The sequence below is a fragment of the Myotis lucifugus genome, unplaced genomic scaffold (genome assembly GCF_000147115.1).
Source record: "Myotis lucifugus unplaced genomic scaffold, Myoluc2.0 scaffold_112, whole genome shotgun sequence".
Lineage (NCBI taxonomy): Eukaryota > Metazoa > Chordata > Mammalia > Chiroptera > Vespertilionidae > Myotis > Myotis lucifugus.
The window spans coordinates 1565272-1637360 of record NW_005871160.1 but is presented as its reverse complement, the minus strand read 5'-3'; the positions used below and the strand labels follow the sequence as shown (position 1 = coordinate 1637360).

The window sequence follows — 72089 nt, the reverse complement described above, 5'->3', positions numbered from 1 at the left end:
AAGATGCAAATTGGGAAACAGGAAAGGTCCCACTATGTTGAGTGACACATGAGCGTGTACATAGAGAACAGTGTGGAAAGCGTCATCGTCCAATGTCAGCCTGTGCAAGGAGTTGTTTCTGGTTGGTGGCCGGTTGTACATTCTTCTTTCTACCTTTGTGTCTGTACATTTTCTACTAGAGCATGTGTACAAAACGCAAATATCTTTACACACAGAAAAGAAGGGATAAATGAAGGAATAAAGGAATGAGGAAAAAGCACAAAGGCATCAAAGTTCAACCAAGGAACTAACTACTAACAGCCTTCACAGCAGACCTGGTACTCCCTCACACTCTGCCCTGGGAGGATTTGAGCTCCTGGGGGGCAGGGACAGGGGCTGGCACATGGTGGCACCCAATGACAGCTTATGCATCTGTGTGGCCACTGTCCTCTTGCCACACCCACCTCAGAAAGCCTCCTGGTCTCCTCTAATCCAACAACTGCTGGACTCCATAACCTTCTTGCACCTCTTCCAGCTCTGAGATCCTAGGAGGCTGAGGCTGCCATCAGACAAGTGAACCCATCCAGCCCATGATGGGCTGGGAGTGGGCCAGCAGGCCTTGACCCTGGCCTGTTGTTTCTTATCGGCTGAGGCTCCTCCGTTGACCTGGCTGATGGACGAGGCACAGCTGAGGCAGTTAAATCTTCCCCAGCAACTGCATGTGCCATCAGGATTATTCATAGTAGCATGAGTCCCCTGCCCAAGACCCCTTTTCCCCAAAGATACCCCGCCAAGCCCGACTCACAGCTGATAAACCCGTACCCGGACTGATCTCACAGCTGCTCTTCGAATGTGGTGCCAGACCCCTCGTCTGAGCCAAGATGTTTGGACTTGCAATAAATCGGGGTGATTTTTCATCTGGGGTTTGTCGTTGGTTTCTGAAACTGTTCTCATTCAGCAAAAGCTTTTTTAAAAAGATTTTATTTTGTTTAGAGTAGTTTTAGGTTTATAATAAAATTGAGAAGGAGGCACAGAGATTTTCCATATACCCTCTGTCCCCACACATGCATAGCCTCCCCCCATTACCAGCATCACTCACTAGATTGGTACATTTTTCATCAAGGATAAACCTACATTGACACATAATCACCCAAAGTCCACCACTTATCCAAAGTTCATCATTCTTGGTGTTGTACACGCAATGGCTTTGGACAAATGTATAATGACGTATAGCCATCATTATAGTATCATATACCAGTAGCTATCTTTACTGCCATAAAAATCCTGTGCTCTATCTATTCATCTCCCCCATAACACCCCCGGTACCTACAGATCTCTTCATTGTCTCCATCATTTCAGCAAAGGCTTTTCAATAGAGACAGTAACACATCTTGGCAACAACTTGAGTTTGGCATGCTAATAGGCTTTCTCCTACCACCAGACATTCTGGCAAAAAGGCCCCCTTTATCTGCTGACATAGTTTGGTTCTTCATGACTACGCAATTTGCTCATGAGAGAGAAAAGTGAACACCCTCCCCCCCCCCCCGCCCCCGGCCTTGTGCACCCCTACTGCTCCACCATGCCTTCCTTCCATCAAATTGAGCCACAACTTCAAACAAAGTGGCCCAGATGTGAGGAGACAGGAAACTAAACACCAGTTGATCCACTCAGTCCTAGGCAGTTGGGGAAAGAGGAGAAGGGTAGTTATTTGGAACAAGGTCCAGGAGGACAAGACCTGTAGACCACTCCAAGGCCAGAACTGGCACAAGTCCTGGAACCAGAAGCCACCGCGGTGGTGATTAAGTGGTGGAGGAAGTAGCAACTACAATGACAAATGTCCATGGGGAGGTTGGCCCTTTACCAAGTGTGTTTCCACATATAACCCCATTAGCTGCAGTTGCAGTTGAAAGGATTTTTCCTTAGATGCATAGCACCTAAGGGCCATCAGGATCCATCCATCCATTCATTCATTTATCTATTCACATAGTCACAAACACAGAGCTCTTGCTTTTTTTCCAGGTACTCTGCTAGGTAATTGTAGTAGCCAGGGTTCTCTAAAGAAACAGAACTGAGAGGATGTGTGTATATAAAGGGAGATTTATTGTAAAGAATTCACTCATATGATGATGGAAGTCGGCAAATCTAAAATCTGCAGGGTAGGCCAGCAGGCTGGAAACCCAGGAAGAATAAAGTTGCAGTTCAAGTCTGAAAGCTGTCTGCTAGCAGAATTCCCTCTTGCTCAGGGGAGGTGAGTTTTTTGTTCTCTTCAGGCCTTCAACTGATTGGATAAGGCCCGCCTACACTGTGGAGGGCAATCTGCTTTACTCAATATCAGCTCATTTAAATGTTAATCTCATCCAAAAACACCTCAGAGAAACATCCAGAATAATATTTTACCAAATAGCTGGGTACCATGTCCTGCCAGATTGACAAAGAAAATTAACTATGATAATAATGAAGGGACTGAGGTGAATAAACCCAGCCCTCAAGAAAATCACAGACTAGTAGAAGCAATAGTGTGTATAAGAATAGTAATACAACATAGCAAGTGGTGTGTACTATAAAAGAGACACAAATAACAGTGCTAGAAATCTAAATGCACTTCTTTTGACCATAGGGAGGAAGTGAAGGAGCAGGGGTCTCATGGAAGGCTTTTTGGAGGAGGAGAATTTGAAGGGGGGTCTTGAAGGATCAATATAATTTGGATGGGTTCCGATAAAGACGTGAAACCAGGTAGATGGAAGCGCATGAGCAAAGAAAGAGATTAGAATCTGGTCAGGGAGCAGCCAGGAATTTATTGCAGTTGTATAAAGAATTAGCAAGCGATATGGCAACCAGCAGATTAAACAAAGGGCATTGCTCCCTGTTCCTGCTTGTCCTAGTCCACCTTTCTGTTTGCTATAATTTGACCTATTTCTTTACACAGTTATAGTTCATTATGAGTAAGGCAGATTGTGGGAGGCAGGCATCTTCTGCGTTTGCCCCAGCACCTACCCATGGTTCCTCTTGGGGAAACCACATTCTCCCCAACTCCAGCTCATAGTCTTCGATTTGCTCTCCCCCACTGACTCTGAGGTAGATGATGTGACCCATTCCTGAGCCAATCAGAGCCTCACACTCTCACTGGTAGAGTGATAGGCCAAGGATGGACATGTGACACCACTGGGGCCAAGTATACCCTGAACTCTTTTCCTCTTGCCATGAACATGAGAGAGGATAGAAGAGCTGAGACTGAGACTGAGGCCCACAGATCGGTGGGCAGAACAGAGAAGGGAGAAAGGATGGGTCCTGGTATCTTCAAACACAACCCACAGAACACGGAGGAGTCTACACTGAGACAGAATGTGAGCCCAGTATCCACAAGCATTTGGTGGTAATTGAATCCCTGATGATAACATCAACCAAACCATTTATTGACCACTTGCTGCTGTGAGTGAAGCACTAACATATTTTGTCTTGTTTAGCCCTCTCCACCTCAAAGGGTAGCTTCTATTATTCTCCATTTTATAGCTGAGAAACAACCTCAAAGCCTTTAAGAAACTTCCTCAAGGACCCCCCTCAAAAGGCAGCAGTATAATCAAGTTTTGAACCCATATCTCCCTGATGTTGAACCCCAAGCTCTTGCCACCCCAGTGGCTCAGAAACACCTGGGAAGATGTTAAGACACTACAGAAATCTAGAGAGTTGGGTCACTTGGTCTGGAGTTGGACCCAGCATTGATAATTTTTTAAAGCTCCCTTGGCCCTCCTGATGGGCAGCCTGAGGTCATGTAGAAAACAGTTCTTATTTCTCTCAGGTAGCTTCAGCCATTTGCACAAAACTATATGACTCCATACTCCCAGCAGTTCAGGGTAACCCTAAGTTTGACTAAACACCGCCACTTGGACTACACGGGTTCATCCCTCCCTGACAGATAGAACTGCCATCTGATCCCCAGGGTACAAGAGAGGGGTGGGGATGGGCTAGGCGAAGAGGAGAACACTCCTCCTCTTTTCTATTTGACCTGTCATTTTTAGAAAACAAGCTTTATAGTACTAGGAAGTAGCAAAATGCAGCTGCAGTGGGAGACTCCAGGGCACGGTGGCTCCCGGCTGGTCACCGCAGTGATTCATGTTCTGTTCCACTCCATGTGCAAGCACACAGGGACCGGGTATACCAGCTGGGTATACCAGCTGGCCCTGCAGGGACACACACACACACACACACACACACACACACACACACACACAGCAGCAGCAGCAGCAGCGAGAGCAGGAGAAGGACTGGCCAGAGCGCCTCGTCTGGTTTTTTGTTTTTTAGTTGTTGGAGCAATGGGGGCGGGGGCTGGGATCCATTGCTTGTTTTCTGAGCTTGGCCACACATAATCATTCAGAAGTTCCCTTCTGAACATTCTTCCTGGTTTTAAAGTAAAATGCCTGGACTGTAATTTTGGTTTTATGGCCTCTCCCTTGAGATCAGCTTTTATTTCAAAAATAAAAGCCCAACACAAAGGGTAGGGAAACTCGCAAACCTTTTGAGGATGGCTGGGTAGGAAGGCTCTCATTAAAGTGCTTCCCCAGCTCCGATCAGGAAAATGCCTCCTGCACTTGTTCTGAAAAACCTCCAGTTTCCTCCTGAACCTGTGACTTGCTCGTGTCTAGCACAGCGCCTGGCACACAGTTGGTAATAAGCAAAAAAAAAATTTTGAAAGAACAACAGCAAGAAAGAATGCCTATTGACCAAGTGGCTTCCTTCTTCATCGGCCAGATTCTGCAGGGACTTTAGTATTAATGAACCGTGAAATGAGCATCAAGCTGTTTGAATTTTGATGAAACATTTCACCATTGAGAGAAAGTTTAAAGAAAAATGCAAATAAAAAACTGTCCTATGTTTGTTGTTAGTTTTAAGGTGCTTCTACAAACAAACAAAAACCTTTAACACTATATTTGGGGGTGGGGGTGGGGGAGCAGACTAATAGGTCCTGTGCTGGGGAGGACACTGTCTATTTCTAAAAGATAACAGAGAGATGTTTGGGCCCAGGACTCAGCTCTTAAAACCTTCCTCTCAAACATTCTATAGCTACAACCAAAGATGAATCGACTTCCCTGTATGGTACAGCCAGACTATACTAGTTTTCCTTCTTGTCCAAAAGGCTATTGTGAGTGTCTCTGATAAATATCTCACAAGGCCAAGGTCCACCAGGTCTTTAGCACTTTCCAAATTTATAGTAAGCCATCCCCACAAGAGAGAATGTGGGGTTGGCGTGACTTGTTCGTAGTGAACCCGTGGTGGTTCTGGGTGATCATTCCTTGCTTCTACATGTATGCCCAGACTGTCTAATAATTCTATAAGGGATGATCGTCACACCAGTCTGGAGTTTCTACAAGTCCCCCTTTTCTCCTTACAAAAGAACTCGAAAGCTCTTCATCTCTGGCTCTCTCCAACTACGTCCCTATCTCTTGATTCCTTATGGGACACCAACATCAGTCCTGTGGCCACATCAACAAGCTTTTCAGTGTCCCCGGGTGCAATTTAGCTGAGGCTTAGAAATGGCATTCATCTAGAATAGCTTGATATACTTTCATGATTCTTCTGGTCTTAAGATTCAGTGCACGGGTACCCTGTACTGCTGATTAAAGGCAGGTCTCTCTGAAGAAGCTACAGGCAAAGTAAATGCAGTCAGGTGTGTTCTGGGCCTCCTGTTCACCTGCTCACATTCTGTCTCATAACAGCTACGTTTACTGAAGAACATACAGTATGCTGGGTCTTGTTCTGAGGGCTTTACTTCTTCGCTCACAAGTGATTCTTGCAACAGCTCAGTAAAGTAAGTATATCTAGCTATTCACCCCCTCATGCCGATGAAGAAACTGAAGCACAGAGAGTGTGAGTAATTTATCCGAGGCCGCACAGCTAACACGTAGCAGAGCTGGCATTCAATCCCATGTCCCGAACCACCACACTGCACTGATCTGTCCACATTTTGTCACTTTTCTGAACTTAGATTTAAAAAGCCCTTTCTGGTGTGATGGAATTATGGGAGATGATTTGAGGGGGGGGGCGGCGGGGGATGGTTAAGATTTTTTGCATCAGATGCATAGTTGTTTTTAAAGCCTCTTCAGGTGGCTCTAGCATCACTAATGGGCCCTGCATTTCTGGAGGCCTGGCCTCCTTCCCACCAAGCCCTGGTTTCCGACCTCCTGAGTTTCTGGTGTAGAGCCCCTTCCCTGCCTTGCCCATCTTAGCGCATCATAGGCACGTTGCTCCCCTTCTCGTTCTTTACCCGGAAAGCTCAGCAGGCTCCTTGCCTGCCTCATTTCTCATTCACCATCAGTCCTTTCCGGAGCCGCAGGTCGATGGGAGTGACAGCAGTCTCTTCCCTGGAAGCAGCCTCCACAAGGAAAGGCTTGGTGTCACAGGTTGGATTGCATCCCCCAAATTCATATGTTGAAGCCCTCACCCCACCATCTCAGAATGTGACCTTATTTGGAAACAGGGTCGATGCAGATGTAGTCAGGTAAGATGAGGTCATCCTGGAGTAGGGTGGGCCCTCATCCAACAGGACTGGTGTCCTTATGAAAAGAGGAATTTAGACATGGGCACACCCGGGGAGAGGGCCATGAGGAGACGTGAAGATGAAGGCAGAGATCAGGGTGATGCAGCAGAAGCTGGGAGAGAGGCCTGAAGCGTCTCTCAGGCAGCTCTCACACGGAACCAACCAGCTGATACCTGGATCTCAGACCTCCAGCCTCCAGAACTGGGATTCAGTCCATTTCTGTTGTGTAAGCAGAATTTAAGGACTTGATTACCGCAGCCCTAGCAGACGAATACACTGGATACTAAATAACGGAGGAAAGAAGGAGATGCCGGCTAATGAAGTCCTCCCACTCCGCACTTAGATGCCCCTCTCAGGAAGCCTCTCCGAGCCCTATAGGGGTCTACAGAGGAGGGGCTGAGGTGGCTCGCAGGTGAATTGAAGTCAGGGGACGGTGCCGCAAAGGTAACGTGCTAGTATGTTTACTGTGGTGCCTTCAGGTGGGCGGATTGTGAAACTGGGAGGAAGTCAAGCCACTCAAAGGCTCCCACCTGGGCTCCGTCCTGCCCCACCACCACCGAGTCTGGGAGAGGTACTCTTCCCACAGTCAGTGTGCATGGATGGGCTTCCTCCATTGCTAGTGCGAGTGGGGTTCTTTGGGTGCTGCTGGAATAAGCATTTCCAGAGGCCCCATGGGAGGATGAGATGTGGTAGAAAGCTTTCATCGTGTGGAATTACATCCCTGGGATTTCAAAGTCCCGTTTCCCTGAAACCAGTCCTGGAAGAGGTGCAGCTGCGGGTTCAGTAGAGCTAGCAGCAAAGCCAGTGTCCGGAGTTTCCGTTCCATGGTGGAGCTGGGCGTGGTGTACCATCAGGCTACCTGCAGTCCATTAGTCCATGTGTGTGGGGGGGGTCCACATATCTGTGTGCCACGTGGGCGGATGCAGGAGTGTGGGAGTCCCGCAGGTCAGGAGTCAAGTGCCACAAGAGAGCCAGGAGAGGGAACACCTTCCCATGCTTGCAGTGGCTGGAGTAGATGTGAACCTGTTCCCAGGTGTGACTGACAGAGTACCTTCCTAATGTCACCCAGACTTTATTGGGCATGTGTCTATCTCTCCCCGCCCCCCTGTCCTGTCCAGTCCCTCTGCTTCTTTCCAGTTATTCATAATTGGGTTCATTACAATGGTATCAATAGCACCTGACGCTTCTATGGTCACTCCATTTGACAGCTTGATGATGGTCTCTTTGCTTGTCAGCTTCCCCACTGGTCTCAACTCTCAGGACTGAATTGAGGTCAGGACCACACTCACCTGGTCACCACTGTTCCTGCATGACTAGCTGTGTGCCTGGACCACTGTACATCTCACCAGGTGGATGTGTGCATGGCGGGGAAAGAGCCAAAAAACTAAGATGGGAAAGAAGAAACAGGATATGTTTAGAAACGGGGTTTTATTTTTAATGGGGAGGTCAAAGCGGGGAGAAAAAGGAAGAAAGACAAAGAAAGAATGAGAGAAGAGTGAGAAGAATGATGCTCAGCCATGTTTCTGGAATGGATTTACAGTTCCTTATCTGATATCTCAGGAACAGATAGTTCCACACTGGGAATGTCAGGGATTTTAAGAAGGCTACTATGGGGTATAGTCCATATGGGGCAGACTCCTGGACACAAACATTGATATTCCTGCAGCAAAACATGGAGGAATATTTATACAAAGTAGGATCAATGAAGCCAAGAATCAAGTCAGATTTTTTTAAACTTGAGGTTTTCAGAGGGTTGGGTCTTGTTAACAAGGATACTGTTAACAAAGCCCGGCTCCAAAATGGCACAAAGCCAGGCTGAGACGGAATCTTGCTCACACCTCCCATTTCTAAGCAGGGAAATGCTCGGGCACAGAGCCCTCCCCTGCCACTGTGTTCTAAGGCCACAGCCAGGGGGGAGCTTGGGGAGGGGGTTCCCAAGAAACTGTTGGTGATAAAGCATGTGTTCAATGTATAAAAAGTGATTTGTTCTCAGTCAAAGCAAGTTGAAGAATGAGAGGCCAGAGGGAAGACTTCTTACTGAAAACCGAATCCTTCCTTTAGTTCCAGATCCCTCCCCACCTTCCCCCCTAATACCACATTTTCCATTGTTCTTTTCTGGGAAATTGTTCTCCAATCATCTTCCCAGCTGCCCGGAGCCCAGCTGTCCCCTGTGGCAGATGGTCTGGGCAGTGTCTGGGTGGAACACCCATGGGGCCCCAGGCATCTCCTGAGACCTGCTGAGCATTGAGAATGCTCCCCTCCTAGAGAATTTGTCCTTGAACCTGGCTGAGCTTATTCTCAAATGACTCCAGCCAGCTGCTGACATATATTTGCTGTCACTCAAGGATCCCAAAACTTGTGTAAGCCTAGGTTTCTCCATCCCACCAAGGGGTGAGGATTGGAATAGGGCAGAGGAAGGAAAACAGCAGCTCTGGCCTTCCATCATGTCCTTAACACTTGCCTGTGACCTTAGGCATGTTATTAACATCATATATATATATATATATATATATATATATATATATATATAACATCATATATATATATTAACATCATATTTATATATATTAACATCATATATATATATAGTTTTTTGATTTTAGAGAGGAAGGGAGAAGGAGAGAGAGATAGAAATACCAATGATGAGAGAGAATCATTGATCAGCTGCCTCCTGCATGCCCCACACTGGGGATCGAGCCCGCAACGCAGGCTTGTGCCCTGACGTGGGATTGAACTATGACTTCCTGGTTCATAGGTCAATGCTCAACCACTGAGCCACACCTACTGGGCTGATTTACATCGTTCTCAATTTCAGTACCCCCCTATGTAGAAGAATGATTTCTTTTGCAGGATTGTTGTGATGACTAAGCCAGATAACATATGACAATGTATGAAAAGCCTAGGCCCTTAATAAGAACCTTTGCTATGTTTACTGATCCATGAACCATCCCTTGATACTTCCTAGAGCCAGCGGCCCACTGTTTCCTACGTAGGGGGTGGTGGAATGGAGAACTTGGAAGACTTTTGGAGCAAAGTCCCAAGTTTCTCTTGCACTGGTCCATACCTCCAAACCTTGGGCAATTCCACAGCTTTTAGGACCCTCCACAGAGTCCCCTTAGAAGGTTGTCCTGGATTTGGGATGCCTGTTTTCCCCATCCTGACAATGGGAATAAGAACAACCCTTTTGGCACAGAATTGACATGAAAACTCTATGGGTTAAAACATGTGACAGCTTAGAACAGGGGTGGGCAAACTTTTTGACTCGAGGGCCACAATGGGTTCTTAAACTGGACCGGAGGGCCGGAACAAAAGCATGGATGGAGTGTTTGTGTGAACTAATATAAATTCAAAGTAAACATCATTACATAAAAGGGTACGGTCTTTTTTTTTTTTTAGTTTTATTCATTTCAAACGGGCTGGATCCGGCCCGCGGGCCGTAGTTTGCCCACGGCTGGCTTAGAATCATGTCTCATTCAATATTATCTTGTCTTCTTCACTTCACGGCACCAATTATTTCCGGGAAGGATTGTTTCCTCTGTAGTTCTCTCTCCACGGGACCGTGCGTGTACAGGGCAGGCACTGTGTGCGCCACCCTCACTGCTGTCACCACCAGAAGAACGTCTGGCACACAGTGGGGACTTGTATCAGTTTAGATTGCGTTTGGCTGTATGTGACACATGAACTCATGACAACAGTTTAAAAAATAGCAGTGTATCTGCCTCTCGTGAAAAATGCTTGGAGGTGTGCAGACCGGGGAAAGTTTTATGGAGCTGCCGTCATCAGAGGCCCAAACTATTTCTACCAGCCCCTCCACCACGCTTGGCATGCCCTCCTCATGGTCTAACATAGGTGCCTGAGCTCCAGCCATCATATCTGAATCCTGTGTTAGGACCAAGGGAGCACAACCATACGTATTACTTCTCTTTTTAGGAAACTTTCCAGCAATCCCACACAATAACTCAGCTTCCATCTCACTGACCTGACCTTACTAGGTGGCTATACCTAACTCCAAGGCAAGCTGGGAAATTTAATCCTTCCAATGGATTATTCCCAGTGAAAGCTGGGAAGAAACTAGCAGACTCTGGCCAGTGCTCAGTAAATCTCGGTCAGACAGGTAAATGGTCCAGCGGCTTCCGTCCTTTTCAGCTGTGCCCTGGGGAGTCCCACGAAGGCCAGTTGACCTGTAACTTGTGCCGTCCCTGCCTATACTGGCCTGTGACTACTGCTTGCATGAGTTGGAGTTGGAAGGTAGGAGGCTGCCTCAGGAGAGAGGGATGAGGCAGAAGCAGCCACACCTCCGTCCCTGGGTTCCATACAGAAGGCCCCACATCACTGCCAGAGCTGACCCTGAACCCGAAGGGCCGACTGGCCCCAGTGAGGCTGTCCAACAAAATGGGGACCGCTAAGGACCTTCCTCATTGGCATTCGCCCAGTTCACCTGCTTCACCAGTGGCGGTGCTCACCACCCACGACCTCAGGATGCAGTGTCACCTTGCGGTGTGGTCAGAGGGAGTGTCAGCAGTCCTCCGGGCAGGTGCACATTCCCGCTGACGATGGGGAACTTCAGGCCAGAGAGGCAGACACCCCAAACAGCCTCTTGGGACCCACGCTCCCTGCTCTCTCCTCTCCACCACATCCTCCCCTTCCCCCCCTGGCTCAAGGGTATAGAATCGTCCAAGAAGATTGGTCTATAGAGGGTTCCAGAAACAGGTGCCAAGTCACAAGCTTCTGCTTCTGAAAGGGGAGAGCAGGGAGCCAGGTTTTGGCAGATCTAGGCCAGGTTCACACATGCTGAGCGGACAGACTCGGACTTTTTCCTGGACTCAGCTCCTCAGCAGCCTTCTGTGCTCACAGGCATCTCCCGCCTGCCACCATCCCAGCCTCCTCTGTGATGCCAGAGCCCACGGATGGTGACCCCAGGCCTGGGCTGAACCCTCTGGATACCAGGAGCGTAGAGTTTCCAAAGTCCACGGTCTCTTTGTTCTCAGGTATAAAAAGTACATATTTGGCTAACAGACTACCCTCTGCCCCCCGCTCCCACTCCAGCTATCACCATTAACACCAACACTGACTGGGCTCTTCAGAACCTGAGCTGGGAGGGAGGTGTGATGAGGTGCAGACAGGGAGTCCTTTATGTGCTCTGAATTGTGCTCCTAATCTGCTAAGCACTCAACAGCCATTATCTTATTCATCTTCTCCTCAGTCCTAGGAAGTAGAGACTATGATTATTATCCCCATTTTCCAGATGAGGAAACTAAGGCCAGAAAGCAGAAACTGCTTACCCTGAGATCCTGGCAGCAGGCCAAACATGCAGCCTATTTTCATTTTGTTTGAGCCTTTCTGTCCCTGACAAGTTATTATTTTTTAAAGACTTATCTTTGGCTAAAAAAAAAAAAAAGTATTTCTGTCCCGTAGGCAGGTCTAGATTTCCCTTCAACACACAATTTTTCATTAGCACCAGGTGCAGGAAAAGGCTGAGGTTGTTTTAAAGAGATCAGAGCCGAAACCGGTTTGGCTCAGTGGATAGAGCGTCGGCCTGCGGACTGAAGGGTCCCGGGTTCGATTCCGGTCAAGGGCATGTACCTGGGTTGCGGGCACGTCCCCAGTTGGGGTGTGCAGGAGGCAGCTGGTTGATGTTTCTCTCTCATCGATGTTTCTAGCTCTCTATCTCTCTCCCTTCCTCTCTGTTAAAAAATCAATAAAATATATTAAAAATAAATAAATAAATAAATAAAGAGATCAGAGTCCCCTTTCCATGGATTTGAGAAGACACTATTCCCCCAACTTAGCATCATCGAATCACGGCACCTCCCATGTCCTGAGGGCCGACTGTATAACAGACATTACACCAGACACTGTGCAGTCCTAGCATTTCCTCCTCAGTCCCTGAAGGGACAAATCAGCATGGCTCTCCCATCTGGTAGACGCTGAGGCTTAGCTAGGTAACCAGCCCCAAGTTACACACTTGATAACGCGACCAGCTCTCAAAGAAGCCCAGCACTAATGGCCTCTGAGCAAGTTCCAGCCAGCCTCATGTTTTTGTATTGATACTGTTGTAATTAACCTAGTTATAAGGAACAGGAAAGGAGCAAAGAAAAGGCCAAATATCATAGGCATATCATTTGGGCAGCGTCACCAGGAAGCTACAACTTTACACTCCCCAGGGGTCCAGCACCGGGAGGAGAGATGCATGCCCAGTAAAGTTGGGGGGACTAGCAAAGGTGCTTACTGTCAGTCACACTTGGGAACGGGTCAATTTAATCCCCTGAACAAAGACGTTCACTCTCTTGGCTTCTCCTGGTGCTCTTGGCTGTCTTGGGATTCTTGTTGTAGGGGGTGCACTCTTTGGCTCCCCTACATTCGCCCACATGGCCGTGGACCACACATAATGGACTAGTGGACTGTCACTAGCCTGATGCTGATCTGGACCCGGCTCCAACCTGGAACAGAGACTCTGGACTCTGGCCTTGCTTTTAGCTCTACTGAAGCCCCAACTACACTTCTTCCAGGACTGGATTAAGGGAAATGGGACTTTGGAAACCCGTGTGTAATTCCACACAAATAGAAATCACTCATTCTCCTATGCACATCTCAGAAAATTCTTTTTCTTGATATCATAAGGACTCCACCCCCAGGACTCAGTGGGGAAAGGGATACCTCAACTCCCCTGATAACAGTATGACCTATGAGCTAAGAATAAGTTTTACACTTTTAAATGATCGGGAACAAAATCGTATGGAAATGAATAGTTCACAACTCATAAAAATTATATGAAATTCAAATGTCAGTGTCCATAAATAACGTGTTATTGGAACACAGCCATGCCCATTCATCCACGCTACTGTCTGTGGCTGCTTTTAAGTAGTTGTAACAGAGTCTGCATGGCCTGCAAAGCCTAAAATATTTACTACCTGGCCCTTTATTTAAAAACAGCTTCCCTATCCCACCCCAACGAAGCTCCACGGCCGGCATCAGAGCCCTGAGCACCACGATTCCTGATCCTTCCCCTGGAATGAGGCCAGATAAGCCATCTAAGCCACCCAACTTCTCAGGGGCTTAACTGCAAAACACCAATCATCATCTCGCCCTGCCTGGCTCCAAGGACTGTCAGAAGATGAAAACAAGATAATGTATGTGAAAGCATTTTGTAATCCGGAAAGCACTCTATAGAAACGGGAAGGATACCGCATGATTTGCTTCGGAGAAAGGAGGATGGGATAAGGGAAATAAGCCAATTGGGGGGGAGGGGGGGGGGTTCTGCCCAGCTTTTGCATAATTCATTAATTAAACAGACCAAACCTGCTAGACATGGTCTTGGCCACTCATGTCAGTTTCTTTGGCCCTGAAGACAGAAATCACCCCTAACGTATTCAAATTCCGGGTCAGTGCCACCGCCCCAGAGAAATGGCTCATAGCCTTCCCAGGCTTGGCCTTCTTCCCAAGGAGTAGTCTCCATGCCCCATCCCTGCCCCGCCCCTGCTCCAGGGGAATCTTCAGGAGCCAGGAGGACTTCCCTTCCCTAAACATGCCCAGATTCATTTCTCTTTATTCTGAACTTAAAACAAATATGTCTGTAATAGGCTAACGTGAAACCCTATTGGTTATTTCTCTAGTGTGAACAAGTTAGTTGTTCATTTTTTCAACAAATATTTACTAAGGTCCCCCAAAGTGCTGAGGAAATGTACATAGATTAATGATCCCCAGGAGGGAGGCCATCCTAGGGACAGGCAGGGGAGGCCAGGAGGGTGCCATTGAATCTGGGGCCATCACCACTGTGCTGAACCACCCGCATTTTTCAAGGTGTCTAGAAAAGTGGAAGGTGCAGAGCAAGGCGCAGGGAGTTCCAGGAGGAATGGTTGGGTTCAGAATGGTTTTGTAATAGAGAAGGTCAAGAGTATGAGGTACATCTTGAGTGTGAAGAGGTATTTGGAGCTGCTGCCTGGTAACTCTGGGGTGGGGTTACACTAAACCCCCTCCTACTCCCCCCGGAAGCCGGCTGCCCTGGGGGCTCTCCACACAAAAGCCAATCTGGAATCTGACAGTAGTCCTGCTCTCCTGTGCCCCAGCCCCGCCTGAGTCCCCCTGCTGGAACCGTGTAGGCCTGACACTCAGTCCATCTTTCAACAGTGAGAAACAAACAAAACTGTGTGCAGAATTGGATGTTTATTTCCACCATCTGCGTGGCGATACAAGTTCAAGTTATAATGGCATCCGCTCTCCATCAGTATTAGGGAACCATTTAAACATCCACAGCCATTTACTGATTATGAACACACACTGAAAAAAAGGCGGCAAGTGGCATGTGGCCCCGCACCTGGTGCCTTTGTGTGCGTCAGTCAATTTCATGCCTAGGAAGCGCTGGGCTCCGTGGGGATGGCTATATAAGCAGCTTGGTTCATTGTGGGTTTTTATTTATTTTTTCCTGGGAAAGTGCATAAACCAAGTTGGCTCAAAAATACACTTATTGCAAATAGATGGGAATAAATGGAAAACAGACAATGATCATAAATGCAAACAAAAAAATGCTGACTTTCCTAATGTTAACAGGTCCATTTACTTCTAATTAGCAGATTAAAACTGAAGAGTATTTTTATCAGCCTTCAAGAAAAGTTATGAGGGGTTGCTGTGCAAAAGGCTCCTATCTCCCATGCCCAGCCCCTCACCACACCACACCACCCACTCTCTCCCTGGATGGTCTGAGTCACTGGCAATGACAAATAGGGGATAAATTGGACATGGTGACAGCAGGCAGGGGAAACTGAAGGAACAAAGAGAAATTGATGCTTTTTTTTAAAGGTTGATTTTTTTGAAAAATTATTTGAGAGACAGGAAGGGAGAAAAAAAAAACCCATGTGAGAGAAAACAGTTGCCTCCTGGATATGTCCTGATTAGGGATCGAACCCACAACCTGGGTATGTGCCCTGACCAGGAATCAAGCGCTCCAAACAACTGAGCCACACCAGCCAGGGTGAAGTAGATGCATTTTACAGGGCAACAAAGAAAGTTTACCTAAAAGGTGTGACATGTTTTCTGGATCAACTTTTTATCTTGCCTGCTTCCGACCAGCCCCTGCCTTGTCATTGGCCCACTTATGACTCTGTACTGAGTCTGACTTGAGCAGCATTCTCAGAGCCTGTTTTCTTACTGGGACAGCTTCAAAGGGGGCGTTTCATTAGCCCACCGGATTCCAGGAGCTCTGGGTGGCACATTTCCGGTTCACTTCTCCACGGAGAGGTTTGTTTTTGCTCTGTTTTGGAGGTTTTTCTGACAGCTTTCTAACTATAAGTACGTTCTGCCTCTATGACCAAATGTTTTGGAGGGAGGAGTGTAGAATAACACTCAGCTTTTTAGTAAGTCATGGGATGTCAAGTACAGCACAGCAAATACAGTCAATAACATCACAGTAACTCTGTATGGTGACAGATAGATCCTAGATTTCTCGTGATCACCTCTTAAATGCCTAATCACTGTGTTATACACCTGAAACTGATATAATATTGTATGTTGACTATAATTTAAAAATAAGTATTTTTAAAAGCTAAAAAAAATATCGAGTACAAAAGGTTTATGGGGAAGTAAGGCCCTATAACAGAAAAGGGGGACAGGCTGGGCAGGGGAGCCATCAGCCTGTGATGCAGACCCACAGAGTTCAGTCAGTGCCCAGGGGGCTGGAAGCAGAGCCTGCCTGCTGGAGGAGTCGCATCGGGTGGAAAAAGCCAGGGCCCTCTACCACCACCCTGCTCCGGAATTGACCAAGAGCTTGACTTTGGCTCAAACACCGAGTTTTGACCAACCCTGAAGGAGCCAAGAGCAGGGAGGCTGTCAGCCAAGCACACCCCTGCAGCGGTGGCAGGCCTTTTCTTGAAGGGAGAGCAGAGCAGTTCCTTTTGTGTCGGCCACACAGGATAGAATTCTTAGGGCCCTGTTCTAAAAGCAGTGGAAAACCACTGAACAGTTTCAATCAGACAAGATGGGGTTTCATAGTTGCATGAATATGTAATGCCTACTGAACCATTCACACCCGAGTTGGGTGTCGGTCATGTGCCAGGTGTCTAGGTGCTGGGGACAGGAGTGGACAGAACTAAGGTCCTGCTCTGGTGAAGCTTCTGTTCTTCAGAGAGGAGGGAGACAAACAGTAGGACCTAAGAAATATTCGCATTACATAGTATGCTGGATTTCTGCTCCTCAGTGTGGTCCATGGGCCAACAGTATCACACAGGGGTTTGCTGGAAAGGCCTCACCCCAGACCTACTGAATTCAAATCTGCATTTTACCAAGAAGCCACGTGACTCTTATGCACAGTAATATTGAGGCTCCACTCTTAATCTTTTTTTAAAAAAATATTTTTATTGATTTTAGAGAAACAAGAAGGGAGAGGGTGAGAGAGATAGAAACATCAACGATGAGAGATAATCATTGAACGGCTGCCTCCTGCACATCCCACACTGGGGATCGAGCCTGCAACCTGGGCATGTGCCCTGACCCAGAATCAAACTGGCAACCTCTTAGTTCCTGGGTCAACGCTCAACCACTGAGCCACACCAGCCTGGCTCCACTCTCAATCCTAAGACAACTTTTAGACAATGTTAAAGTGGGGGCGATAACTACAGTATTAAAAAGTGTAGTTTAGGTAGACCTCATTGAAGAGGGAAACTGATTAAAAACATAAAGGAGAGGCAGGAGTTGGCCAAGCATCTGGGTTGAGATATTTGCAGGCAGAGGGAGTAGCTGGAACCAAGGCTCTGAGGCAGAAAGTGCCTGTAGCCTTTGAAAGCAAGATGGGGAGGGAGCTACTGCAGTAACCCAGACAAGAAACACTGGCAGTTCAGACCTGCTTGGTAGCACAGAGGAGTGGAGAACTGGTTTGATTCTGGGTACGTTTCTAAGGTATATCCAACATGATTTCTTGGTGGATTAGATGTAGAATGTGAGAGAGAAGTTGAGGATAAGTCCACGGTTTTTGGCCTAAGCAGTTGGAAGAAGTGTGATCAATTCAAGTGTGGAAGGCTGTGGGTACAACAGGTTTGGGGGGTAAGATCAAGGAATTATGTAGAAGTTGAGATGTCCGTTAGACATCCACGAAATGATCAGTTTCACAGAAGTGTGGAGTTCAGGAAGGAGGTCTGCTAAAGATGTAAATTTGGGAGCCATGATCAATCATTCCACTAAGGTCTTCTGAGAATAGGGCTAAATATAATGAACTACTGCCATGCTTGCAGATCTGCTGATTATACCAAAAACTTTGGTCAGACAATACAACCGATGTGGAAGTCACTGTAACACTAACTTTTTCTATAATCCCTCCTGGGTCGTAATCTGACATTTCAGGTGCATAGTTAGTGCAGTTTAAATATTGTTTTCTTTAGAATATTCTCAAGTATAAATGCACAACAAAAGGTAACTCACTCATAAAAACCAAAACTGAAAATAAAAAGAGATGGCCATCTAAAACCAACTATATACTTTTTAATTTCCACTGGAGAGTGGACAAAACTCATTGATGACTCCCTCTCAAAAAATGTTCTACTAAAATAAAAGTTCTACTAAACTAGACAATGAATATATTTTAATTAAAATCTAGCAGCACTTGGTGTAGTATAGCTGTGTGCAGAGCATTATAGCAGTTATTAATGGAAGTGCTGTTTCAGGCACTCATAGTTAACCATTTACATATACTATCATCTCATTTAGTCCTCAATCCTATAAGGTTGTACCCATTTCACTTATGAGACCAAGATTCAGAGAAGTTAAATATGTGAGCTCACATGGTTAATATGTACCAGTGCAGAAATCTAACTCCAAATGAAATGAGAACTTCCTATAAAATTCAAACAGCACAATTTAGAAATGAAATCTGCTGAGGAAGTGATACTAATCTATTTTATTTTCAAATAAAGATAAAGTGCTTCTTCTAGGAAAGACTATCTTCTAAGCACCCAACTGTCTACAGTCAATATATCCTTTACAAAAAGGTTGCTGGAATATCATTTCCTTCCTCTTTAAAAAAAAAAAATCTAACCACTCCCACCCCCTATGACTCATGATTTTCATTGTAAATATGACTTTTCTTGCAGATATCTAGGCAAGGTGATATTGACTAAAAAAGTGGCAAGTAGTTTTGTGTTACTTATCTGTACTTACAGATTTTATCTGTAGCAATGATTAGGTGAAATGATACAATGTACTGTTAATGATTTTTAACATTTTATTTCATGTAATAAATTATAGAATTCATTTTTATCTTTAAACAGTCTACAGCAAAAAATATTTTTGAAAACATCTTTCTCCTTTAGTAAAACAAATAGGTTAGCAGGCTGATGTCAGCTTCAATTCTAATGGCTAAAACCCCCCACAATTACACAGTTAAACATAGTGTTTCTTTACATTTCTCTAAAAGTTCAAGTTGATACCACTTGATAAAAAGAATAGATTTCCATTCTGCATAAGGCCTTAGATTGAACTGTAGAATATTAGGTAGGAAATTATAAAGATATATTTGTTAGCCTTGAACTCATCATCTTACATGTGTATATACTATAATGGCCAAAAGGAGCATGACGGTGAAAAAAGAAAGGCACTAAAAGATGCAGTGGGTAAGTCTTAGTCCTGTATATTATGAGCGGCCGGCCATAAAAGGCATATAATCCACATAATGTGACAGATAAGGACGAAAACAGTTCACAGGAGGTCTTGGGTTTTTTTACTGTTACCAGCAAATTTGATTGTTCTTATCAAACTATTCAGAGGCTATCAAACTTCTGTGAACATCAAGCATGTCAAACCCACGGTCCGCGAGCCGCATGCCTCGTTTATTTGGCCTGTGTTAGCCTTTGAGTTTGACATGCTTGTTGTACATAAACTGGATTACTTTTTAGTTACAAAGTAAGGTTGGCCTCATGAAGTGCACAGGATAACAAAACCATTTAAAGGCTTGGCAGGAATCAGTACATCTTAGAAAGTGGGAAAAGAAAACCCAACTTTTAAATGCACCAAAGGGTATGTATGCAAAACAATTCCTCTGAATGTATATAAAATGAGACTGATCAGCAGTGGTGTCAATTGTTGGCTATTTTCCTCCATGAAAGAACACAAGAATTTAACTCTCGCAGTGAGCTACTTATTCAATATTAAAGTAACATCACTGGTTAAAAAAAATTACCTTTGTTTAATGTAAATTTTACTAAAACCTATCCTAGGCATATCGTCTAAAAATAAAAGCACATCCTATAGCTTAGGCCTCATTAAAGTTCTCATTACGGGGTGGTTAAAGAAACAGAGCCGGACACCAGTTAACCTAAGGCCTACCATGATGCTGGGTTAAAAGGGGGAGACTTAGCTAGAACCACGATGCTGGGTTATATAGGCTCACAAACATTTGTTAAGATAAACCAAGAAGCAATTACGGGCCTATCAGAGGGAAAGCTAGGCAAGATGGCTGAAGACCTCACAGCCGCATGTGACTGGTTTAAGCTCCTCAGATCTGTTGGCCCAAACTTGAAGCAATTATTATCTTGCCTGCTTGAGGACAAGGGTGTGATTCTACCTGATGTTCCTAGTGTTGGGTGGAATGCTGACAACTGGCTGCCAACAGCTTCGGATGACCGATCTGGACTCACTGGGTCCTTAAACATTGTATCAACGCATGTCATGTTCACTACTGACTACGTGGCAGACTTTGCCAAATTGCAACGTGACCATGTGCTACATTTTCAAGCAGCATTCATACATGGTTTCAACCTCCTTGCCTCAATACTGCACTGTCATGAGCTCCAGAAGAAGCGTTCTACCCAACACTGTCATGCAACTCCTATACCCGTGAGATCTTAGAGAAGGGGTGTAGCTTAAGCTGGAGACTATTTATCCAGGGATTCCTTTCTCAAAACTGCCAACTGAGACTACTACTCATATGCCGTCACGGGAAGGCGATCCAGCAATTGCAGTGTCCTATAGACTGGCAGAAGAAATCTTCTTATCATTTGCTCAAGAAGTTAAAGAATTGGGTACTCTTCTTGACTCGGGTCAATCGCCTAAACACTTGGAGAAGTTGTCCCTAAGCCATATTGCCTCTCTCCCTGGACTGTTTATATTTGTGCCATTTTGGTACATGGGGCAAAAATATAGAGGCAAAGTCTTGTCTGTAGCCAGGTATATCAGAGTTGCCTCTTACATACCAACTCTTCTCCAACCCTCAGGTGGGTCACTAAGGCCGTTTATAATCTGCTTGATGTCAATGAGACCTTCCATCTAGCATTTAAGCTCAAGTTGACTCCTGTTATAGCTTAGCCAGACATATCACTCAGGGAGGTGCTCATTTGTAAGTTACTTTTTGTAAGATTGCGACGATAAGTCCTGATGCCACCCAGCTAATGAGGAGGCTAAACATTACCAGGGTTGATAGTCAAGAGGTGCAAGCACCTGACGTGGACTCCTTACTAAGAATGCTGAAGCCTCTAGGCACAATCAGGACAACAATCACTGAGGTAAAGAAAACCACAGAATTTTGCCAAACCTCTCCTTGTCAAGCTCATCATAACGTGAGGTCTTTGCTCACAAGCCCCAACTGGCACTTGTCTGTACTCCTGAAGGCATATATAGCAGTGTTTGTATCCAAAGTACTTGTTCTCTCTCAGGACACTCCCTCTGAGGTCGTTCTAGACCTCTGCCATGTTTGTAGATAATTATTCACACAAACGGTGATGCTAGGTATTCAGAGAGAGTTATTGAAGATCTGTGTGGCGCTACCCAAGAGAATTTGTTGTCTGATTTTTCACTCGCCACTATTACTAGTGCTCAGCACTGCTATGATCATGCTAATTCTAGGATTCAAGGAGCTATCACCTACTGTACCTTCGAAAAGCCTGCATTGGTAGGACCTTGCCAGACTTATCTTGTAACAGGTTACTCAGGGATAACAGCTTATTGGTCTGTCAGAAGCTTCTTCTTTGCATCTTGAGCCTGGTGATTTGTGCTCCTCAGTATGTCCAAAAACTGACGGTATTTTCTGTGCCATTGTTGATGCTACACTGTCAGTACTCAATGCTGTAGTCTTACCCAACTGTTGCCAAGCATGTTCAGTTTGGAAGATCTGATTTCTCCCAGCAAGTTCTTGTTGCTCCAAGGCTAACTCCACTGATCCAGCAACTGCACTGCTATCTGGAGATGCTCCGCAGTGCAATGAAGATGAGGCGAAGGAATCCTCAGACTGATGTTTGCTTGCCCATGGCTTCTGGGGGTGTTCAGGTTTCATTATTTGGGGAAGGATTTCGCATACAAGTTCAATCTGATGTTCCTGACATGGGTTGGGTTGTCCCGCCTTCCAGTTGGGCTCTGGATAGGATGTCACCACTGTTGTAATCTAGTAACCATTGGGACCATTTAAGAAAACAAAAAAGAAAAAGAAAAAGGAAGAAAAAAAAACAGAGCCACAGCAGCGTTATATGCTGGGGCAAAACACTGAAAAAACTTAATTTATATTTAAATTTACCATTCTGTATATCAAATGCCTATTGGTTGAACAAAACTGTATTCAATAATTCACATTCTATAGCTTCATTCATCTAATACACAAAGCTAACTAGAAAGATTTATAGCTGAACACTGAGTTCCTAAGGCTGGTATCACATGTCATTCCCTGACAAAGTGAGAATTCATCAGCTGAGAACATAAGAGCCAAATTGAGAGTTGGATTTAAAATACCTTTCCCTTCTGTGTGTATAAGGAACACATTGCGTAGTGACCTAAAGAATATTTTGTGTTATTCAATTTTCTTTTCTGGGCAGACTACCACAGCACAGTGACTTTAAAAACCCAACTCCAAAACTCTACCTGACAGCCTGAGGAAGAGCAGTTGGGTCACAAAACCAGAGAGGACACCTTAGTCAATGACAGAAAGGCACCATCCTTGGCCCCTGCCAGTTTCAGGACAACTAAGGCCAATGAGGAGGGTTACCAATCAGTACTAGCAATTTAAAATAAACAACTGTTTGTACATACTTTTTCATACTTACATGTAGAAATGGGAGAGAGCAAGGAAAACAACATTGGGGTAAGGTAAAGGAAAGCCTGTATATACAGAACCTACAACTCTTCAAAAACTCTTAGGAATTGTATGATCTCAAGGTCAAATTTAAACCAGCAGGAATAGAACTGGAATTCCAAAGCCTCTGAAAAGAAAGTGCTAATAATAAACACTGCATTTTATGCACAGCTGATTTTATGCACCAGGAATGAAATGTTATAACACATCTATCATTCACATGTGGGCTCATGTAATTTATCTTCAATTAGGGTGATTATCTATTCAGCAGCTGAAGCCTAAGAGCTGCCGATACACTGCAGAAGAAACAACATTTGCTAGTCTCTCTGCTCTGGCCTTTCTTAGATGACAATACCGATCACTTGCCTGTAAAGCAGTTCTGGCTTACACACAGACAAGTTCACTGTCAGCATTTACACCGGCAGCATCACCTCGTTCCCTCTCACAGACTCCAGAGGTTCTGTGCAGACACTTCAGCTTATGGTTCTACAATTCAGTCCCAAATTCACATAGAAAACATGATGCAACTTTTAATCCAGGATTTACTCCTTTAAAATAAGTTGTTAAAGCTCTTTTTTAAAACAGATCTTTACAATATTTGAACTCTAAAGATATATGACATTTATAATTAAGTACTTTATCTCAACAGTCTTGACTCCTAAGGTTGTCAAGCCAGTGTCTAAAGCAGCCGTGGGCAAACTACGGCCCGCGGGCCGGATCCGGCCCGTTTGAAATGAATAAAACTAAAAAAAAAAAAGACCGTACCCTTTTATGTAATGATGTTTACTTTGAATTTATATTAGTTCACACAAACACTCCATCCATGCTTTTGTTCCGGCCCTCCGGTCCAGTTTAAGAACCCATTGTGGCCCTCGAGTCAAAAAGTTTGCCCACCCCTGGTCTAAAGTGTTCTAACTTATACTTTAGTGAGAGTGTATCTGTCTAAGCTCATGTTTAATAACACACATTGCCAATCAAGAAAGAAAAACACAACCCAGAAATCAAGGCAGATTCTCTAGTGCAGTGTTTACAAAAGTATGTTCAATGGATGTCAATAAGTCTTCAGATAAGGATATGTTCAAAGTGGTTTCAAAGGAATTCTTAGAACCTTTACTACGCCAATAAGCAGGTCTGCAAAGTCCCCAAATTATTTGTCCACAAGATCTTTTATCCCCATGAGCACCTCTTAGGAACAACACATCACAGAGCAGGACTTTAGAAACACAGTTTCACCATTTGGTGTATTCAGAAGCTTCACTAATTCCTCAGACTAGGAGACATCAGTCCATTTCTTCAATGACACAAATAATTGTTACAGTCTGGAATTTCAGACTCAGAAAGTGAACATGTGGGCAGGGTCGGGGGTGGGGGGGGGGGTAAACCTGTTTATCACACTACATCATTTTCACTTCCCTAGCAATATATGTTCAGAAATACCCATGGTTAACCACTCTTTCTAATGGCTGTGCACAACACCTGGGCACACTAACCAATATTCAAAGGCTGCTTAAAGCAAAAACAGTGAAATAAAGTTTTCATTTACTCAAATGGAAAGATGCACAAGTGCCATATAAAACAATTTATAATTACATATTTAGAACTGGTAATGCTGGTTACTACCCAGAAGTCTATACCATATAGACAGATAACACTTTAGAGCTATCTTCTTTGAAGCACTATGGAAAATTCTTCCCTTAAGGAGTTAGTTTACTTTAGAGCAGTGTTTCTCAACCTCAGCACTACTGAGATTAGGAGTTGGATAATTCTTTGTTTTGGAAAGTTGTCTTGTCCACTATAGGATGTTAGATGTCAATAGCATCCCACCAGTCGTAACAACCAAAAATATCCCAGATATAAGCAAAAATGTCCCAGATATTTGCTTGGATATAAGCAACTCATCCCCAGTTGAGAACCAATGCTGTTGAGAGAAAATTAAAGCTTACCCCTTGCCTACGCGTCTCTGGGAAGTGTCCATTTTACAGGCACACTGTGACTTGCATACATCCACAAACATCTAGAAATTAGTAGCATTAGAGACCTTTCTAAATTCTGTGTGATCAGAAACAAAAGTAATTTGTGAATGGTAGAGAATAGTTAGGAAGAAACAGTCTACACATTTCAAAAAGTATTGTGGTAATTTTACTGCTCTTATATTAGTAAAAATTATCTGAATCATAATGCTTAACTGACAAATATTTTCACAATTAGAAAAATGCTAATTGTGTATTATAATCCATTAAGGATCATAATGCTTGAGGCTATCTAAGAATAAAAAATATAACAATCATCAATGGCTAAATCAGGCCATATTCTATTCCTTGACCAAACATTCTCCATGACATTCTCAATTCAAAAATTTCAAGACTTGTCTTTAAACTGCGTGCTTATACTGTCACCTCATCATTTCTTTCAAATTATCAAAAAGAAACCCTTCACATGTCATGAAGAAGAATTCTCAAACTTGTCAAGAGATACATTCTCTAGTTTTAAACCCATTTCTTCAATAACCACATCTTCAGTTTTGTCATTGTCAACTCCAGATCCATCACTCTCTCTATTTTGTTCTTTTCTTACAATCTTGAAACACTTGTCCAGTCTCTTTATGAACAAGTCCACATCCTGTGTCTTCATTCCGATGGCTGACGCAGCATTGAGGTAGGCACAAGGGTAATCATTTGTATGTGACATGAAGCCTCGGAAAGTGTAGCCACTCACAGTTTGCACAGCCCCGAGAGGCACAACTCTAAAATGAAAAAAATTTACCAATTTGATATGTCTGGTGGTATTAGAGTATCACCCACAAACAAAAGATAGCTATGTTACTAAGCCTTACATCTACTTCTTAAGAAGTTTATAAACAGCCATAAATCATGGTCTATGAAAAAAAGACTGTCAGCCTTAAACTAAACAGTATACAACACACTCAATTTTACATGGAAAAGTGATTAATATTTACTTATCTCCTATTAAAGAGGTACAAACTCTAGGGACTGCAGACACCTATACATATTCTTCAAAGAGTTAAAAGAAAATTGTTTTGTAGCAAATATGGAATCTGACTTCACATATATATAAACTTTAATGGAATGGTGGAACTAGTACATCAAAATCACTTTGATTAACTGCCATGTATCACCTCAAATAATCAGAAACTAAAATTACACCTATCTGATCAGTGCTATGCAATAAGAGTTTTAAAGCAAGGATCCAAAAGAAATTATGTAACTGCTTACGGTGGGGCAGTGGTCAGCAATCAGTAATGGCACACGCATTTTTTTTAAGCTTGATTTCATTGGCACACTTGACATAAGCAGATTTCTAAGAGTCCTTTTTTATTTCTCAAAGAAGTCAATTAAGACAAACTTAAACATAAAGACAAATAGTGGCAACACTAAAAACAAAGCTAAGAAAACCATTTTAGAAGTATCAAACTATGCTGTGTTATATCAAGGTAAAAGCTGAATTCTCCTAAGATTTTTTTTATTTTAAAAAGTTGTCCTTTGATGTGAAATCTCTAACCTCTGGTAGTCAGAGGAAAGTAATAGAAGAATGTAAATAGGAATACTTAGAACAAGGTATTTCTTTTCAAGTCATTCTTCTTTGACATCATCAAATTAAAAATGAAATTAATTTTTAAACCAGGTACATAAAGGAGCAAAATGTACATTTTTCAAAGACAGTACTTAGACAAGAATTGCATAACATTTTTAGTTTAGGACATGGGCTTTTCCTTAAAAACACTTTCACTTAAATTTAGTAATGAAAATGACATTTCTAACACCGTTAAGTGACATCACTGAAGATTATCTAACAAAAAAAATAAAGACAAACATAGAGAGGTAATGAACTTTTGTTTCTGTATGTCTATTAAAATAAACAAGATTCATATCTTTCTGTGTCTATTTGAAGTGTAGGCAGTCCACAGGTGGGCATATAATAGACTTATAGATTCTCGACCTCAATATTTATTCCACGATGAATTCTCAGGGGTAGTTCAGCATATACTTAGGGGACTATTGTTAAAGAAAGGTACTTTATTAGCCAAATAATTTAAAAAGCCAAATCAATCCAAGCTTTTGAGCATAATTACCTGGCTCCAGAAACCTGTCTGGTAAAAAGCATTGAGCCAAGCTGAGTGACAGCTTTGTCACGGTGCTCATCTAGTGTCTTAAGTGTCATAGCTGAAAAAGAAAAAAGCAGGACAGTGAGCCTTGGTTCACCAGCAAAAAATCACTCAAAAAACAACACTTAATAATGAAGACATTACTTTTGTGTGTGTTAAAATACACATAACATGAAATTACCATGTTAGCCATTTTTAGGGTATGTTCAGTATTGTTAAATACATTCACATTGTGCAACCACCATCCATCCATCCATCCCTATAATTCTTATAATTTTGTAAAACTGAAACTGTATACCTATTATAAAATAACTCCCAATTCTCTCTTCCCTGAGCCGCTGCAACCACCATTATACTTCCTGTCTCTATGATTTTAACTGCTCTAAGTACCTCATATAAATGAAATCACTCAGTATTTGTCTCTTTGTAACTAGTTTATTTCACAGAGACATTACTTTGTATTCATTGTCAAGTGGCATGATTGGTATGCACTTAATAAATTATAGTAAGGATTTGCTTGCATATCAGACAAAAATACATTAATATAAATTAACATACTCAGAATTTCCGTATCACTTCTCTAAAGAGTGAATTTTCCAATTAAACAGATGAAACTATGACATGATCAATATGGCAGTTTAGTCAAATTCAACCATGTTTTAAGAACTTGTAAAATGAGAAAGTGGGATATATTTCAGCACATATAAAATATTAAATAAGATCAACTTCTGCAAATGAAAATGAAAATTATCTTTATGAGATTATGTGAGTAAACTGCACTCTGTTCATACCACCAATCACTGATACTAGGTAACATTTCCTAAGGATGGACTTACCATACTAGGTAGTTTACAAATATAATCTCAACCATTCTTTAATAATTTTGCACGTGAGGATTATTATCTCTATTTTATAGATGGGGAAAGGAAGTTAGGAGCTAGTACATGGCAGAATTGGGATTCAAATTATACCACATCACCTTCTATAGCATCTACATAAATTATAAACCAACAAAGGACTGGCTGGGCCAAATAGTTCTTCATGGAAGCCATTCCTGAAAAAGGTTTAAGTGACAAATGACTATTTACTAACTTTCCTCAGATATACCTGAAATATGAAGCATATTACACTGCACATATTCACAAAGTAAAAGGAATATAATGAAGCTTACAAGTTACTTAATTGCATAAAAGTCAACATTCATATTATGCTATTCAGCAGTTCTTGTCTACATGACAAAAATCATAGCCCCTACACAAAGAAAATTATCATAAATGTAGAATTCGCTAACACAGAGATGCTCAAGAAAACAAACAATAATAGCATTAAAAACAACATAAGAATAGCTTTAACTTCTAATATTATGGTGTTTGTTAACTGACAGAAATTTTTAATATTTATATCGAGTTCTTACTAGCAACCAAATGATTTTCATTAGAAGCAGGAATTAAAGTATTATTTTCTGTCTATTTGCTATAATACTTAATGTTGATTTGAATTCTTTCAGAATATAGTTTTTTTTAATCTTAGAAATACATTAAAGCATTTCCAAAGGCTAACTAAACCTTTTCAATTTACAAATTAATACTGTAATAAATTTAGAAATATCACTGTAACCAGAAGGAATTCATACTCATCTAGAAATACCAGCTTCCTGCTGGGGATGGTTCAGAAGTGCTGATTTTCCTTTTATTTTATTTTTTATTTTTATTTTTTTTAATTTTCCTTTTAAAGGAAAAAAATTACCTAAAGATATGGGGTTGTGAGGTGTATGCAGCAGTCTTTCATCGTAGGCTTCGGCCAGCTTCTTCAGTTGGATAGACAAATATGAAAACATTTCCTGCAATAAGAAAATGTTACACTTGAAAATCAAATAAGTATGTATTGAAACCTGCCAAATTTAATAAGACAAAATCTGACTGGTGTAAAGTCTGTGACATAAATTAAATTAAACTCATCCATGTGCCCCAGGAGCAATTCTTTACTTTGCTGCACTATAGTGAGATTCAAAGCTGCCACAATTATCAGAAACCACAGGATTTAGGTAAAGAAGGCGATGAACCAGCACATTTCCTGCTTTGGGGCTATCATGTATCCGTCACAAATTCATCCTCTTTTCAGAACCTCCAGGGCTCCTGCTCTAGTCCAAGTAGCTGTCGATCTCTGCCCTGGACCACAACAATACATTCTAAATGATTTCCCTGCCGCCCTTCCAGCCCCTCGACAATCTGTTCTACACACGGAATGGTCTTTTAAAAGCATAAATCAGGCCATGTCCCTCCCAATGACTACCTCCTATAAGGATAAAAATACAAACTCTTCACCCATAAGGCCCTGAACGATCTGGCTCAGCCAACAAGCACAACTCAGCAACTTACTACAGTGCCAGCCACATCGGCCTCCTTTCCAACAGCTGAACATGCCAAGCTCATTCTAGTGTCAGAACCTTCATGCCTGCTTCCCCTGGACTCAGAAGCTCTTCTCCAGTCATTCCGTGAGTGGTCCCTTTTGACACAGACTAAGAAGACCTTCCTTTATTACTTCCCCATTAAAGTTGCTTGAAGACTGTCCATTCTCAACTCTCAATCTCATTCCAACATCATTACTTATTTTGGTGTATTATACTTACCACAACCTGAAATTATCTCATTTATTTGCTTAAATGAATACTGCTTATGACAATTTACTAGAATGGAAAAACTCCCTGAAAGGAAGGACTCTGACTTCTTCACCACTGTTTCCTCAACACCAAGAAAAATGTGCCAAGCTTTTAGAATGAAAGTAACTTAGGAAGAGGTAGTTTAAAATGCATTTCTTTTAAATCATATAAACTTAATATTAACAATTCTCTAAACTCAATTTAAAAAGAGCAACTAAAAACTAAATATTGTATTCATGATCCTACTCTAGAGAACAATGCACAGCTAATAGTAGAAAATAAGGGAAAAATTTTTTTATAAGTACAAAATTTCATGTGCACATGTAAGAAGTGGGAGTTCAACCAAGTTACATATAAATATTAAATTGGCAACTGTGTGACCTAAAATTATACCTTTTTCTCCTAGTAAGCCCTTTCCAAAGTTTTGAAATGAAAATCTGTCCGCAAAAGTCTGCCCCTGAACAACCCATTTGCACTGACCTCCTCCAGCCAAAGTCAAAACCTATAAAGTCTATACACCTAAGAGCCCAGGGCCAACAGAGTACCCTGATGTGGAGACGGCAGGAAATGATGCTTCTCTAATTTCCAAGGTCACAAAAGCTGCTTCCGTTTTCTGTAAGGTAAGGGTTGCAGAGTCTGATCCCACACTGGGACTCAGAATAGCTTTTTCATGTCTAAAGCACATAGACGACTAACTCCAACCGTTGTTAGGTAAAGATTAAGAGAAGAGAAAAATTTCTACCAAGTTTATAAATTATTAATGAACCTACTGAAGACCACAAAACAATGTTGACACAATATATTTTATATGCTGACCTGAAATTTTTTTTAGCTAATTGTTGTTCTTGAATTTTTAGGGTATAATATCAATCTCGGCATGACAGAAATACGAAATCTTAGATCACTAAAAGAAGTTGATATTTTTATATTTAAAAAGTTAACATCCACATTTGTCCTATCTATTGAGCATGTAGAGAAATATTTAAGGAGACAAATGTTATCACCAGAAACAGAAAAAAAAAAGTTGTAGTAGGTATCTTTTTTTTTAACTTACTTTTTATTGTTGACACTATTACAGATGTTTTCATTCCCTTCCCCCCTTTACCACTTCCACCCAGCCCTCGCCAGACCCCTTCCCTCTGGCCATCACCACACTCGCGGTAGGCATCTTTTCTTAGACATATAAAAATTTCTGATCCCTCCTTCTTAAACTAGTTTCAATATTCACTTCAGAAGATGAAACAACAAAATAGAATAAAGAAGTTAAGAGTTTTCCAGCAACTGAAACAATTCATAATCTTTCAGCACACCAGTATTAAAAAGTCATGTTTTAATTTAGATATTGATTTTTTCATCTCTATTACAAGCCAAAGTCTTAATCTGCACCTGTCTCTCTTATTCTTATAAATCAACCTCTGAGCAGAAATAAATCTGATAGTCCAGAAATACCTTTCACAGACTCCTACGTTCCCCCCCTCCAATAGAAACAAGAAAACAACAACACATTTTAGAATTGAAGACCAATTTGAAATATTATTCTACCTAGTATGGCTGCCACAGTAATCACCAATGTGGTCACACTTATAGACACAACTGAACCTGAACAACACAGATTTGAACTGTACAAAGCCATATACATGCAAATTGTTTTCAATAAATACAGTCGGCCCTCTGTATCGCAAGTTCACATCCACAATTAAACCAACCACAAGTAGAAAAAAGTATTTCGATCCATGGTTTGGAATCTGTGGATAGGGAAGGCCTACTGTATACATTGCTCTACGCCCTTTTTATAGGAGGGACGAGGGCATCTGCAGATTTCGATATGAGGGGAGGGTCCTAGAACCAATCCCCCACAGATACCAACAGCCACTGTAGTTAAGTTTTAGAGGAATCAAAAGTTATACGTGGGTTTTGAACTGCACAGGGTGTTGGCACCCCTAACCCCCATATTGTTCAAGAGTCAACTGTACTTAATTTGTACTTAGCTACTTCTAAAAAGAGAAATGTTTCCTTAGTAACACCCCTAGTGGTGCTTTTAAACTTATTACTGCATACATGTCAATTAAAAAACTGAGATTTTTCCCAATGTTCAATTGGGAAAATACTTTAACAAATACTTTAACATATCAGTTTTAACTAAATTAGTTCTATCAATCACTTGCTAATACCACTAGAATTCAGTTTTAACTGCAGCTAACATTAGGATAAAAATCTTTAAACAGTAAGCATAATACTAAGGTAACTAAATCTCATATCACTACTATGGGAGTAATCAGAAAAAAAAGAAAATATTTATGAATCAAGTTCACATCCATCTGCAAGTATTTATAGTATCTCTACTCTGTGTAAAGGGTTATGAGAGGTAATCCAATAAGCAAAGAGGCTTAAATTATCTGAAAGCACGATATACTGAATCCTACAATATTCCACATATTAAGGTCCTAAATGTTCTCCCATTAATATCACTACCTTTAAAATAGATCGTTTAGGAGACTGTACCATTATTTCCTACACTAATACTTAGCTAAGCAGTTTTTTACCTGATATATTAAAGGCACTACAGAACCTGCTTGGCTTTTTTTTGCTACAGTTAAATCTATAGCTGACATTTATTATAAAATACTTCTGTAAAGGGAGAAATTTATTAGCACCCCAAGCAAATATATATAGAGAGATTGTACTTAAAAGAAATGAAATATTATTGATTTTCTATGTCATTTTTGCTGTATTTAACTTAATTTTAAAAGACTCTTCACTACAGATAAACTGAGCTGTATACCTGAATGCTAATGTCAGCTATATTTTCAGAATAAAAATACAAAACTTTACACCATAGTTCAAGATGTTAATGGAGGAGAAGTTGAATTATATTAAGCATTACCTTTCCTATGGCCTTTTGTAAATTGATTTGCAGTCATGAAGCCCAACATTCAGCCTACCCCTCCCCATAACCCAAAGTTGTGCATAATTCACTGTTTTAATGAAAAAGGTCTTATGTAATCATGTTTTTTAAAACATACTGTTTCATGTTCAGCTTAAGATATAAATAGAACTTTGAATATTACTACAGTATGCCTCACAAGGTGGGTAATACATCAAAAGGAAAACATAACAAATAGTCTAATCTTTCATTGGTAACATGAAAGGATGGATGGACAACCGGCTGCAAAGATGTCCATATTTGAAGATAACAGTACAAATGCAATGTGCTGCTCTCTATGATTGTGGCCAAATTAAAGGATCCAGACACACTCGGCAGTCTTTGCATCCTAGGCTAAAGTACAGCTTTCAAACTCTTCTGTTGTGGTCCCACATACAGGCCTGAAATCTCATGCTTTTGTTGAGATTCAACCACTCCACGTTTAGGGCTGCAGGTCTTCTAATGTTTCCAAACCCAGCTTTGCTATAGAATATTGTTTGGCCTAGATGTCTGATGTTCTTTTATAATGTAGTTTGTCCTCCAAGTGTCAACTACAAATTCCAGCCCCTGGAGCAGCCATTTGCTGCCATCCTCTTTCTGCACTTGTCCAATTCAGCAGATATTTGCAACCATGATTACCTGCCTGACCTGTCAACAAAGCACTCTTCTAAAAGGAAAGCTAAGCAGAATCATGGTCTTCTCCAGCAAAACAGAGGAGGATAAACTTCTAAGACTGATCTTTCTGTTTGCTTAGAGAAACTCAAAGAAACAGTCTCTTAAATTTAACCTCTTTCCTTAAAGGCTGTTTCAGTTAAATTCCTGGTCATTTCTCCCGTCAATGAAGCAGTGTGTTGAACCAGAAGGGGCTGAGGGCAAAGAGGCTCAATTCACACACATAGTTCCACTTCCTCTGATCCTTTCACCCTTCAAAAGAGACAGCTTGAGAAGGAATGGCTTCAAGCTGAGTTCTTGTCTGCCTCTACTGTGAGAAAGATAAAGCCTTATCTGAAAAGATACACTAGATGAAATAACCTCTAAAAATATCATTCTGGTGAATAAGGGCACAGAATAAAAAAATTCCAAGTTCTCTTTTAACACTCCTTTTTTTAGTACGCAATAACACCAATAATATAAAAAGGAGCTCTCAGTGATGGTATATAAATAGCTCTGGCTGGAACAAAATAGCTTTGCCTCAGCTTCTCCAGAGCTGAACCAATAAACTATCACGATTAAATTTTCACAGTTCAAAAGCAAGTCCATTTAAACAACAGAGGCTCTTACTTCTGCAACAAATCCAATAAAAAAACAATATTTATGCTACATATATGCAATTATGGTTTATGGAGGACATCGACATTTTTCAATGAAAAGACTTGCCTGTTGAATGAAGTTGTAAAAGAACAATTTTATTTACTTACAGTGACAGAGTTCTCAAATGAGCATTCTAATGTTTGAAGTCTACTACTGCAGATAAACTGTATTCTAAGTCTCTATTAAAAATTTTTAAATAAAACCAATTAACACAGAACAGAGCCTTTGGAGTTTTACATACCTCCACTAGATAAGAATGGGGCAGTCACAAGATCATCATTTTTATGGCTCAAGTGCCTAATACAGAGCAGGCAAACACTCCCCTGATACTGGAAGCAGTGAGAGCAGAGTGGTCAGACAGAAAGTAGAGACGGTAGCACCACACTAACCTGAGTTTCAATGGCAGTTCTGGCACTTACATGTGGTCCCTGAGCAAGTATTTAACTTTTCTGAGCCTCAATTTCATTTGTAAAATGGGAATAATGCCTACCTCAGAAACTTAGTCTGAGTAATATGAAATCATGAATATAATAAACCTAGCAGAGTTCCTGGAATACAGCATACATTCATAAAAATGTTTTCCCCATCCACCTACTTTTCCCTTAGCCTAAAAGAGGTTTCACGTTAAAATAACGAACATTACCTAGCAGGACTCCTATAGACTCATACTAATACCCGGTAGCTACAATCCTATCCTTATTCTGTCCCTGTTTATTCCACTCTACTCTATCTAGTTAAAAAGAAAAGAACAGCCCTAACTGGTTTGGCTCAGTGGATAGAGTGTCAGCCTGTGGACTGAAGGGTCCCAGGTTCGATTCCGGTCAAGGGCATATACCAGTACCTTGGTTGCAGGCACATCCCCAGTAGGGGGTATACAGTAGGCAGCTGATGGATGTTTCTCTTATCAATGTTTCTAACTCTCTATCCCTCTCCCTTCCTCTCTGTGAAAATCAATAAAATATATTTTTTTAAAAAGAAAAGAACAAAGTTCTGGGTGTTACAAAGAGAGCTGCTGCTTGCCATCTGACAGAGGTAGAAATGGATAAGGTAGCATGAAATTGAAGAGACCATCATCTTAAATTTTTCAGCCTTACAAAATGTTTGACTTATAAATTACCAATGTGACTTGTACTCGATTATTAAATTACAGGCCAATTACCATGATTATAATGCCATGGCCCAGGAAATAACTATTTTATTTTAAGAAATATTTACAGTTTTTTAAAACCAGAAGTGGTCTGAGATAGTTGATTCTTTCACAAACAAGAAAATAAAATCTGCAAATTCAAGTACCTTTTTCATAGAGAAACAACTAGTTAGGAAAGAGCTAAGACCCACTGGTATCTGATACAACTAAACTTTGAAGTGACAGTTTACCTCACCTACAAACAAAAGCTTCATCTGTCCTTTGAAGAAGGTTCCTTGAAGATTTTGAGGTCTTCTCTTGGCTACTACAATCTATGGCCATGATGATTACTTTATGAGAGTTTATCAAACTGAAGTTCTATTCTAATCATTTAAATTTTTTTCTCAGGTTTATCAAGGCATGATTTACATACAGTAAAATTTCAAATGTCCACTTTTCAGGTGTCCACTTCTATTAATTTTGAAAAACATATTAACAGTCATTAAACTACTTCCACAATTTATCACAATAGTTCCCTCCCCAACCCAAGTCACTGGCAACCATTCATCTTTTTTCTGTCCTGATATTTTTTGCCTTTTCCAGCATGGCATGTAAATGAAACCATATAAAAAATATGGAGAACTTAAAAAAAATTTTTAAAAGTTTTTAAAAAATGTAGAACTTTTGAGTTTGATTTATCTCATTTAGCATAGTGCATTTGAGAATCATTATGCTGTTGAATATATTAGTAAGTCTGTTCCTTTTTATTGCTGTGTATGTATGTACCACAATTTGTTTATACACCAGATGATGGACATTTGAGTTATTTCCAGGTTTTGGCAATTAAGAATAAAATCATTATAAACACTGATGTCTAGATTTTTGTACAGGCATAAATTCTCATTTCTCTTAAGTAGTAAGAGGTAGGATGGTTAGTTTACATGGTAAGTGAATGTTTAACTTTATAAGAAACTGCCAAAGTGTTTTCCAAAGTTGCTGTACCATCAGCAATGTCTGAGTTCTACTTGCTTAAGATCTCAGCCAAGATTTAAAGTGTCAGGTAGCTGTTGTTGTGTTTTTTTTATAGTAGCCCTTTTAATAGGTGTGTATGTAGTGGTATCTCACTGTGGGCTTAATTTGCATTTCCCTAATGACTAATGATACTTAGCATCTTTTCTTATTCATGTAAATTTTAAGAGATATCCTCACAAGTAAATAATTACTTTCCTATAGACTGAATAAGTGGGGTAGGGGAACTAGGGTAAAATAGGGCACAAAAACTTTATAACTTATCCATATTCATAAAGCTGTTGAGAGGATCTGATAATAAAAATATTTTAAAATATGTAAAGTATTATTAGAAAATCCAAGGTGCTATAATTACTACTAAGTACTAAAAAGTTATACAGACACAAACATTGCACCAGGGGCCTCTAGTCCTCCCAGAAGAGAAATGAATGAATCATCTTAGTCTGACTCACCCTGCCAATACTGTCTCTGTCTACAGTTTGGAGCTGTCCTGAATTAAGCTAATTTTTAGTGTTAAAGACAAAGCCCAGTTTTCAAGCACAAATGTCACTTTTTTTTTCAAAGTCAATATAACCAATGAGTTCAACATTCCAATAATGGCAAGGGATAAATTTATTATTTTAGAATGAGAAACTGGCCAACTTCTGACCTGGTTCTTCCTTCTTTGACTGATGTCTCATGCCTAAACAAGTCTCCAGGCTTCCAAAAACTAAAAAGAAAAGCCTTTTCCATTTGTCTTTCAAGAACCTCTATCTAAATGATAAATGAATTGAATTTTACTGAACTAATAAGAATCCCTGATATAGGAGTTTCTCAAGACAAACAAAAAAAAGCAAAATCACCTGTCCAAGATTCCTCAAATATCTGGATAAACAGGATGACAATGACTAATTGCAAACCATCTATGGTAGTTCCAGATCAAGTATATCCCGCAGGACTGTACTAGATATCTATTATCCAAAGTGATAAACCAATAGGCAAAAACACCAATGATTTGGAGTACCGTCCAAATACTAGTCAGGAGTATTATTTTATAGCTAAAAGGAAAAGCTTACCTTTCTTTCTTTTAATAGCTTCTTATAGCCATTTGATCCAAGTGATAATAAAGTAATAAGGACATCTAAAGAAGGTGAAGCTGAAGCTCTTCCTGAAATAAGAACAAGTTACACTCAGGAGAGTAAAAAAGCTTTGGAAATTCAGATTTATTATAGTAGTCTATGTACAAATGGATTTTTGTTTATTAGGTACTTTTTCTGAAGAGCAACTAATTTATTTACCTGGATACATCTTGCTGATTTCCTGAATGAAGGAATCATTAAAGCCAGCAATTATAGCGCCACCTACTGGAACCATAAAATTTTTGTCCAAGCTCTGAACGAAAGCGTCTATTCTACCAACCCGAGCCCCCTAGAATGAAATAACATGTAGTTTTACATATTCATTTCTAGAAGAAGAGACAACAATAGCTATTAATGAATAAATACCATTAAAATAATGCAGAAAATAAACAATTTCTTTGCAAAAATACCAGTAATATATTTTTAAGTATTAAACTGAGTTTTTAAATGCTCCGCCTTATATGTGTAAGAGCACTTTATAGTTTACAACCTGCTTTCACACAAAAATCATTGAATCTTCACAACAACACTGTGAGAAAGGCAGGGTTTCAATATTAGTTCAGGTGGAAACTACAATGAAACAGAGCTTTTCACACCTTAAAATTGGGTATTAGAGTGTGGATTCCTCCTGTGCCTCTCATCTCTGATCTTCTATTAGGCAATAAATGTCATCAGTGGGCCCTAAAACTATTAAGTAATTGTAAGCACCCTCTGGGAGGTTAAGAGTGGCCACCATAATCTAATGGACTGCAGCCACCCATGCTGCCAATCAATTAGCTACACATTGAAGTGCCCCTCTTTGATTCTTGGATAACCTACTAACTGCATGATCACTCAAAGCAATAATTCTGCTCCTACCACCACTCAGATAACAAAAGAGAAAAAGAAATTTTTATTTTTAACATCACCTAATGGATTTTTTTTGTATACTCTTGGCAATGTTTCTACATTAACTCATGATTCCTAATGTTATCATCTTAGATGATCTCATTCCACTGCAAATGAACTTCAAGTGAAAATCTAATATTCTAGTGAAAAATTGAATACTTACTTACCAGAAATATAAAACCAACACAGTCCCCATCCAACACAGTCTATGACCTTCTGTCTAATGTGCTTCAATTTTCTCCTCTTAAAAATAGAGATACTATCTAAATTTCAACTAAGATAGTTTATTTGCTTTATCTGTGGGGACAGATTTTCAATCTGTATTCAGAATCTACATTCCTACTAATATAACCGCCTTTGACCTTCAGCTTCACACTTTCTCTCCACGTCCATATCTCAGAAAGAATGGAAGCAGCAGAGAGCTGCTCTATCTCGGAGACCAGATCCAGGCAACAGGGAGAAGCTGCAAAGGCTGCAGGCTATCACATGATTAAGTCTCCACCTTCCCGTTACTCTTCTAATTCTTCATAAACTGTGATCAGAGAAAATCTCACATCACAGGAAAACAGAAGCATGTAAGACTAATAGAATAAATAACTGAAAAACATACAAAATAATAGTACATAAAATAAAGTGGAAGTTACAGTTGCCTTTTATGAACATTTAAGTACTACTGTCCAAGGCTTCCTGAGAGAAACATGAACCTAAATTGGGAGCAGAATTACTAAGAACAATCAGTGTGCCAGCCTTTGCTAAGCCCCTTCACCACTAAACACAGAAAGCCCTGAAAGGGCAGCACACCTTGTGGCAAGGAAAGACAAGCTGGACCTAATCCCAGAAAGGGTATACAGACCTCATGCTCCATTATCAAAGAGCAGGAAAAAAAGATTTGAAGGATGGAAGCGATTAAATCGAATAGGAAACACAGAAGTATGTTCTATGAAGTAAAGAGTTGCCATTTATCGGTTCATCCATTTACTCATTTATTCATAGAACAAATATGTGGGCACTTAACATTTGCCAAACATTGTTCTAGGTTCTGGGGATAGCAGCAGTGAATAATACTAACCGCTGACCCTTGAACAATGCGGGGAATAGGGGTACTGTGTGCGGAGAATAACTGAAATTGGCCCTCCACATATGCAGATTCCCAACTGCCTGATTCCAGGAGAGGATCCTGGATCACTCCATCTACTGACACCACCACCCCCCCGCCCCTCGCCAAAAGATGAGGGCATTAACCAAGACCTGTCATACTTATTGTTTACTGTCTGCTTCTGCTCCATAAGGACGGCATTTTGTTGTACTCACTACTGCATCCCTAGCATCTATCCTGTTGCCAGGCATATCAGTGGGAACCCCATAAATATCTGTTGAATGAACTGACAATTAGGTCCGTGAATAAGTAGTATAAGACCTACTTCTCTCAAATTCTTAATATGCAAAGTTGCTGCTCCCTACACTTTGGATCTTTATAATCCATTCGGACTCTAAATGTCTGAATTAATTATATGTATTTTTGTAATTCTACTATATCCCCTACCCTCTATTAAGCTGTCTTAACATCCGTATTCCATGAGTCTCCTAAATTAGTCAGTTCAGTATATAATCGTAAGTATGGGTTCTGCAAAGCTAACTTCCTGGGGACTACATGTGCATATAGGATGTTCTGTATGCTCAGCGTTAAGTCGTTTGGAGGCACTGCCCCTTAAAAAAAGAGAATCCTGACACATTTTAGTTATAGCTCTTGCTTCACTGGTTGCCTCATTATTGTAATACATGCTTCCCAAGAAAGTATTTGCAGTTTTAGTACTTTGTCTTTTAGAGCAAAATAAAAGTTTCGGATCTTGGGCAAGTCACTAAATCCAGCTGAGTTTGCTTCTTCATTTGTAGAATGAAAACAATAAGAAGTACACCTTAAATTGTTAGGTTAAGCCCCTGGTCGGCAAACTGTGGCTCACGAGCCACATGCGGCTCTTTGGCCCCTTGATTGTGACTCTTCCATAAAATACCACTTGCGGGCGCGCACGTACAGCGCGATTGAAACTTCGTGGCCTATGTGCAGAAGTCGGTATTTTGTGGAAGAGCCACACTCAAGGGGCCAAAGAGCTGCATGTGGCTCGCGAGTCGCAGTTTGCCGACCACTGGGTTAAGTTAACAAACTTGAAAAGTCTAACAGGATGCTTGGCACATGGTGGGTAATGAGTAAATAGTATATATTATTAATAAAAATTTATTAGGGAGAATTAAAGCTAACTAATTTTTTTTAGAATGACATGAAACAGCAACCAGCCCTCAGTAAGATCCAAGTACTTATTTGATTTAAAGGAACTGTGCCGCCCTTGCTGGTTTGGCTCAGTGGATAGAGCGTCAGCCCTGAAGGGTCCTGGATTCAATTCTGGTCAAGAGCACATGCCCAGGTTGCAGGCTCGAGTCCTAGTAGGTGTCGAGGCAGCCAATCAATGATTCTCTCTCATCATTGATGTTTCTATCTCTCTCTCCCTCCCTCTCCCTTTCTCTCTGAAATCAATAAAAAAATATATTAAAAATAAATAAATAAAAATAAATAAATAAACAAAGGAACTGTGCCACCACCTCTATTTGTGAGGGGAACTTTGGGGAAAATGGAATGTTTATGTACTGCTTTATTTTATTGTGAATAAATGATAATTTTAGAAGTTAACACAGTAACTCCAACAAGTTTTAAAAATAGCTACATTTTTAAAAATTTATTCACCTATCTTATAGTGTTATTATCTCATTAAAATTTTAGTAAAACCATCTCATGAAGAGAAGTGGTGACAGAGTACAGTATTCCTGATTCACAACTACAAGGGAAACTTTTATATTATATCCTGAAGCTCATTTTCTTTTAGTCTTAATCTCTTTGAATATGCCACCAGATTTCTAGTATTCAAAAATATGTGTGAGCACCAAAAGAGTACTTCCAGGTTAGTAAACAACATTGCAGTAAATGTAAATGAGCCATTAAAATTATCATTATAAAACTTTATAGGCATGTAGAGATAATTTAAGTTTATGTTTAAGTTTAAAATTAAATATATTTTCACTGTTTTTAAAAGTTAATTCTAAATGTACACAATTACTGTAACTATATAAAGAGCAATAAACGTATATAAAATAAGAAAAAAGTAGATATATAGATTACTATGATTATTTGTTAAGGTAACAGGGTTATAAATAAGCTTCTACTTTCTCACTTTTCTAAACTTTTAGTAATGCTGATATATTTGACTTTTAAAAGAATTGAAGCTGCTAAAATTTAAGGAAAAGGGGAGAGAAGGGAGAATGAGGGAGTTGGAATAAAAATAAATCACTGAAATTAAATTATTTTTAAGATTTCCAGCATCGAGAATTATAAAACCTTCTTCTGCTACCACTCAAAGTAGATACAATCTAGTTTAGAATTGTGATGAAGCCTTAAAAAGTTAAAGAAGCCCTAACCAGTTTGGCTCGGTGGATAGAGCGTCAGCCTGCAAACTGAAGGGTACCAGGTTCGAGGTCAAGGGCACATGCCCAGGTTGTGGGCTCAATCCCCAGTCGGGGGCGTGCAGGAGGCAGCCGATCAATGACTCTTTCTCATCATTGATGTTTCTATCTCTCTCTCCCTCTTCCTTCCTCTCTGAAATCAATAAAAATATATTTTAAAAAATGAATTATTTTTTAAAAAGTTAAAGAATAAACACTGGCCATGTGGCTCAGGGTTGCAGGTTTGATTCCTGGTCAGGGCACATACCAGGGTTGTGGATTCGATTCCCGGTCAAGGTGAGAACAGGAGGCAATGGATCAGTGTTTCTCTCTCACTCTCAAATCAATTAAAACATATCCTTGGATGAGGATTAAAAAAAAAAAAGTTAAGGAATAATAGGAAAGGATTCCAAGGAAATGGTAGCTCTTACAAAACACTGACATACAGTGCCTACAGAGTACTCCACCCCTGGACTTATGTAAACAAATCTATTTCCTTACTGGTTAAGCTAATTTGAGTGGGAATTTCTGTTACTTTCAGCCAATTATATCCTAACTGGTACAACCTTTGAGTAAAGAAATTAGTAAATTGGCTACTACTATCATATAAACCACATGTATATTAGAGATGATACTAGTATACACAAATAATAAAAAACAAAAAATTTACCAGATAAGATTTACTGGGCTAAGGAGCATTCACCATCACATTGGAGAAGACCACAGATAATCTGTGAATAATCTGTGTCCACATGACATTAAATCATATGTATTTCAAAACTAAATGTGATTAACATCATTATGCACACAAATTATATAACTCATACCATATAGGGGTAATATCTATCCCTACCCTAATACAGTATGAATAATTAATCACTATAAGTAAATATAATGCTTCATTTATTCATTCCCTTTTTTCAGTAACTAATTATTGAGTGTCAATTATGTACCAGGTACCATCCTAATTATCTATAATAATAAAAGCATAATATGCTAATTAGACTGGATGTCCTTTTGGACGACCTTCTGGATAAAGCTGGGTCTGCAAGGGAAGCCCAGGTCCCGGGTGCCTGGCAGCGGCCGGAGGGAAACCGGTGCCAGCAGCCGGGGGAAGGAAGGCCTACTCTTGCATGAATTTCATGCATCGGGCCTCTAGTTAAGGACATAACAGTAAATAAAACAAAGACCTTGCCCTAACAGAAACTTAATAACTTGACAATAAGAAAATAACCTATTAAATGGTAATAAGTGCTATGGAGAAAAAGAGCAAGAGGCCATCAATTTTAAGAAGCAACATTATTTTACTAGTACATACCACTAGGTAAGAACAAAACTGCCAATTAACATTATAAGATGCCAATGATTGTAAAACATCCCTATTTCAGAGATGTTATAAAGTGAAAAAATGTGCACCTTAAAATCAATGAAAATGGTAAAACAGGAAAAGGGGGGTAGAAATTCTGGCAAGGGAGAGGGAGGGGTTATTTTAGATAAGGTGTCTGAGGAGGTCTCACTGACCTAAAAAAAAAGGTGAAGTAAGAAGCCACGCGACTCTCTAGAAGAGCAATCCAGTGAGAGGGATGAGCAAGAGCAAAAGCCTGGCGGTGTGCGCACATGTAATGTGACAGAGGAACGGAAAGGAGGCATGTGCAGTGAGACCATGGGTAAGAGGAGAGCAGTAGGAAATGAAAGCAGAGGAGCTGCAGAGGCCTGAATACAAAGCCCCGCAGGCCATGGCTACGACTCTTATTTTGAATGGGGATGGAAAACGCAAGGATATTTTCAAAATAAGAATCCCAAAATAAGATGATTGGGATCTAGTTGATGCTTATAAAAATAAAATAAGTCAAAAATGTTTTAAACTTTCTTACTCCATAGTTACATAATAGAACTAGAGGCCCGGTGCATGAAATTCCCCTCAGCCCAGCCTGCACCCTCTCCAATCTGGGACCCCTGGGATCGGGCCTAAACCGGCAGTCGGACATCCCTCTCACAATCCGGGACCACTGGCTCTTCACTGCTCACCTGCCTGCCTGCCCAATCACCCTTAACTGCCCACCCTGCCAGCCTGATCACCCCTAACTGCCTCTTTGTGCCGACCTGATTGCCCCTACCTGCCCCCCTCCCCCCCGCCGGCCTGGTCGCTCCCAACTGCCCCCCTGCCAGCCTGGTCGCCCCTAACTGCCCCCCCTGCAGGCTTTGTCGCCCCTTACTGCCCCCCCTGCTGGCCTGGTCGCCCCCAACTGCTCCCCCTGCCGGCCTGGTCGCCCCATGCAGCCTACTGTTCAGTCATTTGGTCGTCCCTCACTAACCCCCCTGCAGGCCTTGTTGCCCCACACAGCATGCTGTTCTGTCATCCGTCTGGTTGTTTTGGTCGTGACGGCCCCTGGCTTTTTATATTTTAGGATGTTTATAAATGAAGTCATTTCCAGTCTAAGATAATAAGGTAAAGTGTTTTCCTTAAATATTCATATTAAATCAATATAGTTTTAAAAATACCATAATCCAGTATATTACAAAAATGAAAATAACTCAGAAAGTTAAAAACTAAGCTCCTGAAGTATTTCTATGTTGGTTCAGACCAAAGCTATTAGTACAATTACCACCATACTACCAAAAAATGACTTTTACTGAATGAATATTGTATGCAAAATACTAATGCTCCATAAAATAGAGGGTGCTAGATAACTGTTTTTACAATATTAGATTGCAAGAAAAACAAAGGATTAATCATATATGTTAAAATCCATTTTTTCTTGACATATTTTTAAAACTCTCTTACCTGCTGAATGAGGTGCATACACTTTGAAGACTGCAATCCATAAGCATTGTTGACTATATGTGGAACACCATAAGAAGCACAAATCACAGCCAGTTCTTCTAATCTACAAACATAAATATATTCAATATAAAGACCAATCCATATTATGCTTTATAAATTACAGTGTGAAAACTAATATAATAGTTATTAATGTACATGAGGAAAAGATGACAAAACTGGAATTTCTACAGCAGTATTTTAGCATATAACTAGAGGCCCAGTGCACAAAATTTGTGCACGGGTAGGGTCCCTAGGCCTGCCCGGCGATCAGGGCCAACTGGGGCCAGGCCAATCGGGGCCTGCCGGCAGCGGGGAGGGACAGGGCACAGGAGGTTGGCTGCCAGCCCCGAGGAAGGAGCCGGCCCTCAGCCCCCCTGGGAAAGGGGCTGAGTCCTCCACCACCCACCCCCGGTTCCCCATCCCAGCCCGGGGCCTGGCCCCACAATGCTCTCTGTCCAATTAATGAACTAATAAAGATAATATCTGCCCATCCAAATTAAGACTACAAAAGAATTAAGCTTAATTTAAAGACATCAAAATTTTTAACTGTAATAAAACCAGAAATTCAGACATACTAATAACGATGCAGCACCACTTTCCTAAAGTTCACTCTTGTAAGAAATACTCACCATATAATACCACTGAAAAGTGGTATATGAGAATTTTACTGATAAAAAACTTCATACATGTAAAATACTTAATACTGCACCAGGCATACAGTAAACATCCAAAAAGAGCTAGTCAAGATGGGACAGAAACAATACTATCCTCAAGGATAAATAATCTAACTAACAAATATCGATATGCTGTTTTTGGAAATGTGATTTATTTCTATCACATTAAAATTTTTCTAGATAGCAAAACCATCAATGAAAAAGAATAGGGATGTTTAATTTTTCAATGTAAATTTAAAATATGATTGGTAAGTAATAAATAAAGCATATATAATACAAGGTGGGGCAAAACTAGGTTGGCAATTGTGAGTATGTGAAACAGTTTATTCTTATATTATTAATTACTAGAGGCCTGGTGCACAAAAATTTGTGCACGGGGGGGGCGGGGGGGGGGAGCCCTCAGCCCTGCCTGTGCCCTCTCACAGTCTGGGACCCTCGGGGGATGACCACCTGCTGGCGTAGGCCTGCTCCTCAGGGTATTGGGCCTAAGCTGGCAATCAGACATCCCTCTGGCAGCCCTTGGGGGATGTCCACTTGCCAGCGGGGAGCAGGCCTAAGATGCAGTCGGACATCCTTAGCACTGCTGAGGAGGCAGGAGAGGCTCCCATCACCACCGCTGTACTGGCAGCCATCAGCCTGGCTTATGGCTGAGCAGAGCTCCCCCATGTGGGAGCGCACTGACCTCCAGGGGGCAGCTCCTGCATTGAGCGTCTGCCCCCTGGTGGTCAGTGTGTGTCATAGTGACCAGTCATTCCCAGTCTTTCTGCTGTTAGGGTCAGTTTACATATTACCCTTTTACTATATAGGATAGAGGCCTGGTGCACGGGTGGGGGCCGGCTGGTTTGCCCTGAAGGGTGTCCCGGATCAGGGTGGGGGTCCCGCTTGGGTGCCTGGCCAGCCTGGGTGAGTGGCTGATGGCTGTTTGCAGCTGGTCACACCCCCTTCAGGGTGGGGGTCCCCACTGGGGTGCCTGGCCAGCCTGGATGAGGGGCTGATGGCTATTTTCAGGCTGCCCGCACCCCCTTTAGGGTGGGGGTCCCCACTGGGGTGCCTGGTCGGTCTGGATGAGGGGCTGAGGGCTGTTTTCAGGCTGGCCGAGCCGGCGACGGAAGCTCCCAGCCTCTCCTTTTTTTCCTTTTTTTTTTTTTATTCTGGGATTTATTTACCTTTTATAATTAAAACTTTGTTGCCGCTCCAGCTCCCAGGCCAGGGCCTGCTGAAAGCAGGTATCTGGGGTTTGTTTAGCTTCTCGAATTGCAACTTTGTTGCTTAGAGTGGAGCTCAGAGCCCAGCTGCAGCAGGAAGGAAGCTTGGCTTCCTCCATCACTGGAGCAAGCAAGCCTCCTGCTCGCTTCAGCTGCGTGGCTGCCGGCCACCATCTTGATTGGGTTAATTTGCATATCCTGCTGATTAGCCAATGGGAAGCGTAGTGGAGGTATGGTCAATTACCATGTTTGTCTATTATTAGATTAGATTGTATTATTTGCAATATAATCTTAAAATTCACAGACTCATGGTTGGAGCAAGGCAAATTTTCATGAGCGTAGTTTTAAAATTATCTCTTATCTTTATATAAGATAGTAAAAGCCAATATGCATTCATTACTGCCAAATTATGTGATTCCATGGAAACCAAAGTATAATTTGGTGCTACAAAAATAGTAAACAAAGTCAATATAATTTTAACAAATTACTAGTATTTTATTCAAAATGTTAAAATGAAACAAAGACTTGTTATCAAAACTAGAAATCTGTATTCCTATAACTAAGCATATTACATTTTCAGATTAAAAATTTGTGGCATCCTTTAGAAAAGTAAACATTTGCTTTTTTCCCCTTTACTTTTATTTTCTTAAACATTTGCATTTTTCTCAGAATGCAAAGGCAACCACTGTGTATACCCAAGTGTACATCTGTATTAATCTTCCAATTAAAAAATATTCAAAGGGCAACAAATAATTCTAAAATTTTCTGTTTAAAATCTGTTACTACTAATAGTTCCTACACAGGAAAACTGTTAGATCAAAGGAGTAGAGATAACAATGAAAACAAGTAAATCCACTATTTTGTTTAGAAACTTCTATTACATAATGAGGGAAAAGATGCTAAGAAACTTGAAACAGAAAAAAGAGCAAGAAACAGATGCTCTGCATCTACTCGGGTGACAAAGGAATCTCCACTTGGTACTTGTTGTTTTTCCTTCTTCTATATCAAATTTTTATTTTCTCAAGAGATGATGCTGTTTCTCAGTAAGTAGCGCTATTCTACACAAGATCAATTTATTCTCTTGGAACAGTCCATTCACCTATTTACTGCCAAATGTTACTTAAGCATCTTTGAAAATTAGTATATGTATACTTTATTTAAAAGATTGATGAAATCCTAGCCAGTTTGGCTCAGTGGACAGAGTGTCAACCTGCAGACTGAAGGGTCCAGGGTTCAATTACGGTCAAGGGCACATTCCCAGGTTGTGGGCTCGGTCCCCAGTGGGGGCGGCCAAGAGGCAGCTCTCTCTCTCCTCCTTTCCCTTCCTCTCTGAAATCAATAACAATATATTTAAAATAAATACATAAATAAAATAAATATATACATAAAAGACTGATGAATACCTAAAGGACAATATTCACAAATCATTTACCTGTCAGGTACCCTTGGAGCAAAACACGATGTAGTAGAATGAACACAAAGCACGTTATCAGACCCAAGTTCCTGGATTTTAGCTTCTACTGCTTTCAGGTCTGTGCGCAGCTCATCGCCTTCTAAAACGTTCTCTATCACCACGGGCTCAAAACCTAACCAACCAAATTAGAAATCAAAATATTAGTGTAAACTAAATAAGAGAAGACCCTGAAACTCTGGGAAGTAGCGCTATTCTACACAAGAACTCTAAATACTTATTTTGGTCGAAGAACCCTCCTCTAGCAATAAAGACCTGGCTCAACACTGGAATGAGTCAAAGGCAGGTCAAAATAACGTGAAGGACCACTAGACTACAATTAGGACCACAAATCTATTTAGCACTTTGATATGACAAAAAAGACTAATTCTGGGAAGTAAGGAGAACATGTTAAATATACACCTATAAAAGTAGTAACAGCCACTGATGACAAAAATGATCACTACTCCACAGAAAAATAAATCTACACATTCTCTGGCAATGCTTAAGTTTTATTTTAAAGTTCACTTCATTTCAGATATGAATAAAAATAACTCAAGTATTGAAACAAATCACAATCATCAACTTAATATTTTACCTCTAAAGAAAAGGTAATGCATTTTAGTAGCCTAGGGATCAATGACTCATTTCATAGCTTACAAGGGCCTTCTATAACCTAAATATAAAAATTGTTTTTTGCCCTGGCTGTTGTGGCTCAGTTAGTTAAGCGTCGTCCGATGCACCAAGAGGTCACCAGTTCTATTCCCAGTCAGGGCACATGCCTGGGTTGCAGGCTCAATCCCAGGTGGAGGGGCGTGCAGGAGGCAGCTGATTGATGTTTCTCTCTCATTGATGTGTCTCTCTCTCCCTCTCCCTTCCTCTCTCTAAAATCAATAAAAACATATTTTTAAAAAATTGTTTTCAATTTTCAATTGAATTAGTACACCTAACTAGCATGTGATCAAAGGTCCCCCCAAATAATAACTATGTAACCTTGTATGGTAAATACTTAGGTATCCGTAAACTTAAAAAGTTGTATAAGCAAAATATACACTAAATAATGTACAAAGCACTTATATAACTACTAAATCACGCGGTGCCACCCACTCCCTCTCCGGCCCTTGAAGCAGCCACTGCCGCTGCTGATCAGGCCCTCCCCCAGCTCAGGCGCGCGCGCGCGGAGGCCCCTGCGGCCCCGCCCCCAACGCTGCCCACGCAACCTCCTCCTATCCAGTCGACCTGTTACAGTGTCCCAGTTAATTAGCATATTTCTCTATTTTATATATATATAGTCCTCTGTGATACTAGTAAATACCTAACAAAGCAAAACCTAGGATAAAAGTAAAACCTAAAGGTTTAAGTCTCAGAAATTGGATAGAAAATAAACCTGGGAAATTTTGCACATAAAGTTATTATGCAGTCTCATCTTCAGTCTTCCCAAATACCAAATCTAGCAGCAGGCTAGATTCATGGATTGAAAAGCCTAAAGGATTTAGAAATCATTTAGCTCAACTCACTCATTTCAAAGATAAGGGAGCCAAAGTTCAGGAAGATTAAGTGGTTTCCCCAAGGTCACACAGCAAGTTAGAGCAAAGTTAAGAGCAAGTAGTTTTCTTTTGAGTTTTAGAATCCACACCAAGTTGTCTGCATTCTATCTACAGAAATATAAAACCCTGGCCGCTATAAAGTCATCATTTCAAATACGTGGTTCAGAGGTATCCAGGTTTTTTAAATACATACCTTCAAAGCTATTAAAACAAATATACAAACTTTAATAAGTTTCCTGAAGACAGCTAATTTTACTGTTTTTCAAATTCTCTAGACCCAACTCTATTTTGCTTTCAAGCAATTAAAATACAAGTTGTGGTGGTTTTTTTTTTACAAATACAATAATCTTGCTTCCTAAGAATAGAGGCTATCCTGAAAAAGAATAAACTGTAAATCATAGGCCAACATCTTTTGGAAAATAGTTTTCAGTTTTTCAATAAGGCAGTCTTTTCCAAATTCCAAGAATGTGGTTATCAATTCTTTGGTTAATAGGATGCAAATTAACAGACTTGATAACTTTACACCATTTAAAATAAATCAATGTATTTTTTGAAGTCTATCAATTTCTGCTATATGTCCCTATTATAAATCCTTTTACATGAGCTTCTTTAGAATTATTTATGGAGTTCAATTACAGCCCAATACTGTTCATTTCATACAACACACTGAAGTCATTCAAAAATAATGTTAAATTCTCAAATTCGACTTGACACACACATGCACGCGCATGTACAAGCACACACACACACAGAATGGAATGTCAGTCAGTCTTTAAAAAGAAAATTCTGACACGTAGTATACCATGGATTAAAGCTTAAAGGCATAAGTAAAATAAGCCAGTCACAAAGGGAAAACACTCTAGAGTAGTCAAATTCATAGAGACAGAAAGGAGAATGATGATTGCTAGGGACTGGGAGCAGTGGGAAGGGGCAGTTACTGTTTAATGGGCAGAATTTCAGTTTAAGAGGATGAATAAGTTCTGGAAATGAATGGTGATTATAGTTGCACAACAATGTGAATGTACTTACTATCATGGAACTGTACATTTTAAAATGGTAATTTTATGTGTATTTTATCACAATAAAAAGAAATAGGTTTAGTTTCTTTTCATTTATATATCTTTACATAAAAAGTTTGAAATGTCTAACTGATACTGAATACATTATACTAGTATACAACATGTCTCTTCTTTTACCTGCAGTGATCATGGATTTAAAGCAGGACTTCTGGTCTATTCGTGGCCATATAATATACTTTGCCTTTGGTCTTTTGTGTCGTAATGTCAAGAAACACAGAGTTAGACTCATACCAGTTGCCATAGGCACTACAAAGCAATTGGTCACTGTATGGACACCTAGGAATAAGAAGTAAAACAGAAATTAGTTATTCCATTGAAAAACCAGCTTTCTTCTTGAAGGAATTATATACTTCTAGCAAATAATAAGAGTTGTAGATTTAGTGCTGCTTCTTCTTTACTCACTCTCAGGAAGCTCACTGCCAATTTCATCCTCCATGCTTATGATCTAATTTTCTATCTTATTCTAAAGGTTTTTATACATACATTAGTGACCTGGTGCACGGATTTGTGCACATTGAAAGGAAATGTATTAGAAGGTGGCCAGCGGGGTGGGACTGGGCGAGATGGGCCGGACATGCCCTGGAGCCAACTTCCCATGGTCCCTCCCCGGCCCGCCACACCTGGGGCGGCGCCATGGCTCGAAGGGCGTCTGCGGAGTGAGCAGGGACCCTCTGGCAGGTGGGGTCCCTCAGCCTGGCCTTCGGGATAGGCCGAAACTGGATCTCCGACATCCCCAAGGGGCCCCAGAGTGCGAGAGGGCACTCGGCAAAGTTGCTGTCATACAGGGTGTGCAACACAAACACAAGTGTGCAGTAAGCCAGATTCAGGGCCAACAGTGCCCCAGCAACAACATAACCCACGGCCAAAGGTGAAATCACATGGCCCCCTCCTCTCTGGTTCCGGGGTGTGTCACCCAAGAACCTCCACTGCCAAGTCACCACAGCTCGGCAGTAAACCAGATTCAGGGCCAACAGTGCCCCAACAACATAACCCACGGCCAAAGGTGGAATCGCATGGCCCTGGGAGGAATTGGGCTCCCTCCTCTCTGGCTCCGGGGTGCATCACCCGAGAACTGCTGCTGCCAAGTCACCACAGCTCAGCAGCTTCTGCAGTGAGCGTCTGCCCCCTGGTGGTCAGTGTGTGTCATACCTACCAGCTGGTCAGACGGTCGCTTAGCCTTTTATATATATAGATAGATATGTCTTCTCAAAAATCATTTGTATCCTTTTTGAAAGAGACATTAATAAAAGAAAGTAGGCAAAGTTTGTGTGGCTGGTCAGCCAAAAGTATTATGATTAACACAGTACATACCAGCCATCTTTATGATGTCCAGGACCAAAGAATTGGCAATTTTGTTCAAAAGGCTAGAACCTGCAGCTTTTGGTTGCACAGCAGAAATATCACCCGATCGTCCAATTCCATGAATGAACCTAAGCAAAAAATGGGCCAACAACTGGACAAAAATATTCAATGTTCTAAGTAATCCACTGTATAAGTATACAATGCAATAACCAAAAAAAAAAAAAAAAAAAAATACCAGGGGCAATACTTGACTAATGTAGATATATTGCATAAACTATTAATAATACGAAAATATCCTATTATGTTGAAATAAATTCATCAATTTTGCTCTCCTATCTAGTCTCCAAAGCTGGCCACCATTAATTCCTTTTCTCCCTATGCCCATATGGTACTGCCACACCAAGAGATGGAGTCTAATTCCCTCCACTTGAATCTGGTCAAGCCTTAGAGACTTGCTGGGCCAGAAAGAAAGTAGCAGAAGTGATATCTGGAACTTCTGAGTTAGAGCATAAGAAGCCTTAAAGTTTCCTACCCAGGCTCTTGAAGGGCTTGTTCTTGAGGACTCCCTCTTGTACTCCACATGCCCTCCTGGGAGAAGCCAAAGCCACATTGAGAGGGCAACTGGGCTCCCAGCAACCCAAGTGTGCCAACTTGGATAAACTGCCCAGTTGAACCTTCAGGTGACTAAACGCTCAGCCACCATCTGACTGCAACCACATGAGAAACCCAAAGTAATCATCACCCTGCTGAGCCCAGTTTACCCACAGAACTAGGAGATGATACATGACTGTTTCAAGCCACTATGTTTTTGAGGTTTGCTGTGCAACAATAGAAAAGCAAAATATCTGCAGCGTTAAATTCTCTTCTTTCTTTCCTTTTCCCCTAACCAGAGCAGGGGACTAAGTTCCAATGGAGATGAGTTGATATTTCAAATATTGCCTTAATCCATTCTTTGAAAATGCATGTGCTAATCCACTCATTTTAAATTAGATGGTATACACTGCTTAAAAATACTTCTGAATATTCTTCAAAATCAAAAATCTATTTGTAATTTATAGTTAAATAGATCAGAAACTCTGCATATTGGAATTATCACAGAACACTAGTGTCACACTTCATTACCACTAAAACCTCATGTACAAAGCATTTTTTACAGATAACTGTTATCAGCCCATTTTTAACATGAATTTTTCACCCAAGTTATACATTAGTTATCGTTAGTTTTAACTGCAATAAGGTTTTTCTTTTAACTGACACATATAATCTGTACTAGTAATAGCCTAGGTGGCGTCACTCCCTCACACATCACGCCCTCACGTCTTCACAAGATGGCCGTCACAAGATGGCCATGCACACAGCAGAGGTGGGGCCTGGAGGAGGAGATGGGTCATGGCAGGGCAGGGCAGTTGTGGGCGATCATGCCGGCAGGGAAGGGCAGTTGTGGGCAATCAGGCCAGCATGGGAGCGCAGTTGTGGGTGAACAGGCCAGCAGGGGAGGGCAGTTGTGGGCGATCAGGCCAGCAGGGGAGGGCAGTTGGGGGCAATCAGGCTGGTAGGGTAGGGGAGTTGGTGGCAATTAGGTGGCAGCGGAGGGCAATTGTGGGCAATCAGGCCGGCAGGGGAGGGCAGTTGTGGGCGATCAGGCCGGCAGGGGAGGGCAGTTGTGGGTGATCAGGCTGGCAGAGGAGGGGAGTTGGGGATGAACAGGCTGGCAGGGGAGGGCAGTTGGGGGCCACCGGGCCAGCAGGGGAGGGCAGTTGTGGGGGATCAGGCGGGCAGGGGCGGGCAGTTGTGGGCGATCAGGCAGGCAGGAGAGAGCAGTTGTGGGTGATCAGGCTGGCAGGAGAGGATTGTTGGGGTGATCAGGCTGGCAGGGGAGGGCAGTTGTGGGCAATCAGGCTGGCAGAGGAGGGGAGTTGGGGTGAACAGGCTGACAGGGGAGGGCAGTTGGGGGCCACCGGGCCAGCAGGGGAGGGCAGTTGTGGGGGGTCAGGCGGGCAGGGGAGGGCATTTGATGGCGATCACGCTGGCAGGGGTAGGGGAGTTGGGGGTGAACAGGCTAGCAGGGGAGGGCAGTTGTGGGCGACCAGGCGGGCAGGGGAGAGCATTTGTGGGCGATCAGGCTGGCAGGAGAGGATTGTTGGGGTGATCAGGCTGGCAGGGGAGGGCAGTTGTTGGCGATCAGGCGGCAGTGGAGGGCAGTTGTGGGCAATCAGGCCGGCAGGGGAGGGCAGTAGGGAGCAATCAGGCCGGCAGGGGAGGGCAGTTGTGGGCGATCAGGCCAGCAGGGGAGGGCAGTTGTGGGCAACCAGGCCAGCAGGGGAGGGCAGTTGGGGGTTGTTGGGCCAGCAGTGGAGGGAAGTTGGGGGTGGTTGGGCCAGCAGGGGAGGGCAGTTGTGGGCAATCGGGCCGGCAGGGGAGGACAGCTGGGAGCCATCGGGCCGGCAGGGGAGCAGTTAGGTGTCAATCAGGCCAACAGAGGAGCGTTTAGGGGACAATCAGGTTGGCAGGCAGACGCGGTTATGAGAAATCAAGCAGGCAGGCAGGCAAATGGTTAGGAGCCAACAGTCTTGGATTGTGAGAGGGATGTCCAACTGCCAGTTTAGGCCCGATCCCAAACTCGCAGTTGGACATCCCCCAAGGGGTCCCAGATTGGAGAGGATGCAGGCCAGGTTGAGGGACACCCGCCCCATCCCATGCACAAATTTCGTGCACCGGGTCTCTAACTGACATATAACATCATATTAGTTTCAGGTATACAAAATAATGATTCAATGTTTGTATATATTGTAAAATGATCACCAACAAGTCTAGTTCACATCTATCATCACACACAGTAACAAGTTTTTCTTTCTTGTGACGAGAACTTTTAAGATCTACTCTCTTAGCAACTTTCAAATATACAAAACAGTGTTATTAATTATAGGTAACATGCTATACATTACATCCCATGACTTATTTATTTTATAACTTGAAGTTTGAACCTTTTAATTCAACTAGAAGTTTGGTGGTTTTGATTGAAAAAAAATTCAACTATGGGATAGAAAATATCATCATGGAACTTTTCTTCAACTAAGATTATTCAAACCAGACTGTTAAACCTAGGGGTTGTCAAACTTCAGTAAAATTTTAAATCATGGAAGACAGGAGTTTTCATTTTAGAGTTTACCTATATTTCACAGAAAGGTAGAATAGAGAAATGACTATATTTGAAACCACTGTCAATTACATGGTTATCAGGATTGATGAAAAGCTTTTTGAAAAAATATAAGAGTAACTTAATAATCTAATATTAAATTTAATATACCCTTTCCTACATCTATCACAACAAAGCAAGGTGCTTATAAAATGGGATTCAGTTTAGATGCAGATAAACAATGATTTATAGTTCTATCTATCTATCATTCTCTAAAAATACTTGCAACTGTAGAAAAGAAACATGGAAAATCATAAAAAACCTTAAGATATTTTAAACTCGTACAAATAATAGGTTTATTATGTTAATTGTTTTTTTAAAATGTTTTATTGATTTTTTACAGAGAGGGAGAGGGATAGAGAGTTAGAAACATCTGATGAGAGAAAAACATCGATCAGCTGCATCCTGCACACTCCCTACTGGGGATGTGCCCGCAACCAAGGTACATGCCCTTGACTCGAACCTGGGACCCTTCAGTCTGCTAGTCAACGCTCTAGCCACTGAGCCAAACCAGTTCGGGCAGGTTAATTGTTCTTAACAGAACATAGAGCCAGTGTTGTTAACTACCCAGAACCTGACAAGAACTTTTACCCTGCTGTCTTGAAGAGCACCTACTCAGATTAAATTGTCGCATCTAAGTTTACATGCCCATGTGAATAGGGAAGAAATAGATTCCAAACAGACATTTTATAATCTAATATGATGAAAACTGCCACCATTGTTTTTAGCAAAAAAAAAAAAAAAAAGGCAAGGAAAGCAATGTTTTCACAGGCTATTTGAAAAAAAATACCTGTAATGACGCCGAGCAACTAACGCCGAAGCCACTCTCCCTTCCCGTTCTCCCACACCACAGTTGCCCAGGAAATTGTTGCTGTCCATGATCGCCAGTTCATGTAGAAAGAGTTCGAGTGTACTTTCATCCCAACCATCCTCTGGACATTTGCCCTTAAAACAAAAAACACGTAATTATAGTGAATTATAATTTAATTATTATTTAAGATGGTTTCATCGTTCCTTAGAATGCACCTCGATGCATTTTAAAACCTTTCCAGGTGTCATTTTGCCATGCTCCTTGCTGTCCAAAATTCAGATAGAAATTCAGCACAATGAAGAACCCTCAACTAGGAAGAACGTTTATGTTACACTACATTACAATGACCTACAGATTCGAGAAGGAATAAATAAATAAATAAAAGCGATGAGATTTACTCCGATTTAAAGTTGCAGTAAGTTAAGGTTACTGAAAACCAGTAAAACCTTATCTTCAACGAAGATTCTTCAAACCAAACCATTAAAACAGACAGGGCGGGGTTCGGGGGGGGGGGGCGGGGGGCTGAGGGCATGAGTGAGGGGGATGGGGGACAATGGGGGGATAAGGACACATTTGTAATACCTTAATCAATAAAGGGGGGGAAATCTAAAAAAAAAAAAAAAAAAAAGCTACAGGTTGCCAAACTTGAGTGAGATTAAATTCGGAAATGCCGTGCCCTGTGATGTTCCCAGGCAGCCCTTGGTATATACCGTGACTTATGAACACGTGTTCCCCCGAGTACTGGGCAAGAGTGAAAGGCGGGAGGTGCGACCTTTGCCCTTTCCGCAAACAAAAAAGTAAACCAACCGGGACTTCCACTCGCTTCCGCGTCCCCAAGTTACACGCAACGGGACTCAAAATCTCGGCCCCGCACACGCCCTAATGCACTCTCCGGTTTGGGGGCGCGGCGAGGTGCAGAGGGAGCTGAGCGCAGCCAGTGGGCGTAGCGCCTGCCCCGCGGCCAGACCCTGGGGACAGCGCTCGGCTGGCAACCGGAAGCGGGCGAGACTGGACGCGGCAGCCACAGGGGGCGCAGCGGAGCGGGGGGCGCGGCGGCAGGCAGCCACCAACCCCTCGGTACCTGCTCCAGAAGCAGCCGGATGAGGTGCTCGTGCGTGCGGCGGGCCTCACAGCCCTGCCGCACGTAGGCGGGCGACACCAGCCTCTCACCGGCCGCGAAACTCTCCGGGTTCATATTGGCGGTAGCAACGGTGGCGTTAGAACAGTTGACACCGGGACGAACACCCACTAAAACCAGGACGCCACTCGCCGCCAGGACGGTACGGCAACGCCTAGGGCCAAACTTCTGCGTCTCGTTCTCGCACCTGCGCAAAGTCCCCCAGAAAGTGGACCCGAAACTGGTGACTTGGAGCATGCGCGGCGGGCTCCCGCGGGTGCTGAACGTGAGCCCCGCCTCGCTGCCTCTGATTGGTCAGGTTAATCCTTGGGCTTTCTGAGCCGGACTTGAAGGACTTTGCACTCGCGCGGAAAGGCTGAGTGAGGAAAGGGAAGGGCCACTGCGTGGGGGTCTCGAAAGAAAAAATGTCCTAAGTTACCCTGTGTCCCAGTCCTGTTGAAATGGTGAGATTTGCGCCGAGTCTGTGCTTCAGTTTCCCAGATTCCAGGACATTTCATTCAACCTTCATACGTCTCACAACTCTTAGGAAAAGCAATTCTCACTCCTTTTCTCCTTTGCACTACAGAAGTTTTAACCCTACTTCCCGCAGCCTTATATGACAGACATTTGACATTACACACACACACACACACACACACACACACACGAATGTAAACTCTCTACAGACAGGTGCTTGGTTTTTACTGCCATACCCACCCCCACCCCCACTCCCAAGCTCCTAGAATAGTGCCCAGAATACAGTCAGGGCTAATTTTTTTAAATCTGCATTAATGATTTACGTTGACCATTCAACAACCTAGTGCTAGGTGCCGGAGATACAGAAATGAAAAGGCAGGATCCCTGCCTTCGATTTCCTTACCATCTTCCCTTTAGGTGAATCTACAGTAATTCCAGACATTGCTTTTGTCCTGGGGCTTGCTAGAGCCCATTTGCACTGGTTCCCACTTGCTTGCAAGAGGTGATGGTTAAATGTTCAGTCATGTTGTGAGCTGGTTTTTAAATGCAGCTGTTCTTTAACAACAAATTAGATAAGTTTATACTTAAGTTAACTGTATTAAAAGCAAAAGTAACAAATGCTCAAACTCATCACTTCCTAAGTGTTTTACTATATTTTACTATTACCTATGCTTTCGACATTATTTACATCGATTGTATTTGTATAGGGGAAATGGGATGTAATGGTGTGCTGATGCACATCTCTATCCAACTTCCTTTTTAGGTGGCATCATGTTGGTAGCTTGAAATGGGGGAGTATTTACACCATGGAAACCAGCAAATGCTGAAAATCAGGCCCTTATCTCTCTACCTCCTCCCCACCAGGAGTCAGTGATTTAACATGTACCAACTCACCACTGTTCCTACTGCATGTTCTCAGGGCATCCTGCCATTTATCAGCCATGGTACTTATCCAATTGCATTTCAGTTGTTAACTTTCTGTCTTCCTTAACTAGACTTGGAGCTCCTAGTTTACAGGGCTATATTTCATATCTGTGTTCAAAGCACACACTGAACACATAATAGATGTTCAAGCAATATTTGTTGAATGATGTGGACAATTTGAGAACTGTAAAACTACACAGAAAGATAAATTGCAAAAATAGTGAGGAATTAGCTTATTTTTTAAAAAACAAGCATTGGCCTTCAAACTTTGGAAAAGTTGAGATCTTATTCCCAAAATGCAACTATTTTTACAACTTTTCTTTTGGAAAAGCCTTCAAAGCTGCTTTGTAGATCACATGCAGGATATGCAAAAAGCCCAAGATCCATCTCATTACTGAATGCACACACTAGGCTTTGAGCCAGCAGGTTCTCTCACATTATTCACCAGTCTTCATTTGGAAAAATGTTTGTTTCCAAAATCTAAATCCATCAAGACATTGGAAAAGTTGAGATCTTATTCCCAAAATGCAACTATTTTTGCAACTTTTCTTTTGGAAAAGCCTTCAAAGCTGCTTTGTAGATCACATGCAGGATATGCAAAAAGCCCAAGATCCATCTCATTACTGAATGCACACACTAGGCTTTGAGCCAGCAGGTTCTCTCACATTATTCACCAGTCTTCATTTGGAAAAATGTTTGTTTCCAAAATCTAAATCCATCAAGACATGCCATCATTGAAGTTTTTTTAAAAAAATGCTGGCTGTGGAGACAATTTCAAAAGAAGTGTTCCAAAATTATTGTCACCCATTCACTCATACAATGAAAAATTTTGAGTACCTATTATTTCTAACAGATAGGGAAGCATCAGAATAATTTTATGGTCTTTACAAGATGGACCTTAAAAATAGGTCCAACATTTGTAAGTCTGAATTTTGCTTGTTGTCACTAGTTGTATGGCCTTGGATGCATTATTCATAGTCCCTTGAGCTTTGCTTTTTCTCATTTGTAAAAGAGGAACATGGAGGAGATAGTTATGATGACTAAATGAAATCTAACTTCTCAATGACATCTTCACCTTGATAGACTGATTATACAAATGGACAAGGGCTAGATGAGAACCCCAACCCACAACCTCAGCAGCAAGTAGCCCAAGAAGCCAACCCAAAACCCCTGCAGCAATCTGCCAAGAACAATTAGAACACGGTCCATGACTGCCAGTTTCCCAACTTCTTCATCTGCTTCCACCTCAGAACCAACCAGAGAAAGCCAAATATGCCCCCCAAACCAATGACATACGATGTTCATTTCTTTAACCAACCTCCATCTTCTCCTTGCCTATAACCGCCAACCACACCTGAATTTTTCCTCATTCTTTTACCATAAAGCTTTTCCACTGCCCTGCCTGCCTTTGAGTTGTCCCAATGCAAGTAGAGTGACTATCTCCCTTGCTCTAGAAAGCTCTAAAAATCTGTTAGTTATTTGGTTGGTCTCCGTTTATTTCCACAGTTTTCCTGGAAGACTCCATGGAGATATGGTCTGCACTGTCCAGCCTTCCACCAGATGAGGTACCCACAGAGGCCCCTTGTACCTTGCTGCTTGTGGCTTTGTCAAGTCTGTGCCCTCGTGGTATGTCAGTGCTGGATATGAACTCTGCTGCCTTTGCATTGAGTTCCTCAGCTATTTATTCTAAATTTGGTGCCCGGGTTTTGTTATTGGTTCCCATTTGTTAGGCATCCTTGGTAGAATCATTCTATTCCTTTTCATCCTTGTTGGCTCCCTTTTGTACTTCTATTTTGTATTGTGCTGCCTACAAGTGCTGTTTGTCATAGGAAGCGGAATCACAGGGTGGAACACAGGCCCAGGCCTTTAAGCCTGTTGTGGAGCGGCCTTAGAGGACCATGAGTTTGCAGTTCTCTCCAGACTGGCATTCATTTGGACATACTTTGTTGGGGTAACCAATAGCACCTTTGCCTGAACTAAAATACCTGTCAGAACATTTTGAGAGGGGTATAGAATAAAAATGAGATAGAATCCAAAATAAACTATGATCTTGCAGATTAAACAGCTTAAGTGGCCCACTACCCAAGCCACCATTTTGACAAAGACAGCATAGATAGTGTAAACAGAAGGGACACTGGAAAAAAGAATGTCCAGTTTTAGAAAAACCAAGGTAAAGAAAATCCCTCAATTCTGATCAATGTATGCACTCTGGAGAAGGAAAAAGCTCCCAATACTCTGATTTTTACCCTAAACACTCAAGTTCAACAAATATAGGTGGTCACACTCATCAATTCCTGGTAGGTAAGGGTGTTCCTCTTACTACATTAAACCCCTCATCTTTCCTCTACCTCTTCCTATCTTTCAAATCACCCACATATTTTTTCTATCTCCCAGCCCTGAACTGTAACCCTTGGGCACTTGAATGAGAAACATTCCTTCCTACTCTATGGAACTTCACCCCTGCAAATTTAATAAAGAGAGACATACTCTGCAAGTGGAATTGTAATATTAAATGTTCAACAGAGGAACTACTTCTTAAAGTTCCAGAGAAGTTTTCTGTTCATAACCAAGTTGTGTCTGCCCTGATATACCTTTGCCTTCCCCATTATATTCACTACACACCCAGATAATGGTCTTAACATCGAACCTGACATTCTATGACCTTCAAAGTCCACTGACACCGAAAAAATAATTGGGGTAGAACCAAGTGACTAGATAGATCCTACCAAACTATTGCCCAAGCACCCCAATATCCCTTAAAGTCAGAAACAAAGCAAGGGCTCAAAGCTATAATTGAAGGCCTATATCTTTCAACTATATAGGTCTTCTCAGACCCTGCACTAGCCCTTGTAATGCTTTGGTCTTGCAAGGAAAGAAACCAAATGGGTAAAGACATTGATTTTTTCAAGACTTCAGGACAATTAACAAAATTTTTGTTTCTCACTTGTCGCTAGTACTGATCTTGGCATCAGTTCTACCTGAAGCTACTTGCTCCACTGTACTGGACTTTTGCTTGCTTTTTTTTTTTTTTTTTTTTTGATGTGCCAATCAGGATACCACATTGCTTTCAGTCATCGTGTCTCTCTAGTGTCCTTGGTTTATGACAATTTCCCAGTTTCTTCTTCTTTTCCATAACTATGACAGTTTTGAGGCGTGCTGGTTAGGTATTTTCTAGAATGTTTCATCATTGATCTTACTAATTCTCGCTTTGTTCTCTATTTCCCTAAAAATCTGGTCTCATCTTTATTATTTCTTTCCTTCTACTTTCTTTGGGTTTATTTTCTATTCTTTTACTAACTCTTAAGATAAAATCTTAGCCATTTTTTTCTTTTCTGCTATATGCTTCCCTCCCTCACCCCCACATACACACACTATTAGCAAAACCAATTATGGTTTCCATGAAAAAAACTAAGGGTGAGATGAGAGGGAGAATCCAGGTCCAGTGGCCAGGAAAACTGCAAGAAAGGAGGGGGGAGGGGGGAAGATATGCAGCAGGTGCCCAGGGAAGGAGAGAAGAGCCAGATTCCCAATTGGGTTTTGAAATGAAATGTACACTCTAGAGAAGTGGTTCTCAACCTTCTGGCCCTTTAAATACAGTTCCTAGTGTTGTGACCCAACCATAAAATTATTTTTGTTGCTACTTCATAACTGTAATGTTGCTACTGTTATGAATCGTAATGTAAATATCTGATATGCAGGATGGTCTTAGGCGACCCCTGTGAAAGGGTTGTTCGACCACCAAAGGGGTCGCAACCCACAAGGTTGAGAACTGCTGCACTAAATCCTGCTGTACAGGTGGGTGTAGAAGGAAGGCAGATCAAAAGCACCTGGTCCCTCTGACTTACACTAATATAGCTAACGCTGAGCCTGTATGCCAGGTGCTGCTCTGAGGACTTTACCTGCAGTAGCTCTTCCAATCCTCCCAGCCACCCTATGGGCTAAGCCCAGAGCAGCCAGGTGAGACTGCACCATTAGTCAAGGGAAATAGCCAGGACTCACACCAGGCTGTCTGGCCCTGTAGGCTATGCTCTTATCCACTTTCCCCCACTGTCAGAGCCAAGAGGCATCTCGGGCTCTCGGCTTTAGGCAGGTAATTATGCAGCCTGAAAGTTCTGTCCACTGGGATGTGGATGGAGTAACAAGAATGTAGCCAGAAATGTAGAGAGGACAGGTTGCCAAAGTATATTATTAAGTCAGCAAGCCCACTAAATCCCACGGGCAGAAAAGATCGCTGCCATCAGGATTCCTTGATTCTGAAAACCCAAAAGTCATCACAGACATCTCCACTCCGCCACCACTCAGATCTCATCTATCGGCAATCTTGTCAGGCCTCACCCCACCCCTTTCTCTCCACCTCCCCCACCACCACCTAGTCCAGGCCTCTGTCATCTCCCCACGGCGGAGGACAACCTCAGTGGCCTGGCTGCTTCCACTTTTGTGTATCATCTCCCATCCCCGTCCTGTCCCACTCCGCAGAGATAATTATCTTTTAAGTATCCATCAGATCACATCCTTCCCCTGCTTAGAATCCTTCAACTCTTTCCCATCACACTCAACATACAATCCAGACTCTTCACCTGGACTTAAAAGGCCTTGTAAGGTCTGGCCCTCATAGATATTGAGCGCTATCCTCCCTCGAGCTGGTGGGCTCCCACCCATTGACCCCCTTGCAGAATATGAAACACACCGCATGTTTATTTTCCCGCCTCCAAGCTGTGCTTGCTGCCTTAAATGATCTTCCCCTTCTCATCTTGCATGGAGGGCTCCTGCTTTTCCTTCACTGTAAATGTCACCTCCTCTGAGAAGCCTTCCCTGACCACGTTAGCAAAGTGGGAACCTAGTTTGAAGTAAAAACGTATTTTCCCCCAAATTATTTTATGAGTAGATTACTTGTGTAAGCAACTGGATTAGAAGCTTCTGGAAGACAAGAAGCTTGACTTTTTACCTACTCTTCCTAGCACCTAGCATGTGCCTAGGACATGGCATGCATTCAGAAACATGTTTGAGAGAATAAATGATAAGAATGGGTCCCAGTGATGGCTTATCATGTGATGGTTGCTGAATAAACCCAGAGGTGGAGAGAGGAGAGAGGGCAGGAACCAGGGACGAAGAGGTGACACCTCATGTGATGAGGGTACTCTGAGGAGATGGTTTACAGTGGCACATGCAAATACACAAAGAATGACCACATCCCTTTGTCATTCCATTCACATGTGTTCTAAAATGTTTGGGGTAGGAAATGACAGGTCTCTTAAGAAGCATGGCAGGATCTGGCTGTCATCAACCTCATTAATGCGGCCGCTCAAGCAATTGGAAGCAAAATAACTTCCCCACCAAGGCCAAGCTTCAAAGAGCAGTTGGAAGGAGGAAGTGAGGGAGCCGTAGAATCAGTAACTAGCTTGTTCAGAGAAGTCTCCTGTGATTAGGAAAAGAAAAAAAATATATAGTAATTACATTTTGCTGAGACTCAGAGAATTCCGAAAGCCTGGTCTCGCCTTCATCTTCTCTACTTCAGATGGAGAGAGATGAAATAAAGGTAGATGTGGATGTAGCAGAAAGTAATTTCAGACCTTCCCTGGGATGAGTAAAGCAATTCTCTCTCCAGTGGGAGGACAGGTAGGTAGAGAAAGCTTCCTCCAAGCAGTGAAACTGCTGAGATAGTTGCAAAGTTACAATACCCAGTTAAGAGCAGGAGCCAGAGAAAAGCTGCAGGAGACTTGTCAGGAGTCTGTGAACTGGCCCAGAGCTAGGCTTGCTGACATTTGAAAGGGAGTGAGAAAGAGGCATGGACTGAGGGTGATGGCAGGTGGTAGAGCAGTGATGACAGGACGTGGTCCAGGAGTGGTGGCGAACAGGCAGGTGGAGTTCAGAGCCTGGCTCCTCTTCTTCCTCCAGCATAAATTTGCACAAATTACCCAATCTCTGTAGGCCCCAGCTCACTCCGCTGTGAAAAGAGCATAGTAAGGTCGGGGGGGAGGCAGTGACGGATGTTAAGGGGTCAGCACAGCACGTGCCACAGAGGGAGCACTCAGCACATGTGAGACCATGATCTCTGCTGTTGCAGCCGGTCGTTGCCAGGGAGGTGAGTAAGCCACTAGACCAGGGGTGTGGAGAGTGTGGGCTGGCTGGGTGAGCATCCTTCTCTGGGCCTTACCAGAGGCTGGACAGCTACAAACTATATTTCCCAAACTCCCTCCCAACTAGCAATTCTTAACTCCAGAAGCAAATTAAGTTTGACCAATTAGATGTACTTGCATGTGACTTGGAAAGTGTCCTGCTTCTTTCGACTGTGCGTCGTCATTGGCAAGCAACGCAGTAGAGACATGAGACATGAATAGCAGTTTCAGCCTTTTGGAGTCCATTCTCCAGCCTCCTGGTGTCCAGGCGGCTTCCCAATTCCAGAAACACGGCCTCGGCAGTGGGTTCTGGACATCAGTGGTCCTGTTGGTGGCCTCCAACGTGATAGCTCCCCTGGTGGGTCAGTTCTGCAGAATCCTGGGAGTCATTTCTAGAAGTCAGTCTGGAGCCCACACTCCTAGACTTCCCAAGGATTTTGTACACACATTACTCCTTACCATTAGTCCCTTCTAGAGTCATATCTGCTTTCAATCCTGACTGCTACACAAGGCATTTACTTTTCCTGCATTGTTCTCACCTACAGAAAGACTGACCAATTATCCCATCCCTCTGTACTTAAGCCTAAGGCATTGTCATCCCCTGGTGCCAGCTGCCCAAACTGCAGCTGTGACGCTGGGAAGTTAGAATGGAGAAGACTTCACAATCCAAACCAAGAGAGCAAAGCCAGTCAATATTGATGTCCTCATGCAATATTGAACACGGAGACATTGAGAGAAGAGAATTTCTCCAGGACCGCCCAAGGGAGATGGAGCATTGATGACTCAATATGAGTCTTCCCATCAGCGTGGCAGATGCAGCATTTTAATTGAGAATGACTCACCCTGCCTCAGTGGTGACTGTATTACTTAAAAATAGCCACTCCCTTTGCAATGGACTCAAATCCTTTTTTGGAGGGAGGCAGAACATAAACATACTCTGCATCCTTCTCATCTTAACTTCGTTTCCCTTTTGATAGAACATTATGCTGACCAGTCTGATATTTGTGCTGGTATGGTTGTCACTTCTTCATCTCCCAAGACACTAATAAGTAAGCTGTCTAGATTGTTGTTTTTTGGTTTGAGGTTTTTTGTGGTTCTTTTTTTTCTCAGTTTTCTGAGTCTGAAATCATTTGACCAGTGATTCAGTTCTACAGAGCCTGAACCGAGACCTTTTTGTGAACCTCTAGACTTGAGTAAAAATCTGAGCTCATCCATGTAAGAAGCCCATTAACCCTGACACCTTCTTTTACCCCCAAAGCCTGACTTGCATTCCCAACAAGTGAAAAAACACTCACACTCCTTGGCTAATTCTTAATTATCTGCATGTGGCTTATTCAAACTGTTCTTTTTGACCAATGAGAAGACTAGTTGAAAAGGCCAGGCTCTGAGTTCAATGGATAATGTGTTCAAATCCTAACTCTGCCACTTCCTGGCTCTGTGATCTTGTACAAGTTACTTCATTTCTCTGTGTTTCATCTCCTAGTCTATAAAAAAGGAGCCAATAAGAACACTTACTTTGTATGAGATAAAAGATTTATAAATTAACTACACTCAAAAAAATAGTAGCACTTAATAGATAGTAGCAATTGATATTATTTGCTGGATATTATAGGAATGCAAAAAGCAAGCCCCAATCAAGACCCTTTAGAAATATCCCATCTAGTAGGGGAAGATATAACCTGCCCATTAGTCAATATAAGAGTCTGAATGAGATGTGCCATATGACTAAAGAGCCCATCCAATTTAGACGCCAAGCTTAAGTAGGAGGTAGCATTGGAAAGCGGCCGAGTGCTCTGTTCAAAAGTAGATAGAAAGTGGCCCAGAAGGAATGAATTGAAAAAGCAATAGTGTGGAGAAAACACAAATCTCATAAGCCTCTCTGGGGAAGGCCTTAAAGGCCAATTTGCACTTGAATATTCAGATTGCAAAAGCAGCCACAAGTGCTTCCCCCTCCTAGTAGCCATACCCTTACTTAGGTAATTCTGCCCTGCACTGATGCTGAATTTGGTCATGCAACTTGCTTTGATCAGTCAGCTGGATGGTAGCAAACATGATTCAGGTAGAAGAATGAAAAGGGCTGGCCCTAATGCTGCACTTAGACCCTTCCTGCCACCATATGAGCAAGCCTGCTGAAGCCCGTTAGATGTTCTTGAGAAACCTGTGGCCCAGTGCTCTCCACTGCGCCAGCCATCAGTCAACACTATCAGGAGAACAGCAATTAAGTGCAGCTGACCATACCCAACCCAAATCGTAACCCACAGAACTGTGAGCAAAATGAATAGTTGTTGTTTTAAGCCGCTATATTTTGGGGTGGTTTGTCAATGCAGCAAAAGCTTGCTGATAATGGGGAGCCGTTAAAAGGTGGGGGCAGCCCAGCCAGTGTAGCTCAGTGGTGAGCATCAACCTATGAACCAGGAGGTCACAGTTCAACGGTTCAATTCTCGGTCAGGGCACATGCCTGGGTTGTGGGTTTGATCCCCAGTATGGGATGTGCAGGAGGCAGCCAATCAATGATTCTCTCTTTCTATCACTCTATAGCTCTCCTTTCCTCTCTCTCTAAAAAAAATCAATAAAAATATATTTTAAAAACTTTAAAAAATAAAAGGTGGGGCCAGGTGAGTGACATGAGCAAACATGATATGCTATCCAGGTGGATGTGCACTTGGGAAAATAGAGGCACATCATAAATACTAGACTAGGCAAAATAATTATTAATGTAAATTTGCTTCAAAATAAAGAAGTTGATGAGTGATTATCAAGGGCAGAAGGTAGCAGTCCGTGATGTCCTGTATCCTTGCTACTCAGGGTGCTATGTGTGGAGCAAAGGCATCACCTGGAGCTTATGAAAATATGAAATTTTGGCTCCACTCCAAACTCATTGAATCAGAATATGAATGCCAACAACATCCTCTGGTGATCTTTTGGCACTACTGTATTAAAGTTTGAGAAGCACTATGTTATCCTAAAAATGGAAACTAAATCTACATTGAGCACTCACCTACTCTTTCAAATTCTGGTCAGCTTTTTTTTTTTTTTTTTACTTCTTTGGATGCTTCAGTATAGCTTCCTTCCCACCTGCTCCTTATCATTGTTTTAGTAAAACAAAAGTAAAAGTCCACCTTTATCTTTATAAGTTGTATTTTCATTAAAATATGGGTTTGTGCACGCATGCGCACGTGCATGCTTGTGTGTGTGCATGTGTGTGTGTGTGTGTGTGTGTGTGTGTTTTCTTTGAGTAGGGTCCATAAATGGAAATGCTTTCCTCATCCAGGTTTTGAACCACTTAAAAAATAAGACAAAGGATAAGGCAGATAAAGACCAAAATTCACCTCAGTCACTGATAAAGTGTAGGTTAGAGACATTGTCAAATGGCTTCCTATACGCTATCCAGAATTAACCAGGCTTATCCATAATCAGTGCTGGCACAGGGAAGTCTGGCTGCTGCCTTCCCCAAAGACAGGGAAGAAGAATGGCCTGGGTGGGGGGTAGTAGGAGTAAATGAGGGGCTGGAGAGAGCCACAGAGTTACCTCTATAGAAAAGGAAACAGTAGGAATGGAGGCAGATATGTGTGTGGTAGTGATGAGGGAGACATTCTATAAAATGTGGTCATCATAATTGCTTAGAAGTTTCTTAAAAGCCAAATTCTTCAGAAATGATGTTTAATGATGACTGATTAGTAGTATGATCTTCATTAAAATGAAATAATGAAGATTAGAATTGGTGGATTTTTAAAAAAATGAGAATAGAGTTTAGGCTGAGTGGTATTGATAGCAAAGAACATGTATGAAAGTTTATGAAAAAGAATAGTGCAAAAACTGAGGTGAAAAAAAAGCAATGTAGATTTGGAGGAAGAAGCAAGGCTGTATTTATGAAGATTTATATTTGGCCCAGGAATGGAGAGAATGTTCAAAGACTTCCATGTCATCCCATGACCTTGAAAAGTATTCTATCACTATTAATAATGATCATGATAACAATGGCTAAGCTCTTGGAGCACTTACTGTGTGCCAAGTCCTAAACTAGAAGAACAGTATTTTATTTAAGTCTCATAACAAGTCAGTGAGGTTGATATTTTTATTTCCAGTGTTCTCATTTTATGGATGAGGAAATCAAGACCTGGAAAGGTTGATAACTCATCCAAAGTAAAACAATTAATAAATTGTAGAGTGAGGATTCAAACCCAGGTCACCAATTCCTTCTTTCAACCTGGTGCCTTTTATCCTTGTTTTATGGTCACCAATATTCATTACCTTATTTTTAAATTTTTTATTTCTATTTCAAATGTGATACATTTTTTATATTTCCAAAGTTTTAGAAACTCCACATTTTAAAAAATAAGAATCACCTATAATTTCCCAGAGGGATAACCACTGTTGAAATTGTGATATACTGTATATCCATTCAGTCTCTCTTCTGTACACATATTTACTGTTTTGTTGTTTTACAAAAAAGGGAACATGCTATATATAAGTTAGTTTTGTTACCTGCTTTTTTAAATCAACAGTGCATTATAAACATTTTCCACGTCATTCTAAACTATGTATTCTTCTAAAACACCACTTGTAACATTTCATTTTATTCTTTTGTATGAATCCATCATAATATATTTAACCACTCTCCGATTATGGCTTCTTTAAGCTGTTAGAATATTCTATTCTATTCACTATTATAAATAATTCAGTGATGAAAATTTTTGCAGCCTCATCTCCGTACTCATTCTTATTTCAGACACTGTTTTTTGCCTAGTCCAAAGCCATCTACTTCTCCTTTTTCCTCCTAAGGAAACCTCCATTTTTATTTACTTTTTAATATGTTTTTATTGATTTCAGAGAAGAATGAAGAGGGAGGGAGGGTGATTTCAGAGAAGAAGGAAGAGGGAGGGAGGGAGAGAGAGAGAGAGATACATCAATGATGAGAGAGAATCATTGATCAGCTGCCTCCTGCACATCCCCCACTGGGGATTGAGCCTATAACCCCAGCATGTGCTGTGTCCGGGAATCAGACTGTGACCTCCTAGTTCATAGGTCGATGCTCAACCATTGAGTCATTCTGGCCGGGCAAAACCTCCACTTTTAGAAGTTTGAAGAGAGATGTCCTTTGACCTAAAATTTTCCCAGGCCTTCTTGCAGTTAGGAGTGGCCATGTGACTGAGTTCTAGACAATGGGACTTAAATGAAAGTTGTGTCATTTCCTAATGAACTTGAAGGAGCAGCCATTCTTCTTCCTTTCTCTCTGTGCCCATCCACTATGGAGAGGCAACCACAACTATGTCATGGCCTGAGAGGGTGGTTATGTTGGTCAGGGTTCTTCAGGAACAGAACCAACAGGATGTATACATAGAGATTTGCTATAAGGAATTGGCTCACATGACTATGGAGGCTGAAAAATCTGAGATCTGCAGCTGGCAAGCTAGAAACCCAGGAGAGCCAACGGTTTAGTTACTGTTTGAGTCTGAAGGCCAGAGAACCAGGAAAGCATAAAGTGGAAATTCTAGTCAGAGTTGGAATCCAAAGACAGGAGAAGACCAAGGTCCCATCTCAAAGACAGTCAGGCAGAGAGAAAGAATTCTTTCTTATTCAGCCTTCTATTTTATTCAGCTTTTCAACAGATTGGATGAGGCCTGACCACATGGGGGTGGGGGGGGTGGGGGGGAGTGGGAAAGAAGGCAATCTCCTCTACTCAGTCTACTGATTCAAATGTTAATCTCATCCAGAAACCCCCTACAGACACACCCAGAAATAATATTTTACCAGATCTCTGGGCATCCGTGTCCCAGTCCATTTGACATGTAAAATTAACCATCAAAATGGCAGAATCAGAAAATGAAAGAAATTTGGGTTACTTGATTGAAGGAAAAATCTTGCCAGACAGAATATCTTCCTTGGACTTTTCTGTAGGTAAAAGAAAAACCCTCCTCTTATGTTGGAGCCATGATACAGTTATTTCTGCTGTGACACAGAATAGACATTGTGAGATAAGCCACACAGTCAGCAAAATTGTCCATTCAGAATAATGCTTTTAGGAATATTAGGATTATGGTCAAAGCACTAAAAATGTATGTAACTTTGCAACTAGAGCACTGACAAAAACAGTAATTGGTACCTTGAGAGGCAACTTGGACAGTCCAGGCAGGAAGCTCAGCATGGTTGAAGGTTGCCTCAAAGCTATTAAAATGCTATTAAAAAATAATTGTGAGAAATTATAGAGATAGAAAACAGATTAGCTGTTGCTAGGGCTTAGAGATGGTGAGATGGTAGTGGAAGGGGTGGGCATGGCTCTGAAGAGATAGCATGGGAAGCCTGTGGTGACAGAGCAGTTTTGTCACTTGTAGTAGAGGTTGTACTAATCTACACATGTGATAAGATTGCATGGAAACACACACACACACACACACACACACACACACACACACACACTACATGTAAAACTGGTGAAATCTGGGTAAGCCCTGTGAATTGTACCAGAGACCAGTGTCAATTTCCTGGCTGTGATATTGTACTATAGTTGTACAAGATGTTACCACTGGGGAAACTGAGTGCAGATATATGAAACATCCCTGTGCATTTTTTGAAATTTCCTACAAATCTATAATTATTTCAGAATTAAAAGTTAAACACACACACACACACAATTGGGTGGAAATGCTGTCTGTAGTTGTAGAAACCGTAGATAGAAATGGAGCTCTGAGCTCCTGGTGGCCAGAGGAAGTGCAGTCTCCCTGCTTATGTATTAGCCAAGCTGAGGGCTGTTTCCCTTCCCATGGAAGGTTATAAACCTATTCCCCTTCTTCAAGCTCTTCTTCTTTCAAAGTATGTTATTGTTTTGAATTTGACTTGTTTTCTGCCTGGACATTTAGAAAAGTATACTTGATTATATGGGGATATTTTAAAAATATAAGCCATAAAATCTTTAAGGGACAGAAAGTTTTCTTGGATGATTTGAATCATATGAATAGACCTGCCTTTGTGATATTCCCAGGTGTCTTTCTGCAGATGTCCCTGTGTGTAAAGGAATACAGAGGCTCAACCAAAACATAGTTAGGGCCTGTAAAAGCCTTCAACTCAGAGGTCTTAACCACCAGTCCATAGGAATCCCTAGGGTAAGTGCAGGTTACCTGATCTCCCACCCCTAGAGTCTCTGAACCCATTGGTTTGGGAATGAGGTCCAGGAATATGCAATCTAACAACCACCCCAGGCATGTGGATGGTGCCTACCTGAAGATCACTCTTTGAAAAAGACAGGATTTAATCCTCAACACGGAGGAAGCTGGCCCACTACCTTTTAAGGATTTAGCTGAGTTCCTGCTGAAATAGTGTAATTTGGCTGAACAGTGAGCTGTGGAAGAGATGAGTAGAGGCAGTGCTTCAAAGACATGCTGAGCAAACTGAAAAGCAAGTTAAAGCACCGTGACATTGCTTCCAAAGCCCGGGATTGACAGCCGCTGACAGTCGCGCTTGTACCAGTGTCACCTCTGAATACAAAGAACATTGGGTATTTTGACTTATTTCAGCAGGAATAAAATGTTAGGGAGGAAAATCGTCCCCTAACTAGTTTCCTCCTCTGAAGGCTCACTGTGGAATAATAATGCCTTATATTCATGCATCAGCTTCCCAATCACCAACGTATTTGAAGCCATCACAGAGAGATCTTTTAAATCATCTGCCCTGAGGCAAATGGTACATTTCTTAAAATTCCTTGAATGTTGAAAAAAATGTACTTTTGAAAAATACATTCCAAGTTTTTTATAGCTTAGAAACTGTTCCTTCTCGGGTTGTTAGGAGCTGTCCAGCTGAAATAAAAGTGAGCACAAACCGAGGCAGAAAGCTGGTTAGCAGACGGTTAGGACATCAAGGAAAAGTCTATGCCCATGTGACACTGTGTGGCATCTGAATCTATAAAGATTATGAGAACTATGATTTGCCAAACACTGTCCTGAACTTTCATTGAAGATCACCCCTCTTACACTCTTGGAGACTCTGAGGTCCGTCTGGTCCATTTTTAGAATATGCGTTTGGAATGTTTTTGGCTTCTCAAGGATAAGAACCATGGCCTGTTGGTTTTGTATATTCCACATTTAGTACATGGCCCAATGTATGACAGATATTCAATAATGTTGAAAGAATGAAATATGGTTTCTAGAATGCGCCAATCAA

General features: G+C 41.7%; 1 protein-coding gene across 4 annotated transcripts; it reads right to left on the bottom strand.

The window, feature by feature from the left end:
• Nucleotides 1–18758: 18758 nt before the first annotated feature.
• On the bottom strand, nucleotides 18759–56619 carry SEPSECS (Sep (O-phosphoserine) tRNA:Sec (selenocysteine) tRNA synthase). Of its 4 annotated transcripts, XM_023757745.1 has the most exons (13): nucleotides 56383–56619; nucleotides 55281–55435; nucleotides 51304–51422; nucleotides 50110–50268; nucleotides 47349–47502; nucleotides 43999–44101; nucleotides 36996–37125; nucleotides 36774–36865; nucleotides 28417–28510; nucleotides 26638–26728; nucleotides 25122–25290; nucleotides 24491–24596; nucleotides 18759–21866 (listed from the first exon to the last, which is right to left on the bottom strand). In XM_023757745.1, exons 1-12 carry the CDS (start codon nucleotides 56494–56496, stop codon nucleotides 24498–24500), a joined length of 1479 nt encoding a protein of 492 aa, XP_023613513.1. In that variant the 5' UTR covers nucleotides 56497–56619; the 3' UTR covers nucleotides 18759–21866; nucleotides 24491–24497. The 4 variants fall into 4 exon arrangements, with proteins under 4 accessions (XP_023613513.1, XP_023613512.1, XP_006093331.2 ...); XM_023757744.1 differs by lacking the exon at nucleotides 18759–21866 and having other exon boundaries at nucleotides 23770–24596; XM_006093269.3 differs by lacking the exon at nucleotides 18759–21866 and having other exon boundaries at nucleotides 23770–25290.
• Nucleotides 56620–72089: the final 15470 nt, after the last annotated feature.

Bases quoted from the DNA above. Each gene is read 5' to 3' on its own strand.
- SEPSECS (XM_006093269.3), bottom strand. From the start codon at position 56,496: ATGAACCCGGAGAGTTTCGCGGCCGGTGAGAGGCTGGTGTCGCCCGCC. The intron at 51,423-55,280 runs GTATTTTTTTTC...TTTTTTGCTTAG, and splicing joins GTTGCTCGGCGTCATTACAG to GTTCATTCATGGAATTGGAC. The intron at 50,269-51,303 runs GTATGTACTGTG...TCTTATTCCTAG, and splicing joins GGACATCATAAAGATGGCTG to GTGTCCATACAGTGACCAAT.